The 70,652-nt window shown below is 52.8% G+C and overlaps 2 protein-coding genes across 3 annotated transcripts; one reads left to right on the top strand and one right to left on the bottom strand.

The window, feature by feature from the left end:
- Nucleotides 1-12,758: 12,758 nt before the first annotated feature.
- On the top strand, nucleotides 12,759-15,867 carry LOC144609274 (putative G-protein coupled receptor 148). The gene has a single exon (XM_078427703.1). It carries the CDS (start codon nucleotides 12,759-12,761, stop codon nucleotides 14,214-14,216), a length of 1,458 nt encoding a protein of 485 aa, XP_078283829.1. The 3' UTR covers nucleotides 14,217-15,867.
- A 6,235-nt stretch (nucleotides 15,868-22,102) lies between these two features.
- Nucleotides 22,103-64,046, bottom strand: acadvl (acyl-CoA dehydrogenase very long chain). Of its 2 annotated transcripts, XM_078428182.1 has the most exons (20): nucleotides 63,924-64,046; nucleotides 59,018-59,087; nucleotides 56,525-56,596; nucleotides 54,849-54,921; nucleotides 53,354-53,418; nucleotides 51,160-51,294; nucleotides 49,896-50,040; nucleotides 49,273-49,402; nucleotides 45,665-45,790; nucleotides 41,180-41,378; nucleotides 38,618-38,722; nucleotides 37,983-38,069; nucleotides 36,059-36,121; nucleotides 34,698-34,799; nucleotides 34,206-34,303; nucleotides 32,636-32,708; nucleotides 28,924-28,996; nucleotides 27,990-28,062; nucleotides 25,305-25,380; nucleotides 22,103-23,487 (listed from the first exon to the last, which is right to left on the bottom strand). In XM_078428182.1, exons 1-20 carry the CDS (start codon nucleotides 63,983-63,985, stop codon nucleotides 23,350-23,352), a joined length of 1,965 nt encoding a protein of 654 aa, XP_078284308.1. In that variant the 5' UTR covers nucleotides 63,986-64,046; the 3' UTR covers nucleotides 22,103-23,349. The 2 variants fall into 2 exon arrangements, with proteins under 2 accessions (XP_078284308.1, XP_078284309.1); XM_078428183.1 differs by lacking the exons at nucleotides 54,849-54,921; nucleotides 59,018-59,087; nucleotides 63,924-64,046 and having other exon boundaries at nucleotides 56,525-56,588.
- Between the last annotated feature and the right edge of the window lie 6,606 nt (nucleotides 64,047-70,652).

The raw sequence follows: 70,652 nt of genomic DNA, 5'->3' as shown, positions 1-70,652 counted from the left end.
GTCGCACTCTGAGAGGGGCAGTACTGGGTACTTCCCCCAGTGCCGCCCCACCCACAGTGCGGCACTCCCTCACTGCCCCCCCCCCCCCCACAGTGGGGCGCTCCCTCACTGCCCCCCACCCACAGTGGGGCGCTCCCTCACCGCCACCCCTCCCACAGTGCGGCCCTCCCTCACTCCCACCCCTCCCACAGTGCAGCGCTCCCTCACCCCTGCCCCCCACCCACAGTGCGGCCCTCCCTCACCCCTGCCCCCCCCCCACAGTGAGGTGCTCCCTCACCCCCCCCCCACAGTGCAGTGCTCCCTCACCCCCGCCCCTCCCACAGCACGGCGCTCCCTCATCCCCGCCCCTCCCACAGTGCAGCGCTCCCTCACTCCCACCCCCCCCCCCCACAGTGCGGCACTCCCTCACTGCCCCTCCCACAGTGCGGCCCTCCCTCACCCCCGCCCTATCCCACAGTGCGGCCCTCCCTCACCCCCACAGTGCAGTGCTCCCTCACCCCCACCCCCCCCCCCACAGTGTGGCCCTCCCTCACTCCTGCCCCCCACCCACAGTGGGGCGCTCCCTCACCCCCACCCCTCCCACAGTGAGGCACTCCCTCCCTCACCCCCACCCCTCCCACAGTGGGGCGCTCCCTCACCCCCACCCCCCCCCACAGCACAGTGCTCCCTCACCCCCGCCCCCCTCCCACAGTGCAGTGCTCCCTCACTCCCACCCCCCCACAGTGCGGCGCTCCCTCACTCCTGCCCCCCACCCACAGTGAGTCGCTCCCTCCCTCACCCCCACCCCTCCCACAGCGCGGCGCTCCCTCACTCCCTGCCCCCTCCCACAGTGCGGCGCTCCCTCACTCCTGCCCCCCACCCACAGTGCGGCGCTCCCTCACTCCCACCCCCCCCCCCCCACAGTGCGGCCCTCCCTCACCCCCCCCCCCCACAGTGCGGCCCTCCCTCACTCCCACCCCCCCCCCCACAGTGCGGCCCTCCCTCACCCCCACCCCTCCCACAGTGCGGCGCTCCCTCACTCCTGCCCCCCACCCACAGTGCGGCGCTCCCTCACTCCCACCCCTCCCACAGCACGGCGCTCCCTCACTCTCCCCCCCCCCCCCACAGTGCGGCCCTCCCTCACTCCCACCCCCCCCCCCACAGTGCGGCCCTCCCTCACCCCCACCCCTCCCACAGTGCGGCCCTCCCTCACTCCCACCCCCCCCCACAGTGCGGCCCTCCCTCACCCCCACCCCTCCCACAGTGCGGCACTCTCTCAGTGTGGTGGTGACTTTCACTGCCCTGAGTCTCTGCATTAACTGCTGACTGGCTCCACCAGTCAAACACAGGAAAGGGTTGTGTTTTCGTTTCACTGGAGGAAGTCTTACAAAAACCCCCCAAAATGTCCCGTAGTGCTGCCAAAGTCCCAGCAACCCTGTGGGAGGGGAGTTCCTGAGGCGATGGATGACTGCAGATATTGCAGCCTTCAATAGATCACTCGAAGGTGGAGTTTGTTTCATTCTCCCAGGATCTCATGTCCACCTTAGCCCCTCTCATGGTCCCTCTCCACCACCCTGACCTCCGCCCCACGACTTGTCGGCTGTTCGTTATTGTCACGTGTACCGAGGTACCGTGAAAACCTTTTGTTTTGCATGCTATCCAGTCAAACAAAGGACTATACAATCAAGCGGAGGTCGACACAAAAAGCTGGATTTAGATTTTTAGATTTAGAGATACAGCGCGGAAACAGGCCCTTCGACCCACCGGGTCCGCGCCGCCCAGCGATCCCCGCACACTAACACTATCCTACACACACTAGGGACAATTTTTACATTTACCCAGTCAATTAACCTACAAACCTGTACGTCTTTGGAGTGTGGGAGGAAATCGAAGATCTCGGAGAAAACCCACGCAGGTCACGGGGAGAACGTACAAACTCCGTACAGACGGCGCCCGTAGTCAGGATCGAACCTGAGTCTCCGGCGCTGCATTCGCTGTAAGGCAGCAACTCTACCGCTGCGCCACCGTGCCGCCCTGGAGTAACTCAGCAGGCAGCATCTCGGGGGAGAAGGAATGGGTGACGTTTCAAGTCGAGACTCTCCTTCAGACTAGTCAGGGGAAAGGGAAGTGAGAGATATAGACAGAGATGGTGCGAGATATAGAACAAATGAATGAAAGATAGGGACAAATGTAACGATGATAAAGGAAACTGGCCATTGTTAGCTGTTTGGTAGGTGAGAACGAGAACCTGGTGCGACGTGGGTGGGGGAAGGATGGAGGGAGAGGGAATGCAGGGGTTACTCAAAGTTAGAGAAATCAGCATCATACCACTGGGTTGTCAGCTGCCCGAGCGAAATATGGGATGCTGTTGCCCCCACAGACCCATTGTCTATATATTTCTCGTCACAGGTCCGTGGGTGCGGGGGGAGGAGAGGGGAAGTTTTGTTGCCTCCATCACAGTGAGGGGGTGTTGGAGTCACTGTGATGGATGTTTGTGTTGGGGTCGGGTGTCCTGTGTTCTTTTCTTTTTTGCTGTGTTTTGTATGACTGCTGAAATTTCGCTCGGTGTTGTGCCGAGTGACAATAAAGTGTTGTTATGTTATGTTATGTTATGTTACAGCCTTGTTGTACCTGACCCACGGTCACCATTGGAGTCATCATAGAATCATACAGCTTGAAAACATACCCTTCGGCCCAACTTGCCCACACTGACCAGCATGCCCCATCTACACTGGTCCCACCTGCCCACGTTTGGCTCATATTCTTCTAAACATATCCATGTACCTGTCTAAAAAAAAATCTTACACATTGCGATAGTCCCTGCCTCAACCACTTCCTCCAGCAGCTGGTTCCCTGCACCCACCACCCTTTGTGTAAATAAAGTTGCCCCTCAGTTTCCCCCTCCCCCACCCCTCACTGTAAACCTCTGTCCTCTGGTTCTCGACTTGTCACCAAGAAAGTTCTCATCCTCCAACAGTTAACGTGAAATTTCGAAAGCAGTTTCAATTTCATTTCTCGTCAAGTTAATATATTTCCACCCGCTCTTTACCAGTAAGTCCAGGCCTACCATGAATGTGTCAGTGTTAGTTAATTTTCAGACTGCTTGAAATTTTCCATTCCTCCTTTTTTTTATTCCCTCTTCGGCGAGTGATTTTCTGGATGATATATTGATGTTAATTTGATAATCTCCAAAGTTAGGTAACCTCTGACAATCCCTCCCCCGTCTCCCACCCTCTCCTCTTACCTTCCTTCCTCTGGCTTCACAATTCGCAACTCTTCAATCCAGACATTCTTGCCATAGAGGGAGTACAGAGAAGGTTCACCAGATTGATTCCTGGGATGGCAGGACTTTCATATGAAGAAAGACTGGATAGACTCGGCTTGTACTCGCTGGAGTTTGGAAGATTGAGGGGGGATCTTATAGAAACTTACAAAATTCTTAAGGGGTTGGACAGGCTAGATGCAGGAAGATTGTTCCTGATGTTGGGGAAGTCCAGAACAAGGGGTCACACAGTTTAAGGATAAGGGGGAAGTCTTTTAGGACCGAGATGAGAAAGTTTTTCTACACACAGAGAGTGGTGAATCTGTGGAATTCTCTGCCACAGAAGGTAGTTGAGGCCAGTTCATTGGCTATATTTAAGAGGGAGTTAGATGTGGCCCTAAAGGGATCAGGGGGTTTGGAGAGAAGGCAGGTACGGGATACTGAGTTGGATGATCAGCCATGATCATATTGAATGGCGGTGCGTACAGGCTCGAAGGGCCGAATGGCCTACTCCTGCACCTATTTTCTATGTTTCTATGTAATCCTGTCTCACAACTTCTGCTTTTATCTCTGGCCTTTGCTCCAAACATCTGCCCATCAACCCCCTCCCCCCCCTCACCTGTATCCACCTATTGTCTGCCGCGCTCTGTCCTGCATCTCTACAGTCAGTCTGAAGGAGAGTCCCAAGCTGACAGCTAGCACGCGACAAAAGCTTTCCACTGTACCTCAGTACACGTGACAATAAACTACGAAACAAAACCATACGGTAGATAAACTTTATTTATCCCAGGAGGGAAATTGATCTGCTAACAGTCACAAGACACAAGATTACATGAAGCATGCAATTAAAGTCACGAGTGGAAAGGTTTGTGGATGTGCAAAGATTTGGGGTGGGAGGAGGGGAGATTGTCTACCTCACGGCAGAAGGGGGAGGAGTACAAGTATAAACTCAAACTCAAAAAAACGTAAACCTATCCGTGTTCTCCACAGATGCTGCCTGACCCGCTGAGTTACTCCAGCACTCTGTGAAACGTCACCTATCCATGTTCTCCACAGATGCTGCCTGACCCGCTGAGTTACTCCAGCACTCTGTGAAACGTCACCTATCCGTGTTCTCCACAGATGCTGCCTGACCCGCTGAGTTACTCCAGCACTCTGTGAAACGTCACCTATCCATGTTCTCCACAGATGCTGCCTGAACCCCAGAGTTACTCCAGCACTGTGTTTCGCTCTAGTTCTGATACTACCCAGTTCTGTGAAGAGGTTGTGAGTTCTCTCCTTTCCATTACACCCAAACACAAGGCTTAGAGTTCCAGCACTTTGTGTTTATCTTTCGTATCAACCAGCATCTGCAGGTCACCTCTGTTGTATTAGGAACTAGGTCGGACTGTGGGCAGAGGGCAGAGGTAAATTGTGAGGTTATCCACTTTGGTGGTAAGAATAGGAAGGCAGATTATTATCTGAATGGTGTCAAGTTAGGAACAGGGGACGTACAACGAGATCTGGGTGTCCTAGTGCATCAGTCACTGAAAGGAAGCATGCAGGTACAGCAGGCAGTGAAGAAAGCCAATGGAATGTTGGCCTTCATAACAAGAGGAGTTGAGTATAGGAGCAAAGAGGTCCTTCTGCAGTTGTACCGGGCCCTGGTGAGACTGCACCTGGAGTACTGTGTGCAGTTTTGGTCTCCAAATTTGAGGAAGGATATTCTTGCTATTGAGGGCGTGCAGCGTAGGTTCACGTAGAACAGCATCCCTCTCCCCATCAGAACTGCCCCCTCCATCGACACCTTTAAGTCCAGGCTCAAAACCTATTTCTACTCCCTAGCGTTTGAGGCTCATTGAGGAGGCGCTGTGAACTGTTTGCGTGCTACTGTATGTTTCATTTTTTTCCTTAGTACCTAATCAGATGGACAGCACTTTGGTCAACGTGGGTTGTTTTTAAATGTGCTATACAAATAAAATTGACTTGACTTGACTTGACTTGACTAGGTTAATTCCCGGAATGGCGGGACTGTCGTATGTTGAAAGGCTGGAGCAATTAGGCTTGTATACACTGGAATTTAGAAGGATGAGAGGAGATCTTATTGAAACGTATAAGATTATTAAGGGGTTGGACACGTTAGAGGCAGGAAACATGTTCCCAATGTTGGGGCAGTCCAGAACAAGGGGCCACAGATTAAGAATAAGGGGTAGGCCATTTAGAACTGAGATGAGGGAAAACTTTTTCAGTCAGAGAGTTGTGAATCTGTGGAATTCTCTGCCTCAGAAGGCAGTGGAGGCCAATTCTCTGAATGCATTCAAGAGAGAGCTAGATAGAGCTCTTAAGGATAGCGGAGTCAGGGGGTATGGGGAGAAGGCAGGAACGGGGTACTGATTGAGAATGATCAGCCATGATCACATTGAATGACGGTGCTGGCTCGAAGGGCCGAATGGCCTCCTCCTGCATCTATTGTCTATTGTCTATAAATGAGAGATCCATTCTCGGTATGACTCTTATACCTATGGCCTTACTTGCAAAAGCACATGTCAAAATTCTGCTGGGAATGCAAGTTTCCATCAAAGCCTTGCTGATGCAATTAGAGTCATGGAGTGATACATGTCTCTATGCCTATACATGCCTCTGGCCCAACTTGCCCACACCGACCAAGCTGCCCCATCTACACTAATCCCACCTGCCGGCGTTTGGCCCATATCCCTCTAAACCTGTCCTATCCATGTACCTGTCTAAATGTTTCCTAAACGTTGTGATAGTCCAATGCCTCAACTAGTGTTGCACCCTCTGTTATCAACACATTGTGGACAGCTTTGTTGTAATCACGTGTAGTCTTCAGCTGACTGGGTAGCACGCATACCTTGATGTACACCGATTAGCCAAAACATTATGACCACTGACAGGTGAAGTGAATAACATTGGTTGTCTTTTTACAATGGCACCTGTCAAGGGGCGGGATATATTAGGCAGCAAGTGAACAATCAGTTCTTGAAGTTGACGTGTTGGATGCAGGAGAAATGGGCAGGAGTAAAGACCTGAGCAACTTTGACAAGGGCCAAATTGTTCTGGCCAGATGACTGGGTCAGAGCATCTCTGAAACGGCAAGGCTTGTGGGGTGCTCCCGGTCAGCAGTGGTGAGTACCGACCGACAGTGGTCCGAGGAGGGACAAACCACAAACCGGCGACAGGCAGGGTGTTGGGCGCCCAAGGCTCATCGATGCGCGAGGGCAACGAAGGCTATCCCGTCTGGTCCGAACCGACAGAAGGTCGACTGTGGCACAAGTCACAGAAAATGTTAATGGTGGTCACGGGAGGAATGTGTCACAATACACAGTGCATCGCACCCTGCTGCGTATGGGGCTGCACATGGAGGACCAACAGCATATTAGGCAGGTGGTCATAATGTTTTGGCTCATCAGGTCATAATGTTTTGCCTGATCTGTGTACATGACAGTAATAAACTAAAGTGAATGCCTCGAAGCTGGAGAAGTAGTCTCTCACTATCCAGCATTTATGGAGAGGATTGGACAGACGATGTGATGGGTCGGGACCCTTCTTCACACTCAGTGTTCTCCAAATTCCTCCACAGATGCTGCCTGACCTACTGAGGTCCCCCAGCACTTTGTTTTTTGCTCAAGATCCCAGCTTTGGCAGTCCATTGTGTGCCCTCTCACACAGTCATAGTCATAGTGTGGAAACAAGTCCTTCGGCCCAACTTGCCCAAACCGGCTAACATGTCCCAGCTACACTAGTCCCATCTGCCCGCGTTTGGTCCATATCCCTCCAAACCTTGTATACACTGGAATTTAGAAGGATGAGAGGGGGATCTTATTGAAACATATAAGATAATTAGGGGATTGGACACATTAGAGGCAGGAAACATGTTCCCAACGTTGGGGGAGTCCAGAACAAGGGGCCACAGTTTAAGAATAAGGGGTAGGCCATTTAGAACGGAGATGAGGAAGAACTTTTTCAGTCAGAGAGTGGTGAAGGTGTGGAATTCTCTGCCTCAGAAGGCAGTGGAGGCCAGTTCGTTGGATGCTTTCAAGAGAGAGCTGGATAGAGCTCTTAAGGATAGCGGAGTGAGGGGGTATGGGGAGAAGGCAGGAACGGGGTACTGATTGAGAGTGATCAGCCATGATCGCATTGAATGGCGGTGCTGGCTCGAAGGGCTGAATGGCCTACTCCTGCACCTATTGTCTATTGTCTATTGTCTTATAACCTGTCCTATCCATGTACTTGTCTAACTGTTTCTTAAATGTTGGGATAGTCCCAGCCTTGTGGCTAAAGGGATCAGGGGGTATGGAGAGAAGGCAGGTACGGGATACTGAGTTGGATGATCAGCCGCGATCATATTGAATGGCGGTGCTGGCTCGAAGGGCCGAATGGCCTACTCCTGCACCTATTTTCTATGTTTCTATATCCATGGACCTGTCTGTTTCTTACACGTTGGGATAGTCCCAGCCTCAACTACCTCCTCTGGCAGCTTGTTCCTTACACCCACCACCCTTTGTGTGAAAAAGGACAGGCCCACAAGGACTTTATTCCATTCACTGTGGCTGTCTCTCTCTCACACAAGCTGTGTTCTAGCTGAATTTGAGGTTTAATCAGTTGACAAAACAGAAATGCTTAGCAAAGGGAAACGTGACCTGCAATTATTTCATGAGGGGAAGTGGCTTTTGAATGGGGCGTGAGAAATGTTGAGTGTGAAGCTATTGAGGCTGACATTATGTGTGATTGGTGACCCCCCGTGACACTGCTCAGTGTGGTCTCCTGTTCCTTTCTCACCTTCCAAAACATACTCACCAACCCGTGATTCAGAACCATCGAGTTATACAGCGTGGAAACAGACACTTTGGTCCAACTTGCCCACACCGATAAAACATGTCCCATCTACACTAGTCCCACTAATTTCACCCACATCCCTCTAAACCAATTCTATCCATGTACCTGTCTAAATGTTTCTTAAACGTTGTGATACTACCTGCCTCAATGACCTCCTCTGGCATCTCATTCCACCCTCTGTGTGAAAAACTTTTTCAGTCAGAGAGTTGTGAATCTGTGGAATTCTCTGCCTCAGAGGGTAGTGGAGGCCAAGTCTCTGAATACATTCAAGAGAGAGCTAGATAGAGCTCTTAAGGATAGCGGAGTCAGGGGGTATGGGGAGAGGGCAGGAATGGGGCACTGATTGAGAATGATCAGCCATGATCACATTGAATGGTGGTGCTGGCTCGAAGGGCCGAATGGCCTCCTCCTGCACCTATTGTCTATTGTCCATTGTCTAAAATCTTACCCCTCATATTCCTATTAAATCTTTACCCCCTCACCTTGAACCTATGTCCTCTGGTCCTCGATTCCCCTACTCTGGGCAAGAGGCTCTGTGCATCTACCCAATCTGTTCCTCTCATGATTAGATACACCTCTATAAGATCACCCTTCTGCCACCAATCTGCCCTATGAAGCACCATCATGACTTGGAAAAGCTGTTTAGTTTAGTTTAGAGACACAGCGGGGAAACAGGCCCATCGGCTCACTGAGTCCGCGCCGATCAGCGATCACCCTGGACACTAGCTCCATCCTACCAGTGACAATTTACACTTACACCAAGCCAATTAACCTACAAACCTGCAAGTCTTTGGAGTGTGGGAGGAAACCGGAACACTGGAATTTAGAAGGATGAGAGGAGATCTTATCGAAACGTATAAGATTATTAAGGGGTTGGACACGTTAGAGGCAGGAAACATGTTCCCAATGTTGGGGGAGTCCAGAACCAGGGGCCACACACAGTTTAAGAATAAGGGGTAGGCCATTTAGAACGGAGATGAGGAAAAACTTTTTCAGTCTGAGAGTTGTGAATCTGTGGAATTCTCAGCCTCAGAAGGCAGTGGAGGCCAATTCTCTGGATGCTTTCAAGAGAGAGCTAGATAGAGCTCTTAAGGATAGCGGAGTCAGGGGGTACGGGGAGAAGGCAGGAATGGGGTACTGATTGAGAATGATCAGCCGTGATCACATTGAATGGCGGTGCTGGTTCGAAGGGCCGAATGGCCTCCTCCTGCACCTATTGTCTATTGTCACCCGGAGGAAACCCACGCGGGTCACGGGGAGAACGTGCAAACTCCGTACAGACAGCATCCGTGGTCAGGATGGAACCCGGGTCTCCGGCGCTGTGAGACAGCAGCTCTACCCGCTGCACCACCGTGCCATCCCTGCAGTTCCTTTTTTATTACACGAGGCTGTGGCTTTGAACAGGAACTTGGAATGAAAGTTAACATTGAAATGAAAGTCAAAGTGCAGAGGAACCCATATCCCAGTGATCTTGTAATGGAGACACAAGGAATTGTGCCTCATATCGTCGCCAGTGTCTGGGATTTATGAGGATGTTGCCAGGACTCGAGAATCTGAGCTATAGGGAGGAGTTCAGCAGGCTAGGACTTTATTCCTTGAAGCGCAGGAGGATAAGGGGGCGATCTTATTAGGGTTGCCAACTTCCTCACTCCCAAATACGGGACAAGGTGATGTCACCCTTTGTCCCTTATTTGGGAGTGAGGAAGTTGGCAACCCTACTAACACGGGACAAGGGACGAACTAATTTAGCCCAAAATACGGGATGTCCCGGCTAATAGGGGACAGTTGGCAACCCTAGATCTTATAGAGGTGTACAAAATCACGAGGGGAATGGATCGGGTAAATGAAGCGAGTCTTTTACCCAGAGTAGGGTAATCAAGAACTATATGTCTGTCATAGATTTAAGGTGAGAGGGGGAAAGATTTAATAAGAACCTGAGGGGCAACTTATTCACTCAGAGGGTGGAGGAGGAGGTAATTGAGGGTGGGGCTATCTCAACGTTTAAAAGACATTTGGACAGGTACAAGGATAGGAAAGGTTTAGTGGGAGGTCGACACAAGATGCTGGAGTAACTCAGCGGGACAGGCAGCATCTCTGGAGAGAAGGGAATGGGTGACGTTTCGGGTCGAGACCCTTGTTCAGACTGTCACCTATCCATGTTCTCCACAGATGCTGCCTGACCCGCTGAGTTACTCCAGCACTCTGTGAAACGTCACCTATCCATGTTCTCCACAGATGCTGCCTGACCCGCTGAGTTACTCCAGCACTCTGTGAAACGTCACCTATCCATGTTCTCCACAGATGCTGCCTGACCCGCTGAGTTACTCCAGCACTCTGTGAAACGTCACCTATCCATGTTCTCCACAGATGCTGCCTGACCCGCTGAGTTATTCCAGCACTTTGTGCTTTTTTCATTGTAAACCAGCATCTGCCGATCCGACGAAAGAATTAAGTGAGTTCTGGGTAGCAGAGAAGGTGGGCGAGGGGGGATTGGTTAAGGCAAGAGTGTTTACTTGACAAAAAAAAAGACACAAAGTGCTGGAGTAACTCTGCGGGTCAGGCAGCATCTCCAGAGAGAAGGATAAGAAAATAACTGCAGATGCTGGTACAAATCAAAGGTATTTATTCACAAAGTGCTGGCGTAACTCTGCAGGTCAGGCAGCATCTCGGGAGAGAAGGAATGGGTGACGTTTGGGGTCGAGACCCTTCTTCAGACTAACCAGCATCTGAATTTCCTTCCTACACAATAAGGCTTTAGTGGGATATGGGCCAATGTTGGGACTAGTGTTGACAGGGCATGTTGGTCGGTGTGGGCAAGTTGGGCCGAAGGGCCTGTTTCCACACTGATGGTGAGGATCGTATGAGGTAGTGTAAGAAAATAACTACAGTTGCTGGTACAAATCGAAGGTATTTATTCACAAAATGCTGGAGTAACTCAGCAGGTCAGGCAGCATCTCGGGAGAGAAGGAGGTAGAATCAGTCTGAAGAAGGGTCTCGACCCGAAACGTCACCCGTTCCTTCTCTCCTGAGATGCTGCCTGACCTGCTGAATTAGGAGTTAGGTGGCCGATTAGGAGAAGGGGAGATGCAACGAAACCTGGGTGTCGTGCTACACCAGTCATTGAAAGTAGGCATGCAGGTGCAGCAGGCAGTGAAGAAAGCGAATGGTATGTTGGCATTCATAGCGAGGGGATTTGAGTATAGGAGCAGGGAGGTTCTGCTGCAGTTGTACAGGGCATTGGTGAGACCACACCTGGAGTATTGCGTACAGTTTTGGTCTCCTAATCTGAGGAAAGACATTCTTGCCATAGAGGGAGTACAGAGAAGGTTCACCAGATTGATCCCTGGGATGGCAGGACTTTCATATGAAGAAAGACTGGATAGACTCGGCTTGTACTCGCTGGAATTTAGAAGACTGAGGGGGGATCTTGTAGAAACTTACAAAATTCTTAAGAGGTTGGAGAGGCTAGATGCAGGAAGATTGTTCCCGATGTTGGGGGAGTCCAGAACCAGGGGTCACACAGTTTAAGGATAAGGGGGAAGTCTTTTAGGACCGAGATGAGAAGACATTTCTTCACACAGAGAGTGGTGAATCTGTGGAATTCTCTGCCACAGAAGGTAGTTGAGGCCAGTTCATTGGCTATATTTAAGAGGGAGTTAGATGTGGCCCTTGTGGCTAAAGGGATCAGGGGGTATGGAGAGAAGGCAGGTACGGGATACTGAGTTGGATGATCAGCCATGATCATATTGAATGGCGGTGCGTACAGGCTCGAAGGGCCGAATGGCCTCCTCCTGCACCTATTTTCTATGTTTCTACGTTACTCTAGCATTTCGTGATGCCCTCGATGAGGATCATATGATGTGCGGTATCGCTCTGAAGAGGAAGTTTGGTCACGTTTCAAGCTGAGAGACAGTGCTGGGGCTTCAAACAGGAACTGGCGCTCAGAGCGATACCCTGCCGCTGTGTGTGGCTCACTGAGATCACCGTGGGCTTAGTTGTGTTCCTGACACCCCGGGGGGGGGGGGGGGGCAGAGAGCCAGGAGAGAGGGAGGGAGCGAAGGAGGTAGGGAGAGAGTGAAGGAGGGAGGGAGTGAGAGGGAGGGAGGGAGGGAGAGAGAGAGTCATCCAGAGACAGCGGGAGATGTGAGCGAGCGAGCGAGTGAGTGAGGAGTAGCAGCATTGGGCCGGCTGTCGGAAAAAAGGCTCCTCTCCCCCCCCCCCCCCCCCTTCTCTCCTCTCTCTCCCCATCCCCTCTCTCCCTCCTCTCCTCTCTCCTCTCCGTCTCCTCCTCCTCCTCCTCTCCCCTCTCCCCCTCCCCCCTCTCTCTCCCCTCCTCTCCCCCACTTCCCTCCCCCCTCCTCTCTCTCTCCCCACTTCTCTCCCTCCCCTCCCCTCTCCTCCCCTCCCCTCTCCTCTCCTCTCCTCCCCTCTCCTCTCCTCTCCTCTCCTCCCCTCTCCTCTCCTCTCCTCTCCCCCCTCTCCTCTCCTCCCCTCTCCTCCCCTCTCCTCTCCTCCCCTCTCCTCCCCTCCCCTCTCCTCTCCTCTCCCCCCTCTCCTCTCCTCCCCTCTCCTCTCCTCTCCTCTCCTCTCCTCTCCCTTTCTCCCCATCTCCTCTCCTCTCTCTCTCTTCCCCTCTTCCCTCTCTCCCCCTCTCCCCCTCTCTCCTCCCCTCTCCAGGGCCATGGACGCGTCTGCCAACTGCTCCGTGCCGGGCTGGGACGCCGGACAGCAGCTACTGACTGTCCGCCTCCTGTCCTCGTTGGCATCGTTCACTTTGCTGTTGTTTTTCAGCTGTGTGATCGGTGTGGCGGTGCTGTCGGCCGCCCGGCTCCGCTCCCAGACCCGCTTCGTGCTCCTCCTACAACTACACCTGTCGGCTCTGCTGTACTTCGGCCTGAGCTCCTGCTTCTACCTGGTGCAGGTGTCGGGCGCGGAGGTGCAGGGGGCCGGCTGCTTGGCCCTACTGCTGTCTCTGATGGTCAGTGGCTCCTGTATCCTGCTGACCCTGACCCTGATGGCCCTGGACCGCTACCTGGCCGTGTGCCACCCTCTCCGTTACAGCGCCCTGAGCGCCGCCCGCAGAGCCCGCTACCTCTGCCCCCTCCTGTGGCTCCTCTCCTCCATCCTCCCCTTGGTCCTGGTCACCCACCAGTCCCCCTCTACCCTCTCCTCCCCTCCCTGCTCCCTGCGGTCCGGCCACCAGCTCGGACAGACCTGCAAGTTCGCTCTGATCGGCGCCTGCACCTTGCTCATCCTCTTCAGTTACACGAAGATCTTCGCCCTGACCCGGCGCAGCAGGCGAGCCAGGAGCACCATCCTCATGCATGGAGCCCAGCTGGCGGTCTACATAGTGCCCGCATTCATCACCTTCCTCCTCCAGAGGCTGGCCCAGGCCCACCGCCTCCAGCACTGCACCAAAGCCCGCTTCGAAGCGGCCAACTACGCCTTCTTCAGCCTGGCCCAGTGCATCAGCCCGGTCATCTATGGCCTCCGCAAGGACGAGCTGCGGGACCTCTTGTCCCACACGTTCCCCTGTTACCCCCGCCACTACAAGCCGGCCCTTCGGTGGACGGTCCGCCGCCGTCTGCCCCAACCCACCCTCTCCCCGGCCAGAGAACTGCCCCTCCGGACCTTGCATCGTGGAGAGGGGGTGGACACAGAGACAGAGAGACCTTGCCTGTCCTCCTCGCCCCTCCAGATCTTGCAGTGTGGAGAGGGGGTGGACACAGAGAGACCTTGCCTGTCCTCCTCGCCCCTCCAAACCTTGCAGTGTGGAGAGGGGGTGGACACAGAGATAGAGAGACCTTGCCTGTCCTCCTCGCCCCTCCAGATCTTGCAGTGTGGAGAGGGGGTGGACACAGAGAAAGAGACAGAGATGACAGAGAGACCTTGCCTGTCCTCCTCGCCCCTCCAGACCTTGCATCGTGGAGAGGGGGTGGACACAGAGAGACCTTGCCTGTCCTCCTCGCCCCTCCAGATCTTGCAGTGTGGAGAGGGGGTGGACACAGAGATGATAGAGAGACCTTGCCTGTCCTCCTCGCCCCTCCAGACCTTGCAGTGTGGAGAGGGGGTGGACACAGAGAGAGACAGAGAGACCTCGGCGCCCAATGTGGGTCTTATCAACCTATCATCAGTCTGACCGACCAAGTGGTTGAGAAACAGCGAGGATGGATGGACGGAGAGAGAGAGAGAGAGAGAGAGAGAGAGAGAGAGAGAGAGAGAGAGAGAGAGAGAGAGAGAGAGAGAGAGAGAGAGAGAGAGAGAGAGAGAGAGAGAGAGAGAGAGAGAGAGAGAGAGAACGTGGGCCTTATCGTCAAGATTGGACTTGCCCTGCCAACGGGTTGACTGCCTTGGTCAAGAATGGATAGATGGAGAGGAAGAGGGAGAGAGAGAGACCTCGGTGTCCAACATGGGTCTTATCATCACCACTTGACTCTTGGTCGGCAGATGGCAAGGATGGATGGAGAGAGAACCTGGGGCCCCTTGTTGCCTTATCATCAATACTGGACCTTGCCCATCAAACTGGTTGGCTCAGGTTTGCTCAACAGACAGTGAGGATGGATGGAAAGAGAAAGCACCTAATGTGGGGCTGACCATCAACATTTGATCTGCCAATGGGATGACTTAATGTTGGTCGACAGACAGTGAAGATTCATGCATGGATGGATGGATGGAGATAGACCCCATCGCCTTGTCATCAACTCTGGACTTACAAACTGGTTGACTTGGTATTGGACGAGAGCATGGATGGAGATGGAGATGGAGAGAGACTCCAGTGCTGATCGTGGAGCTTATCATCAACATTGGACTTGCCCTGCCAACTGGTTGACTCAGTCTTGATCAACAGACATCAAGGATGGGCAGAGAGAGACCATCGTCTTATCATGGTCTTATCATCAACTGGTTGACTCAGTCTTGGTCGAGAGATGGCGAGGACGGAGAGAGGACAGGAACGGCACTCCAAATGCTGATTTGGACCAAAGTCTGAACAAGGGTCTCAGCCCGAAAGGTCGCCCATCCCTTTTTCTCCAGAGATGCTGCCTGACCCGCCGAGTTACTCCAGAACTTTGTGTCTATTTCCAAAATGGCTTTCTGTCCCCTGCCAAATGTGACCGTGGACTTTCAGGAGGTGGACCGTGTTTGAGTTTGGGTTTCTGCAAGAGGAGGACCGTGAGGGAGAAGAGTCAAGTCCACAGGGGCGTGGGAGAGATCTGTCACCATTGGGGGAGCCAGGCTATGGAGCCTCACCCCTACCCCTGCCCAACACAAATGGCAGAGACTCCTCCCCAAACATCACCTGTCCACATCTTCCACAGATGCTGCCTGACCTCGTGGAGTCTTCCTCCAGCACGTTGGTGTTTGCCCCCAACTCCACGCCCGCGTCGGCCACTGCAGAGAGTGGCGGTGGGCGAGCCCTCGATGCCAGGGGTTAGCCGTGCCGAGCGGCCAGCTGGGACTCAGGCCTTTGCAAGACCACCCAACGCTGCCTTGGGTACAGGCGACAAAATGACCACCCATCTCCAGACACGCAGGGATCTACACCTGGGTCAACAGCACAGCCACCGTGAAGGGCTGGGTGATGGGTGGCATCTACTACCTCCATTGGACTGAGTGCGGATCTTCTAAGATGGCAACCATGGACACGGTTTGCCACCTTGGTCTACAGACCACCAAGAGACTTTGCCGAACTGTAGCAACCACTAACTTATTGATGGGTGGATTTTGACTTTAAATTTCAGCTTTGCTCTTGCCAGCGAGAGGTTTTGTGGCGTTCCCACCAGTCTAATTAAAGTAGGTTTTTGTTTTGTAAACTGCTTTGTGGTGGATGTCTTGTGGAACATTGGGCTGATAGTTCTCAGGGGAGGCGTGGGACCGTGGGACTCTGGTTTGTACGTTCTGCCTCTTATATGTAAGGGTGTCGGAGGTTTCTGGGGGAAGGCAGGGGAATGGGGTTGAGAGGGGAAAGATTGATCGGACACGATCAAATGTAAAAACAAAGAACTGCTGTCGCTGCATGTAGTAAGGAAGTGCTTTGGTTGGTTTGCGGTGTGCTTATCTGACACAGCTCCTTATCTGTATGAAGGAACTGCAGATGCCGGTTTACACAGAAGATAGACACAGAATGCTGGAGTAACTCAGCAGTCCAGGCAACATCTCTGGAGAGACGTTTCAGGTCGAGACCCTTCTTCAGACTGAGAAGGGTCTCGAGCCGAAATGTCACCCATTCCTTCTCTCCAGAGATAGACAATAGGTGCAGGAGGAGGCCATTCAGCCCTTCGAGCCAGCACCGCCATTCAATGTGATCATGGCTGATCATTCTCAATCAGTACCCCGTTCCTGCCTTCTCCCCATACTCCCTGACTCCGCTATCCTTAAGGGCTCTATCCAGCTCTCTCTTGAATGCATTGAGAATTGGCCTCCACTGCCTTCTGAGGCAGAGAATTCCACAGATTCACAACTCTCTGACTGAAAAAGTTTTCCTCATCTCAGTTCTAAATGGCCGACCCCTTATTCTTAAACTGTGGCCCCTTGTTCTGGACTCCCCCAACATTGGGAACATGTTTCCTGCCTCTAACGTGTCCAACCCCTTAATAATCTTATACGTTTCGTTAAGATCTCCTCTCATCCTTCTAAATTCCAGTGTATACAAGTCTAGTCGCTCCAGTCTTTCAACATATGACAGTCCCGCCATTCCGGGAATTAACCTAGTAAACCTACGCTGCACGCCCTCAATAGCAAGAATATCCTTCCTCAAGTTTGGAGACCAAAACTGCACACAGTACTCCAGGTGCGGTCTCACTAGGGCCCTGTACAACTGCAGAAGGACCTCTTTGCTCCTATACGCAACTCCTCTTGTTATGAAGGCCAACATTCCATTGGCTTTCTTCACTGCCTGCTGTACCTGCATGCTTCCTTTCAGTGACTGATGCACTAGGACACCCAGATCTCGTTGTACGTCCCCTGTTCCTAACTTTCTCGTTGAACGTCCCCTGTTCCTAAGATGCAGCCTGAATGACTTCAGCATTCTGTGTCTTCTTCTGAACTGCAGATGCTGGTTGATCCACAAAAGGGCACAAAGTGCTGGAGTAACTCAGCACTGTGGGCTGACCTAGTTACTCCAGCAGTTTGTGTCAATGTGGAAACAGGCCATTTGGCCCAACTTGCCCATGCTGGCCAACATGCCCCATCTACATGAGTCCCACCTGCCTGTGTTTGGCCCATATCCCTCTAAACCTGTCCTATCCATGTACCTGTCCAAATGTTTCTTAAACTTTATTAGTACCAGCCTCAACCACCTCTTCTGGCAACTCGTTCCAGACACCCACCACCCTTTGTGCAAAAAAGGTCGCCCCTCAGGTTCCCATTAAATCTTTCTCCCCCATGTTTCTAGCCATAATCGAATGGCGTAGCAATGATGGGCCGAATGGCCGAATTTTTGCTCCTGTGTCTTCGGGCAGCTTACAACCCAGTGGTATGAATATTTTCGATAACTTTAAGTAACTCTTGCATCCTCTCTCTCCCTCCCTCCTCCACCCCAGTCGTTGTACTAGTTTCACTGTCATCCTGTTGAGTTTTACTGTAGGTATAACTCGTTATCACCTACCTCACAGCCAACAATGGACCGTTGTGGGCTCCACCTTTCCTTGATCATCATTGCTTTTTGCAAATCTTTCATTCATTTGTTCCATGTATGTTCTCTGCCTCTCGCTTCCCTCTCCCCTCTGACTCTCAGTCTGAAGAAGGATCTCGACCTGAAAGGATCGATCACTAATTGAATTAAACTCTCAGTCTGAAGGGTCTCGCCCCGAAACGTCGCCCATTCCTTCTATCCAGAGATGCTGCCTGACCCGCTGAGTTACTCCAGCTTTCCAGCTTTTTGTGTCCATCTTCGGTTACCCATTCCTTCTGTCCAGAGATGCTGCCTGACCCACGGAGTCACTCCAGCTTTTTTGTGTCTTTCTTATGGTAAAAACTGGCTGTAATGTAAAGGGTGGTGGGTATACTAGGGGGTGTGCCATGATTAAATGTTGGGGATAAAGGATTGAATATCTGGTCACAGAGTCAGGGGGAGAGAGAGAGAGAGAGAGAGATGGTGGAGTTCAGGGAGAGACACAAAAAGCTGGAGTAACTCAGCGGGACAGACAGCATCTCTGGAGAGAAGGTTTGGATGACATTTCAGGTCGAGACCCTTCTTCAGACTGAGAGTCAGGGGAAAAGGGTAACGAGAGATATAGACGGGGATGTAGAGAGATATAGAACAAATGCATGAAAAATATGCAAATAATACCGATGATAAAAGAGACAGGCCATCCATTGTTAGCTGTTTTAACTCAGCAGGACAGGCAGCATCTCTGGAGAGAAGGGATGGGTGATGTTTCGGGTCGAGACCCTCCATCAGACCTTCTTATCGACCTGAAACGTCACCCATTCCTTCTCTCCAGAGATGCTGCCTCTCCCGCTGAGATAAAACAGCTTTTTGTGACACGTGTAGGAAAGAACTGCAGATGCTGGTTTAAATCGAAGGTGGACGCAAATTGCTGGAGTAACTCAGCGGGACAGGCAGCATCTGTGGAGAGAAGGGATGCATCCCCACGGATGCTGCCGGTCCCACCGCGTCAATCCAGCAATTAGTGTCTATCTTCAGTTTGAACCAGCATCTGCAGTTCCTTCCTACCCACTGTTAGCGAGGTGAAAACGAGTTAGGCACAATGAGACTCAACAAGACGACTTGGAAGCTGGTAACGACTTGGGTGGGGGAGGGATGGAGAGAGAGGGTTACTTGAAGTTAGAGAAATCAGTCGTGATACCGCTGGACTGTCAGCTGCCCAAGGAAATAGGAGGTGCTGTTGGCAATGGGAGGGGAGTTAAAGTGTTGGCAGGGCTTGGGCAGGCTAAGCTGGGGTGATGGGAATGATCATCAAGTGATTATTAAATTCTTTAAACAATGCCCGAGCAGTCTAGTGGAGGCGGAAAGAATGTGTGCTTTCAAATCCTAAAACCTCATATTCCCCCGACCAGCTCTGCCTTGCCAGTGGTTTGTGGTGCTGTGTGCGTTGTTCTTGGCTTAGGTTCCATGTTATTGTTGATTTTAAACTTTCTCCTTCGCTGTCTTCCCATCAAATCTCTCCCCCTCTCCCCCCCACACTTCCTCGCCGGTCCACATCGAGAGTGCCGCACTGTGGGAGGGGCAGTACTTCACTCTGAAGAAGGGTCTCGACATCCCTGGGATGCAGGGACTGTCACACGAGGAAAGATTGGAAAGACTGGGCTTGTATTCACTGGAGTTTAGAAGGACGAGAGGGGATCTTATAGAGACATGTAAAATTATAAAAAGGACTGGACAAGCCAGATGCAGGAAAAATGTTCCCAGTGTTGGGGGGAGTCCAGAACCAAAGGGGTCATATACAGTCTAAGAATAAAGGGGAGGCCATTTTAAACTGAGGCGAGAAGAAACTTTTTCACCCAGAGAGTTGTGAAATTGTGGAATTCACTGCCAGAGGGCAGTGGAGGCCAATTCACTGGATTAATTTAAAAGAGAGTTAGACAGAGCTCTCGGGGCTGGTGGAATCAAGGGGAGAAGGTAGGCACGGGTTACTGATTGTGGATGATCAGCCAAGATCACATTGAATGGCGGTGCTGGCCAAATAGCCTCCTCCTGCACCTATTTTCTATGTTTCGATCACCCAGTCCTTCTCTCCAGAGATGCTGCCTGTCCCGCTGAGTTACTCCAGCATTTTGTGTCTATCTTCGGTTTAAACCAGCATCTGCGATTACTTGCCATACACAGGGTGGTTGTTTTTCCGAGCTCCCCAGGGATGGGGAATGTTCCCTTGGTTAGTGGTGATCTGGCAGGCCATAATCAGCTTCTATTTCTGTGCTGTGGTGGGGAGGGAACAGTGCGCTGGCTTCAGGCCACTCTCTCTCTCTCTCTCTCTCTCTGTGTCCCCAGGCACTGTGCATTGCAGAGACTGCCTGTGGGAAGATGCTTCACTAGGAGGCATGGTTTAGATTTAGATTTTAGATTTAGAGATACAGCGCGGAAACAGGCCCTTCGGCCCACCGAGTCCGCGCCGCCCAGCGATCCCCGCACATTAACACTATCCTACACACACTAGGGACAATTTTTACATTTGCCCTCCGAGAGGCAGGGTTTAGTCCAACCAGACTCAACAGCCCACCCTGTTAAAGGTCAATGAAATCCCATGTCAGAATCTCTGGAAATGTTTAAAAGATTTGAAAAGTAGTTATTTTCTACTAAGAATCCGGTTTCTATTCTTAGTAATGAGGAAGTGGAGCATTAAACCCGAGGGATACTTTGGGAGAGAACAGCTTCCAGTGTTCTGCAATCCCCCGTCCCCAACTGATATTCCTCCAGATTACCATTGTGGGGGTGGGTTGCAGATGTGTGTGTGGGTGCAGGGGCCGGAGGGGAGGGGGTTACAGAGACAGGGAGCATTGGAGCAGGAGGGGGTTACCGAGACGGGGAGAGGGGGTGTGTGGGAGGGGAGGGGGGTTACAGAGATGGGGAGAGGGGTGTAGAGGCTGGAGTTACAGAGATGGGGAGAGGGGGATTAGGGGCCAGAGGGAGGGGGGAGATACAGACAGAGAGGGGTGCAGCAATTACAGAGTTGGGGAGATGGCCCTGGCAGTGCGGTGCCCTTGGCAGTTTGGCCGTCTCTGACTCTGGGGTATTTTGGCGCAGAAGGGGAAATGTGAAACTTCTCACTTCCTGGAAGCTGCTGAACAGAGATGTCTGGTGTGAAATTTCACACCCTACCCTCCCCCCGACTCTGTCTGCCTGTTAGAAACATAGAAAATAGGTGCAGGAGTGGGCCATTCGGCCCTTCGAGCCTGTACGCACCGCCATTCAATATGATCATGGCTGATCATCCAACTCAGTATCCCGTACCTGCCTTCTCTCCATACCCCCTGATCCCTTTAGCCACAAGGGCCACATCTAACTCCCTCTTAAATATAGCCAATGAACTGGCCTCAACTACCTTCTGTGGCAGAGAATTCCACAGACTCACCACTCTCTATGTGAAGAAATGTTTTCTCATCTCGGTCCTAAAAGACTTCCCCCTTATCCTTAAACTGTGACCCCTTGTTCTGGACTTCCCCAACATCGGGAACAATCTTCCCGCATCTAACCTCTCCAACCCCTTAAGAATTTTATGTTTCTATAAGATCCCCCCTCAGTCTTCTAAATTCCAGCGAGTACAAGCCGAGTCTATCCAGTCTTTCTTCATATGAAAGTCCTGCCATCCCAGGGATCAATCTGGTGAACCTTCTCTGTACTCCCTCTAAGGCTAGAATGTCTTTCCTCAGATTAGGAGACCAAAGCTGTAGAAAATACTCCAGGTGTGGTCTCACCAAGGCCCTGTATAACTACAACTGTTCCCTCTCTCCGGAGATGCTGCCTGTTACGGGCCGAGTATAACCCCCTCCCCTCCCTATAACCCCCTCCCCTCCCCATAACCCACTCCCCTCCCTATACCCCTCTCTCCGTCACTATAACCCCCTCCCCTCCCTATATCCCCCCTCCCCTCCCTATACCCCACTCCCCGTCTCTGTGACTCCCCCCACTCCGGCCCCAACACCCTCCCCGTCTCTGTTATCCCCTCCCCTCCCTATACCCCACTCCCCGTCTCTGTTACCCCCTCCCCTCCCTATATCCCCCTCCCCTCCCTATATCCCCCTCCCCTCCCTATACCCCACTCCCCGTCTCTGTGACTCCCCCCACTCCGGCCCCAACACCCTCCCCGTCTCTATAACCCCCTCCAGCCTGTACAGGTCTCCCCACCTCTGTGACCCTCCCATTCCGGCCCCTACAACCCTCTGAATTCTGCTCCTATGTCAATGGTTGAACGTGGACTGTTTCCTTCTCCACCGAGGCTGCTCTCTCGTCCTGCTGGCTCTGTTGTATTTTGTGTTAGTTGAGGTTTCTAACCCACACGAGTTCTTTATTTTAAAGCTATGTGACTGTGGATTTGGAATAAGACTCGGGTGGGCACGTTTTGGAAGGAAGAGATTTTATTTTCGCCTTGATCTTCTGTATAAAACAGTTGTAAGGGTTGAGAACATTATTTAAGGCAAGGGGGGCCAGCACGTCCCACCTGCCCCTCCAGGGTGGTTCTGCAGTGCTGCCAGGTGAGCCCGCCTCAGCTCACCTGTTGTGCTCACCTGGCCAGGTACCTCCAGACCTGGCTCCCACTCATCCCCGCTCTTGCTCGAGAGCCGGCGACAACAACAGCGCAGCGCAGGAGACCTCTCGGCCCACGGTCCCTGTGCAAGCCCCCCAACCTCGGCCAGCTTCCAGAGGCTCAGGTGAGAGCGCGGAGGAGGGAGAGTTGGTCGTTCTGGGGCAGAGGGGATGGGGACACGCACTGAGGGACAGGGACCGCAGAACCGAGTACAGGTGCTCCGCGACTTACGATGCTTCGATGTTGCGATGGCACAAACGGCAGCGGCCCGTGGCGAGTCGCCGCTCGCTTCCAGCCGCGCGATCACGTGTACTCAATGCATTTTCGTCGCGGGATATTTTTGGTTTTACAATGGGTTTGTCGGAAGGTAACCCCATCGCAGGTTGAGCAGCACCTGTACTGCCCCCCAGTGGGCTGGAGGTCAGGACAGGGACCGCCCATCACACCCGGAGTACAGCGCTGGGGGGAATCGAGACATTTAAGCCAATGACCGAGGAACGGTGGGCAAAGACATTCCGGGGGGGGGGGGGGGTCAGACACAGAGTGAAGCCCCCCTCCGCACCGTCCCATCACACACTACCAGGGGAAGTGTGCGGGGAAAGAAAACTGCAGATGCTGGTTAAAATCGAAGGAAGACACACAATGCCGGAGTAACCCCGCGGGTCGGGCAGCATCTCGGGAGAGAAGGAATGGGTGGCGTTTCGGGTCAAGACCCTTCTTCGGGACTGAGAGATGAGTTGGCTCCGATGACTCCTTCAGGGTCTCGACCGGAAACGTCACCCATTCCTTCTCCCCCGAGATGCTGCCTGACCCGCTGAGTTACTCCAGGGGAAGTGTTGCTCAGACTTGTACTGGCGTTACAGGACGACAGGAACATTCCCACAACCCCTGGACACCGCGCAGACCGGACAAGTGCGTGAAAACATGATTCAAACAGGTTAAGGCCAATTAAGCCGTGGCAAGGGTCCGAGTTTGCGATCAGGCCCCGGTGCCCACTGCGAGGGCTGTCTCCATGATTGTCCCCCGCTGAAGCCAGCCGGAGTGGGCACGTTGGGGTTGGGGGGGGTCTCAGAAGCCCAGGGGGTGCGGTGTGACCGTGCCACCGTTACCCACCACTGCCGCGGAGATGGCCCGCATGTTCCTGAACACCTGTTCGGCCGAGCTGGAGCTGAGGGCGGTCAGGTTGTTTGCGATCCGAGCCGAGGCCTGGGGCAGACGGGGGGGGGGGGGGGGGGGGGGAAGAAGAGGCCGTTACCCATCGATGCCCAAATACCAGCGGCCAACACTACATCCCCCCCCCCTCCCCCCCCCCCCCCCCCCCCACCCTCTACCCATCCACATCCGAATCCCAGCGGCCAACACTACTCCTCTAATCCCCTCCCCTCCCCCCAACCCTCTACCCATCCACACTCTAATACCAGCGGCCAACACTACACCTCTCTCCCACCCCCTCCCCACTCCTACCCCCTCCCACCATCAATGTTGAAATCCCAGCCCCCCTCACGCCCACCCACCCTCTACTCATCCACACTGGAATCCCAGCTCCCAACACCCCATCTCTAACCCCCCCCAACCCTCTACCCATCCACACTCAACACCCCATCTCTCCCCCCCCCCCCCCCCAACCCTCTACCCATCCACACTCAACACCCCATCTCTCTCCCCCCAACCCTCCACCCATCGACGCTGGAATCCCAGCCGCCCTCCCTCCCCGCTCTACCACCCATCCCTTCCACCCATCGATGCTCAAGATGCCTGGTCCCAACCCTCCCCTCTCCCCCCCCACCCCACCTCTACCCATTGATGCTGGAACTCCAGCCCCCTCTCCTATCCCCCCCCCCACCCACCCACTGACACACAGATATCAGCTCCCAACTCCCTACCCCCCTCCCCCTCTATCCATCAACACTGGAAACCCAGCCCCCCCTCTCCCACCCCTTCCTCTCACCCCCCAAACCTCTCACGCCCCCCCTGACACACGATTACCAGCTCCCCACCTCTCTCTAACCCCCTCCCTCCCTCCATCGATGTACAATACCATCTCCCAACCCCCTCTCTATCCTACTTCCGCCCCATACCCCAAACTGATCATAGAATAGAATCCGTGGTACTCCAACCCCAACTCTAAACACGGGCATGTTGGAAATACTCAGGTCAGGCAACATCTGTACCACAGGAGTGGCTCGGGAGATGCAGAGGTGGTGGAGAGGGTGAAGAAATCTCAAGGGAAAACATGAGGGGCAAGAGGGAACAGTGAGGTGGCACAGTAGTAGAGCTGCTGCCTCGCACGCCAGGGACCCGGGTTTGATCCGGACTATGGGTGCTGTCTGTACAAGGTTTGCCCGTTCTCCCCGAGGCCGCGTGGGTTTTCTCCGGTAGCTCCGGTTTCCTCCCACACTCCACAGTCGTGCAGGTTTGTCGGCCATTTGGCTTCAGTGAAAGTTGTAAACTGTCCCTAGCGTGTAGGATAGCGCTGCTGTACGGGGTGATCGCTGATCGTCGCGGACTCGGTGGGACGAAGGGCCAGTTTCCATGCTGTATCTCCGAAGTCTGAGATCAAGTTTAGTTTAGCGATACAGGGTTTGACAGCACTGGGCCTGTACTCGCTGGAATTCAGAAGGTTGAGGAGGGACCTCATTGAAACTTATAGAACGATGAAAGACATAGAGTGGGTGTGGAGAGGATGTTTCCACTGGTGGGAGAGTCTAGGACCACAGGGCACAGCCTCAGAATTAAAGGGCGCTCTTTTAGGAAGGAGATGAGGAGGAACTTCTTTAGTCAGAGGGTGGTGAATCTGTGGAACTCATTGCCACAGAGGTAGGTGGAAGCCGTCAGTAGATATTTTTAAGGCAGAGATAGATATGTTCTTGATTAGAACGGGTGTCGGGGGTTATGGGGAGAAGGCAGGAGAATGTGGTTAGGAGGGAGAGATAGATCAGCCATGATTGAATGGGAGAGTAGACTCGATGGGCCGAATGGCCTAATTCTGCCCCTCTAACCCGTGAGCTTGTGAAGGATCTCACCTCGATGCACCAGGTGTCACACAGCAGCTTCTCGTGCTGGGCTGTGCCCTGCGCCTGGCTCAGTGACCGTGATGCCCTGTGGGGGAAGAGGACAGCCCATCAAACCAGACCCACACTCCCGCACACACACGATTCAGGCAGGGCCGGGACACGAGGCCACTCGGCCCATCACACCCACCCTGCCCCGCACTCAGCTCACAGCGTGGAGACAGGCCGCACGGCCCAACCTGCCCACACTGTCCCACATGCACACGTCCCACCAGCCTGCGTTTGGCCCATATCCCCCAAAACTGTCCCCCCCTCCCTCCCCCCATTCACTCCCTCCCTACCCTCCCTCATTCCCCACGCCTCCATTAGTGCGGGCATCAGGGGTTAAGGCAGTTCATAAGCTCATAAGTGATAGGAGCAGAAATATAGACCATTCGGCCCATCTAGTCTATTCTGCCATTCAATCGTGGCTGATCTATCTCTCCTAGCCCCATTCTCCTGCCTTCTCCCCATAACACCGGTACTAATCTATCTCGGCATTACAAATATCCGTTGACTTGGGCCTCCACAGCCGTCTATGGCAAAGAACCCCACAGATTCACCACTCAGAAGGACGGGGTCGAGAGGGAAAGAAAGATCAGCCATGATTGAATGGCGGTGTGGGCCGAATGGCCTCATTCTGCTCCTATAACTTATAAACCTGCCCTGTAAACGCCGAGGGAACGGCCCCAGTTCTCCCCCTCACCTCCCAACGGCAAGAACAATACTGCAGCACGTTGGCGCAGCGGTAGAGTTGCTGCCTTGCAGCGCCGGAGACCCGGGTTCCATCCTGACTACGGGTGCCGTCTGTACGGAGTTTGCACGTTCTCCCCGTGACCTGCGTGGGTTTTCTCCGAGATCTCCGGTTTCCTCCCACACTCCAAAGACGTGCAGGTTTGCAGGTTAATTGTCCCCTAGTGCGTGTAGGATAGTGTTAGTGTGCGGGGATCGCTGGTCGGCGTGGACCCGGTGGGCTGAAGGGCCTGTTTCCGCGCTGTATCTCTAAACTAAACTTTGCCCGTGGGAAGGCCTAACTAGTTCAGAACCACCACCCCCCCCCACCCCCTCAAAAAAAGCACAAATACCATTATGGAAACAATAAGTCAAGAAAATGGTTTCAAAACCGCTGAGTGGGTCAGTGAAACAAATGTGAACTGCAGGCTTCAATGCGAAAGCTTCCGCTCAGCAAACTGCACGCCACAGTGTGACGTGGTGCGGAGTGGGATGGAGAGGCAAAGGCAGCAGCACTGAGGGAGGGGGAGGTTAGTGGGAAGGACAAGAGGAGGAAGTTGTGTCCGTATCAGTGCGGCGAGATCTCACTGCCCAACACTGGGCTGGGACAGACAGGGGATGGCGTGTGCGTTTCATTAACATTAGCTTAGAGATACAGCGTGGAAACAGGCCACCGGGTCAGCACCAACCCCTTACACTAACACTATCCTGCACACAGTAGGGACAATTTACCACTCACCAAAGCCAATTCACCTACAAACCCGCACGGCTTTGGAACGCGGGAGGAAACCGGAGCACCTGGAGAAAACCCACGCAGGTCACGGGGAGAACGTACAAGCTCCGTACAGGGAGCACCCGTAGTCAGGATCGAACCTGGGTCTCCCACAGTGGGGCACTCCCTCCCCCACCCCCGCCCCTCCCACAGTGGGGCGCTCCCTCACCCCCCCCCTACAGTGTGGCGCTCCCTCACCCCCGCCCCTCCCACAGTGGGGCGCTCCCTCCCTCACCCCCGCCCCCCCACAGTGGGGCGCTCCCTCACCCCCCCCCACAGTGGGGCGCTCCCTCACCCCCCCCCCACAGTGTGGGGCTCCCCCACCCCCGCTCCTCCCACAGTGCGGTGCTCCCTCCCTCACCCCCGCCCCTCCCACAGTGCGGCACTCCCTCCCTCACCCTCACCCCTCCCACAGTGCGGCACTCCCTCCCTCACCCTCACCCCTCCCACAGTGCGGCACTCCCTCCCTCACCCCCGCCCCTCCCACAGTGCGGCACTCCCTCCCTCCCTCACCCCCGCCCCTCCCACAGTGGGGCACTCCCTCACCCCCCCTCCCACAGTGTGGCGCTCCCTCACCCCCGCCCCTCCCACAGTGCGGCGCTCCCTCCCTCACCCTCACCCCTCCCACAGTGCGGCACTCCCTCCCTCACCCTCACCCCTCCCACAGTGCGGCACTCCCTCCCTCACCCCCGCCCCTCCCACAGTGCGGCACTCCCTCCCTCCCTCACCCCCGCCACTCCCACAGTGGGGCACTCCCTCACCCCCCTCCCACAGTGTGGCGCTCCCTCACCCCCGCCCCTCCCACAGTGGGGCGCTCGCTCCCTCCCCCACCCCAGCCCCTCCCACAGTAGGGCGCTCCCTCCCCCACCCCTGCCCCTCCCACAGTGTGGTGCTCCCTCCCCCACCCCCGCCCCTCCCAAAGCGCGGCGCTCCCTCACCCTCACCCCTCCCACAGTGCGGCGCTCCCTCCCTCACCCCCGCCCCTCCCACAGTGCGGCGCTCCCTCCCTCACCCCCGCCCCTCCCACAGTAGGGCGCTCCCTCCCTCACCCTCATCCCTCCCACAGTGTGGCACTCCCTCCCCCACTCCCGCCCCTCCCACATCGCGGCGCTCCCTCCCTCACCCCCGCCCCTCCCACAGTGCTGCACGCTTACCTCGACAATACAACGATCATGGCGTACAGGTCGATGGCGCTGTCTGCCACCCTCTTCAGCAAGAACTGCTCATCTGCAAGAACAGGAGAGGGTTAGGGAAGTAGGATAGACTCAAAAAGCTGGAGTAACTCAGCGGGTCAGGCAGCATCCGTGGAGAACATGGATAGGTGATGTTTTACAGTCTTGGAGTAACTCAGCGGGTCAGGCAGCATCTGTGGAGAAAAGGAATAGGCGACGTTTCGGGTCGAGTCAGGGGAAAGAGAAATGAGAGATAGAGATGATGTGGAGAGATATAGAACAAATGGAAAATATGCAAAAAAGTAACAATGATAAATGAAACAGGCCGTTCTTAGCTGTGGGTTAAGTGAGAACAAGCACAGACAATGAGACTCAACAACATGACTTTGAAGTTGGTTTGACTTGGATGGGGGAGGGATGGAGAGAAATTACTTGAGGTTAGAGAAATACTGTTGGGCTGTAAGCTGCCTAAGCAAAATATGAGGTGCTGTTCCTCCAAGTTGCGTTTGGCCTCACTCTGACAATGGAGGAGGCCCAGGACAGAAAGGTCAGTGTGGGAGTGGGAATTAAAGTGTTTGGCAACCGGGAGATCAGGTAGGTCCAGGCGGACTGAGCGGAGGTGTTCAGCGAAAGGATCGCCCAGTCTACGTTTGGTCTTGCCGATGTGTAAGAGTCCACACCTTGAACAACGGATACAGTAGATGAGGTTGGAGGAGGTGCAAGTGAACCTCTGCCTAATCTGAAAGGCCTGTCGGGGTCCCTAGACAGGTCGAAGGTGGAGGTTCATGGACAGGTGTGGGATGGAACTGCAGATGCTGGTTTAAACTGAAGATAGACACAAAGTGCTGGAGTAACTCAGGCGGCATCTCCAGAGAGAAGGAACGGGACAGGTGTTGCATCTCAACAATCCGCTCACCTATAATCTTCTTCCCATACTTCAACAGCAAATCTTCTGTGCAGCCACCAAACCTCTCGATCGCTCCCACCGTCTGAGAAAGACAACACATTGCTCGCGTCACTCCACACCAAGAACATTCCAGAATGTCCACCTGGAGCCACAGCTGCACAGCAGCACGGGAACAGGCCCTTCGGCCCACCTTGTCCATGCCGACCAAATTGGCATGCTGGGCGAGCCCCACTTGCCCAACTCAGGAAGAGTTTCTTCCCCTCCGTTATCAGGCTTCTGACGGTCCTTCCACAAGTCCCAGGAGAAGCATTAGGCCATTCGGCCCGTCAAGTCTACTCCACCAATCAGTCATGGCTGATCCATCTTCCCCTCTCAATCCCATTCTCCTGCCTTCTCCCCATAACCTTTGACTAATCAAGAATCCGTCAATCTCCGCTTTACATATACCCATTGTCTTGGCCTCCACAGCCGTCTGTGGCATAAGCTAGGGACTGTCCGATCCACCTCTCCACCATTGTGGACAACACACAGCACCCTCAACACAGAACACAGACCCTTCCCCACACACACAGCACCCTCAACACAGAACACAAGCGGAGGCACAGTGGCGCATCGCTAGGGTTGCCAACTGTAAGGGACACGTCACCGCCCCACGCCACCTCACCCAGCCAGCGGCCACGTGCTCCCGCTCCACCAATGGCGGACGCCATTGGTGGAGCGGGAGCACGTGGCCGCTGGCTGGGTGAGGTCATGTGGAGCGCGGGGTGGTGACGTCACCTTGCCCCGTATTTGGGGGTGAGGAAGTTGGCAAACCCACACAGCGGGTACCCATGACAGCTGGGGCACTGGTCTAATTCACCCCTACCTCGTTTGTAGACATTGGTCTTTTGTCGACGGAACCGATGGACTACAAAGCTGAGAACTACACACTGCACTGTTTAGTTTCGAGATGCAGAGTGGAAACAGATTCTTCGGCCCACCGTGTCCGGGCCAAACAGCGATCCCTGTACACAAACACTATTCCACACACACGGGGGACAATTTTACAATCTACAGGAGCCAAATAAACCTACAAAGCTGCACGTCTTTAGAGTGTGGGAGGAAATTGGAGCACTCCCTCCCGGGGGAAACCCACGCGGTCACAGGGAAAACGTCCAAACTCTATACAGGCAGCACCCGTAGTCAGGATCAAACCCGGGTCTCTAAACCATTTGTGGGCTCCAACTTTCCTTGATTCTCGTTGCTTTCAGCATATCTTTCATTCCTTAGTACTGTCTATATCTCTCGTTCCCTTCTCCCCCCGGACTCTCAGTATGAAGAAGGCTCTCGACATGAAACGTCAGCTATTCCTCTTCTCCAGACGTGCTGCCTGACCTATCATATCATATCATATCATATATATACAGCCGGAAACAGGCCTTTTCGGCCCACCAAGTCCGTGCCGCCCAGCAATCCCCGTACACTAACACTATCCTACACCCACTAGGGACAATTTTTACATTTACCCAGCCAATTAACCTACATACCTGTACGTCTTTGGAGTGTGGGAGGAAACCGAAGATCTCGGAGAAAACCCACGCAGGTCACGGGGAGAACGTACAAACTCCTTACAGTGCAGCACCCATAGTCAGGATCGAACCTGAGTCTCCGGCGCAGCATTCGCTGTAAAGCAGCAACTCTACCGCTGCGCGACCTGCTGAGTTACTCCAGTTTGTGTGGCTGTCCTTTGCTTCAGACTGTGTGTGGCTGCCCCTCTCTTGGCCCGCACCACAGTCCCACCAGCGTTTCAGCCCCTGCTTATCGAGTCTCCATCTGCCTCCCGCAGTCACCACACTTCACCACATCCTTCACCGGTGTGATTTGTTCTGGACACCCAGCGGTGAAGGGCAATGGTGAAACACTTTTTTAATGACGCACTCTCTCAGCTCTGAACTTTTACAAGTTATAGGAGTACAATTATGCCATTCAGCCCATCGAGACTACTCCGCCATTCTCTGCCTCCAAATCCTTTTTCTTGCCTTCTCTCCATAACCCTTGACACCCGTTCTAATCAAGACTTTGTCTATCTTTGCCTTAAAAATATCCACTGTCGGTCTCCACAACCCTCTGAGGCAATGAGTTCCACAGATTCACCACCCTCTGACCAAAGAAGTTCCTCCTCACCTCCTTTCTAAAAGAGCGTCCTTTAATTCTGAGGCTGTGTCCTCTGGTCCTAGACTCTCCCACCAGTGGAAACATCCTCTCCACATCCACTCTATCCAGGCCGCTCACTATTCTGCAAGTTTCAATGAGGTCCCCCTTCATCCTTCTAAACTCCAACGAGTACAGGCCCAGTGCTGTCAAACACTCATCCTGTGTTAACCCATTCATTGCTGGAATCATTGTTGTAAACCTCCTCTGGACACTCTCCAGAGCCAGCACATCCTTCCTCAGATATAGGGGCCCAGATTTGCTCACCATACTCCAACTGCAGCCTGACCAGCACCTTATAGAGCCTTAGCATTACATCTCTGTTTTTTTATTCCAGTCCTCTTGATATACACTGATCAGCCAAAACATTGTGACCGCTGACAAAGTGATTATCTTGTTACAATGGCACCTGTCAAGGGGTGGGACATATTAGGCAGCAAGTGAACAGTCAGTTCTTGAAGTTGACGTGTTGCATGCAGGAGAAATGGGCAGGAAGGAGTAAAGACCTGAGCGACTTTGACAAGGGCCAAACTGTTATGGCCAGACGACTGGGTCAGAGCATCTCTGAAACGGCAAGGCTTGTAGGGTGCTCCCGGTCAGCAGTGGTGAGTACCGACCGACAGTGGTCCGAGGAGGGACAAACCACAAACCGGCGACAGACAGGGTGTTGGGCGCCCAAGGCTCATCGATGCGCGAGGGCAACGAAGGCTATCCCGTCTGGTCCGAACTGACAGAAGGTCAACTGTGGCACAAGTCACGGGAAATGTTCATGGTGGTCACGGGAGGAATGTGTCACAATACACAGTGCATCGCACCCTGCTGCGTATGGGGCTGCACACGGAGGACTAACAGCATATTAGGCAGGTGGGCATAATGTTTTGGCTCATCGGGTCATAATGTTTTGGCTGATCGGTGTAAATGCTGGCACTGAATTTGCCTTTCTTACTATCGATTCGACTTGCAAATTAACTTTTTGGGAGTCCTGCATCAGCAGTCCCAAGTCCCTTTGCACCTTTGATTTCTGGATTCTCTCTCCATTGAGAAACTCTTTGGCGGATGTTTGACTGGCGAGCGGGTGTGAGGGGTCAGACAGTGCGTGGCCGAGCCACTGGTGATAGTCGCACAGTCGTGTAAGAAAATAACTGCAGATGCTGGTACAAATCAAAGGTATTTATTCACAAAATGCTGGAGTAACTCAGCAGGTCAGGCAGCATCTCTGGAGAGAAGGGATGGGTGACGTTTCGGGTCGAGACCCTTCTTCAGACTGATGTCAGGGGGGGGCGGGACAAAGGAAGGATATAGATGGAGACAGGAAGATAGAGGGAGAACTGGGAAGGGGAGGGAAAGAGAGGAACTATCTAAAGTTGGAGAAGTCGACGTTCATACCACTGGGCTGCAAGCTGCCCAGGCGAAATATGAGGTGCTGTTCCTCCAATTTGCGGTGGGCCTCACTATGGCACTGGAGGAGGCCCATGACAGAAAGGTCAGACTGGGAGTGGGAGGGGGAGTTGAAGTGCTCAGTGGTACTCACCAGCTCACTGCTCTCCCTCAGCTCTGGGTGCACAACGTTGTCCAGTGTCACGCCCGTGCTCAGTCCAACCTTCCTGCAACCACAAGAGAGACAGAGGGGTAGACACAAAATGCCGGAGTAACTCAGCGGGTCGGGCAGCATCTCTGGAGAGGAGGAATGGGTGACGTTTCGGGTCGAGACCCTTCTTTTTCCCGGTCTGAAGAAGGGTCTCGACCCGAAACGTCACCCATTCCTCCTCTCCAGAGATGCTGCCTGTCCTGCTGAGTTAATGCAGCATTTTGTGTCTTATCTTCAGTGCAAATCAGCATCTGCAGTTCCTTCGTACACAAGAGACAGAAGGAGACTGGTTAGTAGGGTTGCCAACTGTCCCGTATTAGCCGGGACATCCTGTAGTTTGGGCTGAATTAGTTTGTCCCGTACGGGACCGCCCTTGTCCCGTATTAGTAGGGTTGCCAACTTCCTCACTCCCAAATGAGGGACAAAGGGTGACGTCACCGCCCCGCACCCCACGTGACCTCACCCAGCCAGCCACCACATGCTCCCGCTCCACCAATGGCCGCTTCCCAGCCCAGGTGGCCGCCATTGGTGGAGCGGGAGCACGTGGCGGCTGGCTGGGTGAGGTCACGTGGGGCGCGGGGCGGTGATGTCACCTTGTCCTGTATTTTGGAGGGAGGAAGTTGGCAACCCTACTGGTTAGGCAGGCAGAGTGAGGAGAGTGGCAGCAACTTACAGGTTCGTGTCACTGTACACACCAGGCCACTGATCCACACAAGCACCAGGCTCTGGCTCACTGATCACAGGAATGAGTAGGTTAACCTATGATGAGCGTTTGTCGGCACTGGGCCTGTACTCGCTGAAGTTTAGAAGGATAAGGGGGGGACCTCATTGAAACGTACCGAATAGTGAAAGGCTTGGATAGAGTGGATGTGGAGAGGATGTTTCCACTAGTGGGAGAGTCTAGGACCAGAGGGCACAGCCTCAGAATTAAGGAAACGTTCTTTTAGGACAGAGATGTGGAGAAATTTATTTAGTCAGAGGGCGGTGAATCTGAAGAATTCTTTGCTGCCGAAGGTTGTGGAGGCCATCAGTGAATAATTTTAAGGCAAAGATAGATAGATTCTTGCTTAGTACATATGTCAGGGGTTATGGGGAGAAGGCAAGAGAGTGGGGTTGGGAGGGAGAGATAAATCAGCCACGATTGAATGGCGGAGTAGACTCGATGGGCTGAATGGCCTAATTCTACTCCTATCACTTATGACTTCAGCACAGGAAGGCACAGCTGGTAGGGCCACAGCCTCACAGCATCAGAGACTGGGGTTCGATCCTGACTAAGGGTGAATTGTCCCTTGTGTGTGTAGGCCGGTGTTAGTGTGCGGGGATCGCTGGTTGGCGAGGACGTGGTGGGCTGATGGGCCTGTTTCCGCGCTGTATCTCTAAACTAAATTAATCTAAACACCCAGCAGGGTGCGTTGATCAAAGCAGAAAATGCTGGAGGAAACTGTGGCCCAGTGGAAGGTGAAACAGTTAACGTGTCGTGCGGGACGGCGCGGTGCTGTGCGCACTCACTCACCGTCTCGCCCGCCTGCTGACCTCGCTCATCAGTAGCGTGGCGTTGCCCACCGGGTTCTTCAGGGCTCTCTGCAGACCCTTCAAGTGGTTCCCTGCGATCTGCGTGCGAAACAGGGGGCAGTGTCAGCCCACAGCAAGAGTCCGCGAGGCACGAGTGTCCCGCCCCTTCCCCTGACATCAGTCTGAAGAAGGGTCTCGACCTGAAACGCCACCCATCCCTTCCCTCCCAAGATGCTGCCTGAGCCGCTGAGTGTGAAGAAGGGTCTCGACTCGAAACGCCACCCATCCCTTCCCTCCCAAGATGCTGCCTGAGCCGCTGAGTGTGAAGAAGGGTCTCGACTCGAACCATCACCCATTCCTTCTCTCCCAGCACTTTGTTATGGGGCTGAGTTTCTGGGCCTCCTGCGGTCAAACATGGGCAGCCCGAGGAAGCAGGGGCGGACAGACACCTGTTGTGTAGGTTACCCAGTACCCACCAGAGGTAAACACGTACCTGGATACCGTTCAACGCAACAAAAAGGCGGAGAATGTCATTCGTTCCCTCAAAGATGCGGAAGATTCGAAGATCCCTCATCACCCGCTCGACTCCAGCATCCTTAGGCAAGAAACATAGAAAATAGGTGCAGGAGTAGGTCATTCGGCCCTTCGAGCCAGCATTGCCATTCAATATGATCATGGCTGATCATCCAAAGTCACGTTCCTGCTTTTCCCCCCATATCCCTTGATTCTGTTAGCCCCAAGAGTTAAATCTAACTCTCTCATAAAAACATTCAGTGAATTGGCCTCCACTGCCTTTCCACAGAAGGTAGAATAGATTTCTAAATCACTGTATCACACAATCAGAACATTTGCACTCTTGTCTTCAACACGCCCCCTCCCCCTCCCCAAGTGGTCTCCCTGTAAAGCTTTACCAGACCAACACCCGCAGATGTGTGAGCTCCTCCATCACTGGCCTCTGGCACATCTGCAAATGCAACGTGAAGAGCCCTCGGGCTATTAATGAGACACAGCACGGAAACAGGCCCTTCGGCCCACTGAGTCCATGCTGCCCATTGATCACCCGTTCACACTAGTTCTACGTTAACCCACTTTCTCATCCACTCCCTACACACTAGTTCGATAGTGTAATAAATGGTTTTACAGAGGCCAATTACGCTATAAATCTTCTTTGAGTCAGAGTCATATAGCGCAGAAAGAGGCCCTTCAGCCAAACTGGTCCATGTCGACCAAAATGGTCCATCTACACTAGTCCCACCTGCCCGCATTTGGCCCTCATCCCTCCAAACCTGACCCATCCATGCACACCTCCAACTGTCTCTTAAATGTTGTTATGGTCCCTGCCTCAACTACCTCGTCTGACAGCTCGTTCCACACACCCATCACCCTCTGAATGATAAGTTGCCCCCTCATAGAAACATAGAAAATAGGTGCAGGAGGAGGCTATTTGGCCCTTCGAGCCATTCACTGTGATCATGGCTGATCATCCACAATCAGTAACCCGTGCCTGCCTTCTCCCCACATCCCTTGATTCCGCTAACCCCTAGAGCTCTATCCAACTCACTTTTAAATTCATCCAGTGAATCGGCCTCCACTGCCCTCTGTGGCAGAGAATTCCACAAATTCACAACTCTCTGGGTGAAAAAGTTTTTTCTCACCTCAGTTTTAAATGGCCTCCCCTTTACTCTTAGACTGTGTGTGTGTGTGTGTGTGTGTGTGTGTGTGTGTGTGTGTGTGTGTGTGTGTGTGTGTGTGTGGCCCCTGGTTCTGGACTCGCCCAACATTGGGGACATTTTTCCTGCATCTAGCGTGTCCAGTCATGGTAAGTTCATGCAGCCAGACCCCGGTCACACTGACCTTCATGAAGCCCATGCCGCCCATCAGCTGGATGCACTCGTCGGTCACGGTCCAGGCAGCCTCCTGTGGAGAGAAAGGGCGGTCGAGGTCACCGTCGCTGCCAGCGTACAGTCTCCCCGCTCCCAGACCCAACGTCCGATTCAACAGCCACTCTGCTCACTCGCACTCCCTCTCCACGTCAGACATGCAAGTGCGGCATGGCGGCACAGGGGGTAGAGTTGCCGCCTCCCAGAGCCAGAGACCCGGGTGCGATTCTGACTGCGGGTACCGCCGGTACGTAGTTTGTACGTTCTCCACGTGGGTTTTCTCAAGGAGCTCCGGTTTCCTTCAACACTCCAGAGACGTAGGTTAATTGACTTTGGTAAAAATTGTAAATTGTCCCTAGTGTGTGCAGGAGAATGTTAGTGTGGTCGCTGGTCGGTGCAGACACATCCCATGGGATTGGACAGGCGAGATGCAGGAAAAATGTTCCCCATGTTGGGGGGAAGTCCAGAACCAGGGGTCACACACAGTTTAAGAATAAGGGGTAGTGTAAGAAAATAACTGCAGATGCTGGAATTTAGAAGATTGAGGGGGGATCTTATAGAAACGTACAAAATTCTTAAGGGGTTGGACAGGCTAGATGCAGAAAGAATGTTCCCGATGTTGGGGAAGTCCAGAACAAGGGGTCACAGTTTAAGGATAAGGGGGAAGTCTTTTAGGACCGAGATGAGAAAGTTTTTTTTCACACAGAGGGTGGTGAATCTGTGGAATTCACTGCCACAGAAGGTAGTTGAGGCCAGTTCATTGGCTATATTTAAGAGGGAGTTAGATGTGGCCCTTGTGGCTAAAGGGATCAGGGGGTATGGAGAGAAGGCAGGTACTGAGTTGGATTATCAGCCATGATCATATAACAGTATAACAGTATAACAGAGCTTTATTTGTCATTCGGTACCAAGGTACCGAACGAAACTACATAGCAGTCATACAAAAAAGAACACAAAACACATAACCCCAACACAAATGTCCATCACAGTGACTCCAAACACCCCCTCACTGTGATGGAGGCAACAAAACTTCCACTCTCTTCCCCACACCCACGGACAGACAGCTCGTCCCCGACCGACCCGCACAGTCCCCGCGGCCGAGTCGCACCGGGCGCTGAAACGTCTCGCGGCCGAGCCGGGCGATGGAAGGCCCCGTGACCGAGCCTTGCGCAGCTAAGTCCCGTGGCCGAGCCGCACCAGGCGATGTTAAGTCCCGAATGGCGGTGCATGCTCGAAGGGCCGAATGGCCTACTCCTGCACCTATTTTCTATGTTTCTATGCTGGTACAAATCAAAGGTATTTATTCACAAAATGCTGGAGTAACTCAGCAGGTCAGGCAGCATCTCAGGAGAGAAGGAATGGGTGACGTTTTGGGTCGAGACCCTTCTTCCGACTGATAAGAGGTCGGCCATTTAGGACTGAGATGAGGGAAATCTTTTTTACCCAGAGAGTTGTGAATCTGTGGAATTCTCTGCCACAGAAGGCAGTGGAGGCCAATTCACTGGGTGTTTTCAAGAGAGATTTAGATTTAGTTCTTAGGGCTAATGGAATCAAGGGGTATGGGGAGAAAGCAGGAACGGGGTACTGATTGTGGATGATCAGCCATGATCATATTGAATGGCGGTGCTGGCTCAAAGGGCCGAATGGCCTCCTCCTGCACCTATTTTCTATGTTGCTGTGTATCCTACCATTCCTGAACTCTGCTCCTCTCTCCACACGTGCTGCCCGACCTGCTGAGTACATGTAGCAATCTGCATTAGATTCCGCGCCACAACTGCACAGCGGATTTGAGGGGTGATACTCAAGCCAAGGCAAGGTGCCTTTCCCCTCGCAGCGATTTGCCGTTTAAAACCACGGCAGAGCAATAGGTAATACGCAGAGGCGGAAAGACAACTCACGGAGGCAAAGATCTTGCTGATCGCTGCTTCTATCTGGAAGTCTGTAGCTCCGGAATCCATGTTTGCACTGATCATGTAGGCCATAGACTGTGGGGACGGAATCAGATATTAGCGCTCATCGACCCAACCATCACCTCACCGCATTTCCCCCCTGACCTTAAACCGATGTACGGGTGTCGGGGATTATGGGGAGAATAGGGTTAGGAGGGGGAGATAGATCGGCCATGACTGAATGGCAGAGTAGATGATGGGCCCAATGGCCTTATTCTGCTCCTATCACTAATGATCTTTCTGCCCTGGGGAGGAAAACCTGAGCCGCTGGGAAGGGCTGGCCCGGCCATGGCTGCCCTCTCACCCAGCCCGACACGGTGGCGCAGCAGGTAGAGCTACTGCCTTACAGCGCCAGAGACCCGGGTTGGATCCCAGCTAATTGTGCTTGTCTGTACGGAGTTTGTACGTTCTCCACGTGCTGGGGTTTTCACCGAGATCTTCGGTTTCCTCCCACACTCCAAAGACGTGCTGTGTGTGCGTGCGTGTGGTAGCGTTAGTGTGTGGGGGTCGCTGGTCGGCGAGGACTCGGTGGGCCGAAGGTGCCTGTCTCCGCACTGCGCATCTCTAAACTAAACTGCACTCACCTCTGTCACGTAGTGCAGCATGGCCATGTGGGCAACCTTCTCCTGAATGGCGCCAAAGTTGTAGATCTTGTTCCCAAACTGGGTGCGGTTTGCAGCGTGGTCGACCTGAGGGAGGAATGATCCGGGTTAAACATAGAAAATAGGTGCAGGAGTAGGCCATTCGGCCCTTCGAGCCTGCACCGCCATTCAATATGATCATGGCTGATCATCCAACTCAGTATCCCGTACCTGCCTTCTCTCCATACCCCCTGATCCCTTTAGCCACAAGGGCCACATCTAACTCCCTCTTAAATATAGCCAATGAACTGGCCTCAACTACTTTCTGTGGCAGAGAATTCCACAGATTCACCACACTCTGTGTGAAGAAATGTTTTCTCATCTCGGTCCTAAAAGCCTTCCCCCTTATCCTTAAGCTGTGACCCCTGGTTCTGGACTTCCCCAACATCGGGAACAATCTTCCCGCATCTAGCCTCTCCAACCCTTTAAGAATTTTATATGTTTCTATAAGATCCCCCCTCAGTCTTCTTCGAGTACAAGCCGAGTTCCTTAACACAGAGTTCGAATTCCAGCGAGTACAAGCCGAGTCTATCCAGTCTTTCTTCATATGAAAGTCCTGCCATCCCAGGGATCAATCTGGTGAACCTTCTCTGTACTCCCTCTATGGCAAGAATGTCTTTCCTCAGATTAGGAGACCAAGACTGTACACAATTGTACACTGTAAAGCGTGCTTCCACAGCTCAGACTCACACTTATCCACATCCCACCTGAAGAAGGGTCTCCAATGATGAAGATGCGAGGCCGGAGTGCCTGTGGTTGGTGAGAGGGCGGTTCAGTTGCCTAGAGAACAGCCGAGCAGAAACTGTCCCTGAAACTGGAGGCGTGCCTTGCACTGGACGTTATGCCCTTATCATTTATCTGCACATTGTAAATGGCTTGATCGTAATCGTGTGTTGTCTTTCCGCTAACTGGATAGCACGCAACAAAAGCCTTACACTGTACCTCGGTAGACATGACAATAAATTGGTTTGTTTGTCTGGTTAATACATAAAATCTGTAGTGGGGGTGGGGGCACAGTCACTGGGGGGGGGGTAGACACAGAGTGGCAGCTTCCAAAAATAACCACAGCCCGCCTCATGTGCTGAGCTCAGCAGCTTTAGCAGAAAGGTAAACCAAGAGCCGACAGAAAAGGCACCCGTGGCTGGGAAGCCCCTCCCTGCTGACGGGCCTCGAGAGACCATCACGGTAGCACAGCGGTAGAGTTGCTGCCTTACAGCGAATGCAGCGCCGGAGACTCAGGTTCGATCCTGACTGCGGGCGCCGTCTGTGCGGAGTTTGTACGTTCTCCCCGTGGGTTTTCTCCGAGATCTTCGGTTTCCTCCCACACTCCAAAGACGTGCAGGTATGTAGGTTAATTGGCTGGGCAAATGTAAAAATTGTCCCTAGTGTGCGGATAGTGTTAGTGTGCGGGGATCGCTGGGCGGCACGGCCTCGGTGGGCCGAAGGGCCTGTTTCCGCGCTGTATCTCTAAATCTAAAAAAAAAAACCCAGAGCTCTCTCAGGGAGATAACATCTCCCGCTGTGCCCTGCAGAGCGCTTCCTTCCTTCCTTCCAAAGCTGGGGCGTGGCGGGGGTGGGGGGTGGCAGCTTGCCAGATAAAGACAGCCACCCTCAACACTAGCTCCCTTCACCACCACGAGCAGCGGCTGTCCCGGTGCCACCCACTAAATACGCTGCAGCTACTCAACGAAACAACTCCCAGTCACAAAGTCCTTGGACTCTACAGAGTTGGAAACAGGCCCTTTGACCCACTGAGTCGGAGCCGACCAGCGATCACCCCTTACACTAGCACGGTCCCACACACACCAGGGATAGTTTACAATTTATAGAAGTCAATTAAACTACAAACCCCGTGTGGTCATTGGAGTGTGGGAGGAAACCGAAGATGCTCGGAGACAACCCACGGGGAGAAGGTACAAACTCCGTACAGACGGCGCCCGTAGTCGGGGTGGAACGCGGGTCTCCGGCGCTGTGAAGCAGCAGCTCTACCCGCTGCGCAGCCCTGCCGCCCTGTTGGCCGTGTTAGAAACATAGAAAATAGGTGCAGGAGTAGGCCATTCGGCCCTTCGAGCCTGCACCGCCATTCAATATGATCATGGCTGATCATCCAACTCAGTATCCCGTACCTGCCTTCTCTCCATACCCCCTGATTCCTTTAGCCACAAGGGCCACATCTAACTCCCTCTTAAATATAGCCAATGAACTGCCCTCAACTACCTTCTGTGGCAGAGAATTCCACAGATTCACCACTCTCTGTGTGAAGAAATGTTTTCTCATCTCGGTCCTAAAAGACTTCCCCCTTATCCTTAAGCTGTGACCCCTGGTTCTGGACTTCCCCAACATTGGGAACAATCTTCCTGCATCCAGCCTGTCCAACCCCTTAAGAATTTCGTAAGTTTCTATAAGATCCCCCCTCAGTCTTCTGAATTGCAGCGAGTACAACCCGAGTCTTGTTGTTATCGCTGGGTCAGCGCTGGGCGGGGGACCGGGGTGGGGAACACTCACAGCGCGGCTGATGACTCCCCTCATGGTCCCCGCCAGGGCGGCCGCCATGCCGAAGCGGCCGTTGTTCAGGATGTTCATGGCCACCTTGAAGCCGCCGCCGACCTCGCCCACCACGTTCTCCACCGGCACCTTCACGTTGTCAAAGTGCACCTCCGCCGTGTTGGACGCCTTGATGCCCATCTTCTTCTCTGGCGGCCCGCTGCAAAAGCAGGCACAAGGTTCAGCTTCATTCCCACCTCACATCCCCGCACCTCACGCTGCCTCGGCAAGGCCAGCAGCACAGCCGAGGACCACTCGCACCCCGGCCACGCCCTCTTCTCATAAGGGATAGGAACAGAATTAGGCCATTCGGCCCATCAAGTTCACTCCGCCATTCAATCGTGGCTGATCTATCTCTCCCTCCTAACCCCATTCTCCTGCCTTCTCCCCATAACCCCTGACACCCGTACTAATCAAGAATCTATCTATCTCTGCCATAGAAATATCCACTGACTTGGCCTCCACAGCCTTTTGTGGCAAAGAATTCCACAGATTCACCACCCTCTGACTAAACAAATTTCTCCTCATCTCCTTCCTAAAAGAATGTCCTTTAATTCTGAGGCTGTGCCCTCTGGTCCTAGACTCTCCCACTGGTGGAAACATCCTCTCCACATTCACTCTATCCAAGCCTTTCACTATTCTCCCCTCTCCCGTCGGGCAAGAGGTACAGAAGTGTGAAAACGCACACCTCCAGATTCAGGGAGAGTTTCTTCGAGCAGTTATCAGGCAACTGAACCGTCCTATCACCAACTAGAGAGCGGCCCTGAACTCCCATCTACCTCGTTTGAGATCTTTGATTGGATTTTACTGGACTTGCACTAAACGTTATTCCCTTTATCATGTATCTGTACACTGTGGACGGCTCGATTGTAATCATGTATTGTCCAACAACAGGGGAGGGGGGATGTGGGGAGAGAGCAGGGGAGGGAACTGGTTGGAGAGCTCACACAGAGCCAACACAGGCTCGATGGGCCAAATGGCCACTAATACCACAAGTGGCTGAGCACTTCAACTCCCCCTCCCACTCCCAGTCTGAACTTTCTGTCATGGGCCTCCTCCAGTGCCATAGTGAGGCCCACCGGAAATTGGAGGAACAGCACCTCATATTTCGCCTGGGCAGCTTACAGCCCAGTGGTATGAACATCGACTTCTCCAACTTTAGATAGTTCCTCTGTCCCTCTCTTCCCCTCCCCCTTCCCACATCTCCCTCTATCTTCCTGTCTCCACCTATATCCTCCCTTTGTCCCGCCCCCCTGACATCAGTCTGAAGAAGGGTCTCGACCCGAAACGTCGCCCATTCCTTCTCTCCTGAGATGCTGCCTGACCTGCTGAGTTACTCCAGCATTTTGTGAATTAATACCATCGATTTGTACCAGCATCTGCAGTTATTTTCTTATTCTATTACTACATACATCTTCAGACTTTACACTTTAGAGATCCAGTGTGGAAATAGGCCCTTCGGTCCTCCGGGTCTGTGCCAACTAGTGATTACCCATACACTCGTTCTAACTTACACATTAGGGGACAATTTTACCGAAGCCAATTAACCTACAAACCTGTACGTCTTTGGAGCGTGGGAGGAAACTGGAGCACCCGGGGAAATCCCATGTGGTCACGGGGAGAACGTACAAACTCCGTACAGACAGCGCCCGTAGTGAGGATTGAACTCGGGTCTCTGGTGCTGTAAGGCAGCAACTCTACTTGTGCTGCACTGTGCAACCCATATCTACATTCACAAGTGGCTGACTCCTCTGAACTGGCAAGACAGTCAGATCAGTAATAAACGTCAGCCTGGCCGGTGAAGGCAGAGCCATGGTAGAGTCAGGCAGGAACAGCTTCTCGAGACAAGACCCACAGAGTGCTGGAGTAACTCAGCAGGTCAGACAGCATCTCAGGAGAAAAGGAATAGGTGGCGCCTCGGGTCGAGACCCTTCTTCAGACTGAGAGTCAGGGGAAAGGGAAACAAGAGACATAGACAGTGATGCAGAGAGATTTAGAAGAAATGAATAAAATATATACAAAAAAGCAACAACGATAAAGGAAACAGGCCATTGGTAGCTGTGGCCTTGGTGAAAACGAGCTACAGACAACGAGACTCAACAAGACGACTTTGACGCTAGTACGATTTGGGCGGGGGGGCGCTGGGATGGAGAGAGGGAGGAGGCAAGGGTTACTTGAAGTTAGGGAAATCAATATTCATACTGTTTAGTTTAGAGATACAGCATTGAAACAGGCCCTTCGGCCCACCGGGTCCGCACCGACCAGCAATCCCCGCATATTAACACAATCCTACACACACAAGGGACAATTTTTACATTTACCAAGCCAATTAACCTACAAACCTGCATGGCTTTGGAGTGTGGGAGGAAACCGAAGGTCCCGGAGAAAACCCACGCAGGTCACGGGGGGGAAAGGTACAAACTCTGTACAGACAGCACCCGTAGTCAGGATCAAACTTGGGTCTCCAGCATTGCATTCGCTGTAAGGCGGCAACTCTACCGCTGCGCCACCGTGCCGCCCAAGCGAAATACGAGGTGCTGTTGCCCAACTTCAAGTAATGCTTGCATTCCCTCTCGCTCCACCCCTCCCACACCCAAATCATACCAGCTACAAAGTCGTCTCGTTGGGTCTATATCACTATGTCTCTCGTTTGAAGAAGGGTCTGGATCCGAAACGTCACGCATTCCTTCTCTCCACAGATGGGGACAGCTTCTGTCCCAGCCTCTGTTAGCAGCGCGGCAGAAGGGAAGGGAGAGAAAACTCCTGTGGGGAACTGGTTTTCCATATTTTGGAGGAAGTGCGAACAACGTGACAAGTTTTCAGACCGTTAATAATAGACACAAAGTGCTGGAGTAACTCAGCGGGTCAGGCATGGATAGGTGACGTTCTCCAGAGCAGCTGCCTGACCTACTGAGTTGCTCCAGCACTTTGTGTCCTTTTGTGTATTAACCAGCACCTGCAATTCTTTGTTTCCAACAGAATACAAGGTAAATGTGAATAAATCTATAATCTATAAAACTAAATCACTGAATTTATTTGGCATTTATTTGTCATATTAAAAAAACACGATAACAGGCATAATTTCCTCATGTATTTTACTGCACTCTCAGGAGCTGTGATAATTGATTTCTTAATGATTTCTATCTCAGTCTCTGAACCAACATCGCCATCTGCTGGCACTTAAAGATAAAAATCATCCTCAATTTAATACAGAATATGCAAAAATACAAGAAAATAATTGCAGATGCTGGTACAAATCGAAGGTATTTATTCACAAAATGCTGGAGTAACTCAGCAGGTCAGGCAGCATCTCAGGAGAGAAGGAATGGGTGACATTTCGGGTCGAGACTTCAGTCTGAAAAAGGGTCTCGACCCGAAACGTCACCCATGCCTTCTCTCCCGAGATGCTGCCTGACCTGCTGAGTTACTCCAGCATTTTGTGAATAAATGCAACAAAAAAAAAGATAGGAACAAGCCCTCCGGCTAGGAGTGCCAACTATCTCACCCCCAAACACGGGACAAGGTGACGTCACCGCCCCGCGCAACCTCACCCAGCAAGCAGCCACGTGCTCCCGCTCCAGCAATGGCAGCTGCCCGGGCTGGGAGGCGGGTTGCTATGCCAACCTCCGTTAGGTGAACACACTCCGTTAGCCTACACAGACCCAGCCGACAGCGGCCCGCGGGCCTAATACGGGACAAGGGCGGTCCCGTATGGGACAAACTAATTTAGCCCAAAATACAGGATGTCCCGGCTAATACGGGACAGTTGGCAACCCAACCTCCGGGCCACAATGCCAAGTTAAACTAGTGTCCTCTGCCTGCACGCAGTCCATAACCATCCATTTCCTGCATACCCGTGTGCCTGTCTAAAAGCCTCTTCAATGCCACTATTGTATCGACCTCCACCACCACCCCTGGCAGCGCGTGCCATCCACCCAACACCTTCTGTGTAAAAAAACTTGCCCTGTACGTCTCTTTTAATCTTTGCCCCTCTGGACCTGAAGCTGTAGCCTCTAGTCTTTGATATTTCCACGCTGGGGAAAAAGGTTGTGACTGTCTACCCTATCTATGCCTGTCATAATTTTAGGGATACAGCGCGGAAACAGGCACTTCGGCCCACCGGATCCGCTCCGACCAGCGATCCTCTGCACATTAACGCTATCCTACACACACTAGGGGCAATTTGCACACACACCAAACCAATTAACCTACAAACCTGCACATGTTTGGAGTGTGGGAGGAAACCGAAGATCTCGGAGAAAACCCACGCAGGTCACGGGGAGAACGTGCAAACTCCGTACAGACAGCACATCCTTCTAAACTCCATCGAGCACAGGCCCAGAGCTGTAAGACATTGTGACTTGCGGCTCAGAGGGGAAATCCTTGATCAGAAAAATGTGCGGCCCCAGGACCTTCTTTTATCAACGCGAATTGAACACGACCTACCTGGTCACCCCGCCAAAACCTCTCTCCACAATGAACGTGGTGATCTTGTCCTTCATTTCACCGCTCTGTTCATCTTTCACCGGCACCTTGGCAAAGACGGTGAAGATATCCGCCAGCCCACCGTTGCTGCAAAGATACAAGAACGTGGTTACAGAATCCTGCTCATTGTCATACAAACGGGGGCTACTCTAATCGACAGACAATGGCGCAGGGACAGCGTCTTAGAACATAGAACAGTACAGCACAGGAACAGGCCCACAATAGACAATACACAACAGGTGCAGGCATCGGCCATTCGGCCCTTTGATCCAGCACCGCCATTCACTTTGATCATGGCTGATCACCCACAATCAGTACCCCGTTCCTGCCTTCTCCCCATATCCCTTGACTCCACTATCTTTAAGAGTTCTAACTCTCTTTAGATTTTTTAAAAGATTTTTTTAGATTTAGAGATACAGCGCAGAAACAGGCCCTTCGGCCCACCGGGTCCGTGCTGCCCAGCGATCCCCGCACATTAACATTAACCTACACCCACTAGGGACAATTTTTACATTTGCCCAGCCAATTAACCTACAAACCTGTACGTCTTTGGAGTGTGGGAGGAAACCGAAGATCTCGGAGAAAACCCACGCAGGTCACGGGGAGAACGTACAAACTCCGTACAGACGCCGCCCGTAGTCAGGATCGATCCGGAGTCTCCGGCGCTGCATTCGCGGTAAGGCAGCAACTCTACCCCTGCGCCACCGTGCCGCCACTTGAAAGCATTCTCATCCTCTCTCTTGAAAGCATTCAGAGAATTGGCCTCCACTGCCTTCTGCCGAACATGATGTCAAGACAAACTCTTATCTGTCTGCACATGAACCACATTCCTGAATATCAAGAGATAGTTAGATTCAGCTCTTAGGGCTAAAGGAATCAAGGGAAATGGGGGAAAAAGCAGGAACAGGGTACTCACTTTAGATGATCAGCACCATGGCGGTGCTGGCTCGAAGGGCCGAATGGCCTACTCCTGCACCTATTTTTCTGTTTCTATCCAATGTACCATTCCAAAAGCCTCTCAAATACCACTATTGTATCTTCACCAACACCCTACCAGTGGTGCAGCGGTAGAATTGCTGCCTTACAGCGCCAGAGACCCAGGTTCAATCCTGACTATGGGCGCTGCATGTGCGGAGTTTGTACGTTCTCCCTCTGACCGCGTGGGTTTTCCCCGGATGCACCGGTTTCCTCCCACACTCCAAAGACGTACAGGTTTGTGGGTTAATTGGCTTCGGTAAAAATAGTAAATTGTCCCCCTTGTGGAGGATAGTACGAGTGCTCAGGTATTGCTGGTCGGCACGGACTCGGTGGGCCAAAGGGCCTGTTTCCGTGCTGTATCTTTTAACTGAACTAATCAAAGCACCCCTGGCAGCTCATTCCAGGCACCCGCCACCCTCTGTGTAAAATAAACTAGCCCCGCAAATCTCCTTTAAACTTTCCCCCTCTCAGCTTAAAGATATTCCCTCTCATTTTTAATGTTTCCATAGGGGAAACAATTCAGGTCTGTGCAAACTCTCATTGTGGCTCATACCCTCAAATCCATGCGTTTGGACCAAAGCCCACAGTGCTGGTGATGGGTGGAGTTGGGAGAGATTTAAAGGCCCAGTTCCGCTTGCTAACACTCTGCAAGAGTTCTCCAGAGGCATGCATGCAATCTAGAAACATAGAAAATATGTACAGGAGGAGACCATTTGGCCCTTCGAGCCAGCACCGCCATTCATTGTGATCATGGCTGATCATCCACAATCAGTAACCCGTGCCTGCCTTCTCCCCATATCCCTCGATTCCGCTAGCCCCTAGTGCTCTATCTAACTCTCTTTTAAACTCATCCCGTGAATTGGCCTCCACTGCCTTCTGTGGCAGAGAATTCCACAAATTCACTACTCTCTGGCTGAAAAGGTTTCTTCCCGCCGTAGTTTTAAAAGGCCTCCCCTTTATTCTTAGATTGAGGCCCCTGGTTCCGCACTCTCCCAACATTGGGAAGATAATTGGACACGTAAATCTCCAGTCAGGAGGAGATGGGCAGTGGATCGCACAATGCCAGAAGCGGCAAGCCAGTCTACAGAACACACCCCACACCCGTCCCTGTTAGTTCTGTGCACTGCGCTCGAAGTGCGCGCTGACCGCCAAGTAAACTTGCCCCAAGAAAGCTGCAGCCTGCTAAGGTTGGCCAACTGACAGCACGGTAATTGTTAATTTAATGGCAGTCAGGCTGCGACAGGAATAATGTCACCTGCACTATCACACTCCTGCCTGCTGCTAACTGGCAGGAGACCGCTTAACAAAGTTAAAATAGAAATACCCTGATCTTTTTTCCACCAACTTTTGGTCTCTTTTACTCTTCCTATTTCTTCTTTTCCACCACTGGACAAATCCACCCCATCCCTCCCCATCAATGGGTAGGGAACAAAAACTGCAGATGCTGGTTAAAATCGAAGGTAGACGCACAATGCTGGAGTAACTCAGAGGGTCTGGCAGCATCTCGGGAGAGAAGGAATGGGTAACGTTTCGGGTCGAGACCCTTCTTCAGACTGATGTCAGGGGAGGGGGTGGGACATTTGTCCCCTGACATCAGTCTGAAGAAGGGTCTCGGCCCAAAATGTCACCCATTCCATTCCTTCTCTCCCGAGATGCTGTCTGTCACGCTGAGTTACTCCAGCATTGTGAGTCTATCTCCCCATCGATCCTCTGCTTGTATCTCAGTGCCCCTGGGCAAACTGGGTGGGATCCAGGCAGGACACAGGGGAGGGAGGGGATAGGATAGTCAGTCAAAATCTTTTGCTCGCAATTGGGGTATTTAAAACAAGAGGGCATCGATTTAAGGTGAGAGGAAGGAGTTTTAATGGGTATCTGAGGGGTAGTTTTTCCACTATACCTTGTGACACGTGACAATAATCTGAACTAAACGCCATCCCTCCCACCCTGGGGGTGACCCACCCCACCTCACTCTACCCCACTCCCCCCCGGCCCAACCCAATCCCGCCCCAACCCCCACACCCCACTCCCCCTCTATATCCCAGCCCGCCCCACCTCACCCTACCCCACTCCCCCCGGCCCAAACCAATCCCGCCCCAACCCCCCTCTATATCCCAGCCGGCCCCACCTCACCCTACCCCACTCCCTCCCGGCCCAACCCAATCCCGCCCCAACCCCCACACCCCCTCTATATCCCAGCCCACCCCACCTCACCCTACCCCACTCCCCCCCGGCCCAAACCAATCCCGCCCCACCCCCCCTCTATATTCCAGCCCGCCCCACCTCACCCCCCCTCCCCACCCCATGCTCGCCACACCCCAGCCGACCCCACCCCGCCACCTCCCTGCCCCACCCCATCCCCCCACCCCACAACCTACTCTGCCAAGCACCACCCACCTCCATATCCCAGCACGCCCAACCTCCCCCCCCCTCCCCACACCATCCCACCCCCCTTCCCCACCACGCCCCACCCCCTCCATATCCCACCTCACCCCAACCCACCGCGCTCAACCCCCCCCACCCAAGCTCCACCCCCACCCAAGCTCCACCCCCCCCCCCACCCACGCTCCACCCTACCCCGTCCCAGCGGGTACCTGATCCAGATCTTGCCCCCGTTCAGGATGTAGTGCTTTCCACAGTCACTCCTGATGGCGGTAGTTTTGATGGAGGCTGCGTCAGACCCGCTGGCGGACTCCGTCAGGCAGAAGGCAGCGATGGTTTCACCTGCACAAAAAGGCGCCTGCATTTAGCTTGCACCCTGCGTCGCTATGAGCAAACCTGGGCCCCGTTTGTGAGGAAGGATGTGCTGGCTCTGGAGAGGGTCCAGAGGAGGTTTACAAGAATGATCCCAGGAATGAGTGGGTTAACATAACTGGAGTTAGAAGGATGAGGGGGGAACCTCATTGAAACTTACAGAACAATGAAAGGCCCGGATAGAGTGGATGTGGAGAGGATGTTTCCACTAGTGGGAGAGTCTAGGACCAGAGGTCACAGACTCAGAATTAAAGGGCGCTCTTTTAGAGAGGAGGTGAGGAGGAACTTCTTTAGTAATCTCGACCTGACTCGGTATTGTCATGATCATTGTCGTCGGGTAAAAGAACATTTCAGCGACCTGCTACGACTTTGACAGTCGCAGGCAGTCGCCTAAAATATTGCCTAAGTGGGACAGGCCCTTAAATGTACACCACCCTACCCTCCACTGCTCCGTGTTACACACCTGCAGCCAGCTTTGGAAGGTACTTCTTCTTCTGCGCGTCGTTCCCAAACAAGAGGATTCCCTTGAAGCCGATGGACTGGTGAGCACCCAGAGTGATTCCCACGCTCAGGTCATGCATGCCGACGATCTCAACCAGCCGAGCGTACTGCGGAGCAAAGGCACGACTGCTGAGGTGCGGGAAACCCCCTGACCCCGAGAGCGTTTGACAATAGACAACAGGTGCAGGAGGAGGCCATTCGGCCCTTCGAGCCAGCACCGCCATTCTATGTGATCATGGCTGATCATTCTCAATCAGTACCCCGTTCCTGCCTTCTCCCCATACCCCCTGACTCCGCTATCCTTAAGAGCTCTACCTAGCTCTCTCTTGAATGCATTCAGAGAATTGGCCTCCACTGCCTTCTGAGGCAGAGAATTCCACAGATTTACAACTCTCTGACTGAAAAAGTTTCTCCTCATCTCAGTTCTAAATGGCATACCCCTTATTCTTAAACTGTGGCCCCTTGTTCTGGACTCCCCCAACATTGGGAACATGTTTCCTGCCTCTAACGTGTCCAACCCCTTAATAATCTTATAAGTTTCGATAAGATCTCCTCTCATCCTTCTAAATTCCAGTGTATACAAGACGGCACTGAGCCTGCACTCCCTGGAGTTTGGAAGGATGAGGTTGGGGGTGGGGGGGGAACCTCATTGAAACTTCCCCAATAGTGAAAGGCCTGGACAGAGTGGATGTGGAGATGAGGTTTCCACTAGCGGGAGAGTCTAGGACCAGAGAACATAGCCTCACAATTAAAGGACTTTCCTTTAGGAAGGAAATGAGGAGGAATTTCTTTCTAGAGAGGGCGGTGAATCTGTGGGATTCTTTGTCACAGAAGGCTGTGGAGGCTGTCAATGGATATTTTTTAAGGCAGAAATAGATAGAATCTTGTGTAGGAAAGAACTACAAATGCTGGTTTAAATCGAAGATAGACACAAAATTCTTGAGTAACTCAGCGGGACAGGTAGCATCTCTGGAGGGAAGGAATGGGTGACGTTTCAGGTCGAGACCCTTCTTCAGATAGATTCTTGATTAGTACAGGTGTCAGGGATTATGGGGAGAAGGCAGGAGAATGGGGTCTGGAGGGAAAGATAGATCAGCCATGATTTAATGGCTAAATAGACTTGATGGGCTGAATGGCCTAATTCTGCTATCACATGACCTTATGACCCAAGCCTTCCCGCCCAGCTGCAGGGGCTGAGCATGCCGCCAGTCCTTGCCCTGGCTTACCTGCGTGTTGGTGAGACCCAGTCCCCCGAGCTCAGCGGGCACCTGCAGACCAAACGCCCCCATCTCCTTCAACCCTTGCATCGTCCCATCCTCCACCATCTCCAGGGAGTCATTGGCCACCGGATCGTTGACCTCCTGCGGAGGGAAGGGGTCGAGAGCTATTTCAGAACACTCACACCAATCATCCTCTGGCCTGCGAAGATTATCCTGCATCAGTACGTGGCAGGTGATAGATATGGAGGGAGGGAGGGGGAAGGTACGTCAGGGCCGGAGGAGGAGTTTCGTTTATTGTCACATGCACCAAGGTACAGTGAAAAGCTTGGTTGTGTGCTAACCGGTCAGCGGAAAGACAATACATGATTACAATCGAGCCATCCACCGTGTATTACAGGCATAGTAAGGTGTGTAGGTCAAAAGAAGGTTACAGAGACAGGGAGAGGTGTAGAGGCCAGAGGGGGTTACAGAGACGGGGAGGGGTGGAGGGGCCAGAGGGAAGTATAGAGACGGGGAGGGGTGGAGGGGTCAGAGGGGGTTACAGAGACGGGGAGGGTGTAGGGGCCAGAGGGGAGTATAGAGACGGGGAGGGGTGGAGGGGTCAGAGGATGTTTCAGACTTTCTCTGGATGTTTTCAAGAGAGAGTTAGATTTAGCTCTTAGAGCTAAAGGAATCAAGGGATATGGGGAGAAAGCACGAACGGGGTACTGATTTTAGATGATCAGCCATGATCATATTGAATGGCTCGAAGGGCTGAATGGCCTACTCCTGCATCTATTTATCTATGTTTCAGAGGTGTAGTGCTGGAAAAGGTTACAGAGATAGGGATGAACCGATCAAAACACACATTGCTGGAGTAACTCAGCAGGACAGGCAGCATCTCTGGAGAGAAGGAATGGGTGACGTTTCAAGTCGAGACCCTTGAAGGACCTTTGATGGAGGAAAACTCATTGATTTGAACTTGATTGGGATCATGGCCAATTAGGAAGTGAACAGAATACTGGTAACTTTAAATCTAAGTTAAGAAGTCTCCCATAATTTGCAAAATGTTTTAAAATGTGTTTTTTTTAGTGTCGATGCTCCACAACAGGCAAAAATATCGTTTTTTGTGAGAGAGAAATCTTGTTTGGCCAGTTTCAGATTTCTGGAAGGCATTCAATAAATTTTGCATCGAAGTTACTCAGGAAAACAAAGCTCACGGTGTAGGAGGTAACACGCTGGCACAGAAAGGAGATGGCTGGCTGAGAGGAAACCCGGAGGCGTAAATGGATGATCTCTTGGTGGGGCTCAACTTTAAAGAGATGGACGCAGGGAAGGAAAGGTGTCGTTAAATCTGCTGACGACAGAAAAGTAGGCGGGGAACAAGCCGCGGAAAGGACTGAAGGAGATCGCAAGAGAGCTCGCTTAAGTGAACGGGAATAGATGTGGCAAATGGAAAATGGAGAAAACATGCAGCGCTTTGAAAAGAGGCACGCATGTCTCCCAGTTCAATCACGGAGCCCTGGCCCCAGTCACTGAGCAGGAGCATCAGCAGAGGGGCAGATTTATGGTACCACCAATATCTCAGGGAGTAGTTAAAAAAAAAAGGTTTAGTTTAGAGATACAGAGCGGAAACAGGCCCTTTGGCCCACTGAGTCCACGACGACCAGCGATCCTCGCACACTAGGGAAAGGGATAAGACATGGGTCACCCATCGTACCCTGACCGGTGTTCCCCCAGTGAGTGCTCCCCCCTCTCCTCTCCGACTGCTTTGTCAGGTTCCACAGGTGCAAGGACAATTAGGAGGGGGGGATGCGATTGATGGGATTGTACTGCTGTAGATCTACGTACTGCATAGAGTCAATAAACCAAGTGGGCCCCATCAGCTTCATAAAGGCAAGTAAGATGTAGGAAGGAAATGCAGAAGTTGGTTTAAACCGAAGATTGGTAGGCTAATAGGCCACTGCAGAATACTCCTGTGCACAGGGGAATGGTAGAATCTGTGGATGGGAGGTGGGTTAGACTTTAGACATACAGCATGGAAACAGGCCCTTCGGCCCACCGAGTCCACGCCGACCAGCGATCCCCACACACACTAACACTGTCCGATACACACTAGGGACGATTAACAATTATACTCAGCCAATTAACCTACAAACCTGTACATCTTAGGTGCGGGGAGAAAATTCAGAGGGAGAGGAGACAAGGTTAAATAACATACCTCAAAAAACCTGCTGACGGGGCCCGTCAGTTCTCGGAGAAACTGAGCTTGTTCACTGGTGAGAACTAGACAAACACACATTGAAGGAGAGGTGTTAGTTCACTTTTGGAAGGAAGAAAACTCTTTGCTTTGAACTTGACCGTTTAGTCTAATCTTTCTGTCCCCATTAGGTGCCCACGGCAGTTAACATTGTGACCTGCCAACGTTTACATTTGCAGCAGGACCCGAGCCCTTCCAAGAGCTATGTACTGTCTTGGTCATGAAGGTGCGTCGTAGTATGTATTTTATCGGAAGGCATCACAGCATGGTTTGGGAACAGTTCCACCCAAGACCGCAAGAAATTGCAGAGTGTTGTGGATGCAGTCCAGGCCATTATGCAAAGCAACCTCCGTTCCATTGAGTTCATCTGCACTTCACGCTGCATCGGCAAGGCCACCGGCATTATCAAGGCCCTCAAGTTTCCACTAAATCTTTCCCATCACATCTTAAACCTATTCCCTCTGGTTCTTGATTCCCCTACACTGGGTAAATAATGTGCATTTACTCTATCTGTTCCCCTCGCAATTTTATACAACTTCAAGATCACATCTTAGTCTCCTGCATTCCAAGGAATAAAGTCCTCATCTGCCCAATCTCTCTCGCCCTGTAGCTCAGGCATTTAAGTCATGGCAATATTCTTGTAAATCCTCTCGGCACTCTATCCGACTTAATGACACCCTTCCTACAGCAGGGTGACCGATACTGAACACGATACTCTGAATGTGGCCTCACCAACGTCTTGAACAACTGTGATCTAACGTCCCAACCCCTATACTCAGCCACCTGAATGATGAAGACCAATGTATCAAAAGCCTTCTTTGCCACCCTACTTGTGTCCAAGACAGATTATACACAGCCTAATTAAAACCCTGTAATTCCTGACACTTGTACTCAATGCCCCGAACAATGAAGGCAAGCACACTATGGACATTTACCACTGAGTTTGAGTTCAGTTTATTGTCACATGCACCGAGGCATAGTGAAAAGCTTTTGCGAATGGGGCCAGGAGGGAAAGATTGACCAGCCATGATTGAATGGAGTAGACTTGATGGGCCGAAAAGCCCAATTCTGCTAAAGCTTTTGTCGTGTGCTAACCAGTCAGCAGAAAGACAATACATGATTACAATTGAGCCGTCCGCAGTGTACAAATGCAGGATTAGGGAATAGTGTTTTCGTGCAAGATAAAGTCCAGTAAAGTCCAAAGATAGTCCAAGGGTCTACAATGAGGTAGAGAGCAGCTCAGGACTGCTCTCTAGTTGTTGATAGGATGGTTCAGTTGCCTGATAACAGCTGGGAAGAAACTGTTCTTGAATCTGAACTCTGTCTACTTGTGTTGCTACTTTCAGGGAGCTGTGGGGTTGATCTCTCTGTACATCAATGCTGTTAAGTACTGTGATTGGAGACAGGTCCCGGGGCACAAACAACGCTGCTTAATCTGAGAAAACCCGACCCATACCGGAGGGGAAGGGGAAAACTTGCTCGGTTACGATCAGACCGCGGAACATGTTCACAGCGAACGACTTGGATTCCTGTAAAGGAAATGGATAAGAAGTTGTCACCCATCGTACCCTGGTCCTGACCAGTGTTCCCCCCGTCAGTGCTCCCCCCTCCTCCTCTCCGACTGCTTTGTCAGGCTCCATAGGTGCAAGGGCAATTAGGAGGAGGGATGCGATTGATGGGATTGTACTGCTGCAGATCTACGTACTGCATAGATTCAATAAGCCAAGTGGCCCCATCAGCTTCATAAGGGTAAGTTAAGGGGTGGTAGGTTAATAGGGCACTGCACTTTACTCCTGTGCATAGGGGAATGGTAGAATCTGTGGATGGGAGGTGGTTTAGACTTTAGAGGTACAGCGTGGAAACAGGCCCTTCGGCCCATCGAGTCAGTACCCCGTACCCCGTCATCGATCACCCCGTACGCTAGCACAACACACTATGGACAATTTTTAATTTACCGAAGGCAATAAAGCTGCAAACCCGCACGTGTTTGGATCGTGGGAGGAAAGCAGAGGCGCCCGGAGAAAACCCAGGCGGTCGCAGGGAGAACATGCAAACAGCAGTAACTCTACCGCTTCGCCACCGTGGTAATTTGGGAAAGTGCGGGGAATAAAATGTGATCAGTGCAGCACGAGTGTAAATGTTCACAAAATGCTGGAGTAACTCAGCAGGGCAGGCAGCATCTCAGGAGAGAAGGAATGGGTGACGTTTCGGGTCGAGACCCTTCTTCAGACTGATGTCAGGGGGGCAGGACAAAGGAAGGATATAGGTGGAGACAGGAAGATAGAGGGAGATCTGGGAAGGGGGAGGGGAGGGACAGAGGAACTATCTAAAGTTGGAGAAGTCGATGTTCATACCACTGGGCTGCAAGCTGCCCAGCCGAAATATGAGGTGCTGTTCCTCCAATTTCCGGTGGGCCTCACTATGGCACTGGAGGAGGCCCATGACAGAAAGGTCAGACTGGGAATGGGAGGGGGAGTTGAAGTGCTCGGCCACCGGGAGACCAGTTTGGCCAACGAGGACCGAGCGCAGGTGTTGAGCGAAGGAATCGCCGAGCCTGCGTTTGGTTTCGCCGATATAAATAAGTTGACATCTGGAGCAGCGGATGCCATAGATGAGGTTGGAGGAGGTGCAGGTGAACCTCTGTCTCACCTGGAAAGACAGTTTGGGTCCTTGGATGGAGTTGAGGGGGGAGGTAAAGGGACAGGTGTTGCATCTCGTGCGGTTGCAGGAAAAAGTGCCCGGGGATGGGGTGGTTTGGGTGGGAAGGGACGAGTGGACCAGGGAGTTACGGAGGGAACGGTCTCTGCGGAACGCAGAAAGGGGAGGGGAGGGGAAGATATGGCCAGTGTAAATGAGTCGTTGTGAAGTGGGCGGGCCGAAGGGCCTGTTCTGCTGCTCTCTCTCTCACACTCTCTGTGCCACGATCGTGCTGCGGCTGTGTAAGGCAACACTGGACGGGTAACCCCAATGCCTGTCAGCTCGACGACGTGCAGAGAGGATCGGTCACCAGCACCAGGACACCAGGAGCAGCATCCCCTGTCTACCCTCTCACAGCCTGCCTGCACCGTGGAGATACCGTGCTGGATCCCACGACTACTCCGGCGGCCCACGGGGAACGGCGCGACGACGTACCATGGGAACGGTCTTCTTCTCCTTCGTGGCTCTTGCTGCTGCGGATTCTGCGGCTGATCTCTCCAGGACAGCCTGAAGTAAAAAGCAGAAACACAATAGCTGATGAGCTGAACCGCCTCGAAGCGGGGTCAGAGGTAGAAGCATAGAAAATAGGTGCAGGAATAGGCCATTCGGCCCTTCGAGCCAGCACCGCCATTCAATATGATCATGGCTGATCATCCACAATCAGTACCCCCGTTCCCGCTTTTTCCCTCCATATCCCTTGATTCCGTTAGCCCTAAGAGCGAAATCTAACTCTCTCTAGAAAACATCCAGTGAATTGGCCTCCGCTGCCTTCCGTGGCAGAGAATTCCACAGATTCACAACTCTCTGGGTGAAAAAGTTTTTTCCTCATCTCAGTCCTAAATGACTAAAGGCGGAGGGTTTAAGGGCTTGGGAAACATGGAACAGTACGTCACAGGAACAGCCCTGTAATGTCTGTAGACTGATACAATATGGAAACAGGCCCTTCGGCCCAACTTGCCAACACCGGAGAACATGTCCCATCTACACTAGTCCCACCTGCCTGCGCTTGGTCCATATCCCTCCGCTATTGGTGGAATGGGAGCACGTGGCTGCTGACTGGGCGAGGTTACTTGGGGCGTGGGGCGGTGACGTCACACTTTGTCCCTTATTTGGGAGTGAGGAAGTTGGCAACACTAAGCTCAGCAGTCAGCGACCTCTCACCTAGAAACTTGCACAGTCATCGACTGGAACAAGGCAGAGGCACGGGTACAAGCTGACCCATTAACCCCACCACAACCCACACCCTGAGCAACACAAACACTGGCTTTTATTGCGTTGTTGTGTTCCTGAGCCTGTAAAGCTGCTGCAAGTAAGAAGTTCCCAGTGTGTGCGACAATCAAAGCTTCTCGACTCTTGTCACAGAGCAACTGAGCATGAAGCTAATTTTAAGAAGCAGTACCATTCCTTTGTCCACAAGCAGCTGCTAAAATGCCTTGTGCAGGAAGGAACTGCAGAGGCTGGTTTAAACCGTAGACACAAAATGCAGGAGTAGCTCAGCGGGACAGGCAGCATCTCTGGAGAGAAGGAATGGGTGACATTTCGTGTCGAGACTCGAAACGTCACCCATTCATTCTCTCCAGGGCTGCTACCTGTCCCGCCGAGCTACTCCAGCATTTTGTGCCTAAAATACCTTGCATTTAATAAATAATCCACAAAGGAAAATCATTGCAGAACCTTGGACCCCAGAGGTCATTACCCACACGTCATCTTACCCCCCCACCCCTCCGTATTCGCTTCCAACTGTTCTTTCCTCCCTAACCTGCTCCAGACTTCCCTCTCTCTGCACTCTCCCTCCAGCCCCTCATCTTCCCTATCATTGCCAGCACACACTGACCTTTAATACATTCTATTGCTTTAACACTTCCTGCCTCCCTATCTATGTAACCCCCTCCGCATCTCTCTCGCGCGTGCAGCTTTAGACTTTAGACTAGACTGTAGACATACAGCGTGGAAACAGGCCCTTTGGCCTGCCGAGTCCACGCCGACAAGTGATCAGCCCGTACACTAGCACTTTCCTGCACACAGTTAGATAGAGTTCTAGGGGCTAGTGGAATCAAGGGATATGGGGAGAAGGCAGGCACAGGGTATTGATTGGGGACGATCAGCCATGATCACAATGAATGGCGGTGCTGGCTCGAAGGGCCGAATGGCCTCCTCCTGCACCTATTTTCTATGTTTCTAAGGATCATTTACAATTTACAGAAGCTAATTAATCTGGACTCAGGATCCCCTCCCTAAACCTCTCCTAATCCTTTAAAATGCCCATCGACTAAATCATTGATCACCTCCCCTAATAATATGTCTCAGTGTCAACTGTCCTACGATAACACTGTCACTGTGTGAAGGGTGTTATATAAATGGAAGACATTGATCAATGGGTGGGCTTGATCCCATTCCACTTCCATGACATGGACCATAGGACCTAGGAGCGGGATTAGGCCAGTCGGCCATTCGACTCTCAGAGGGTTGCGGGTCTTTGGAACTCTCTTCCTCAAAGCATTGTAAAAGCAGAGGTACGTCTATTTTTAAAGGAGAGTAGGATAGATTGTTGACAAGTGGGAGGGTGAAAGTTCTCAGGGGCAAGAAGGCAAAGTTGAGACGAGTTCATAAGTTCTTGGAGCAGAGTTAGGCCATTCGGCCCATCAAGTCTACGCAATGATTCAATCATGGCTGATCTGTCTCTCCCTCTCAACACCATCCTCCTGCCTTCTCCCCATAACCCCTGACACCCGTCCTTATCAAGATTCCATCTACCTCTGCCTTAAAAATATGCATTGACATGACCTCCACAGCCTTCTGTGGCAATGAATTCCACATGAGATCACAACTTTTTTTTATTCCTGTACAATATCAGTGATTTTGTTTACGCCCACAGTCTGGGACATAAAGGAGAGGGTCTCCCCACAATGCCGACAGCGATTCAATTACCTGGGTGGCCTGAGAGGAATAGAGACGTCCATCATCAACCACGAGGCAGCTGGCTGGAGAGCACCAGGATCTGAAAGGGATAGTTTAGTTTAGAGATACAGTGCGGAAACAGACCCTTCGGCCCACCGAGTCTGTGCTGACCAGCGATCACCCGTACCCTAATTCTATCCTACACACTGAAGGACAATTTACAAAAGGCAATTAAATAACCTACAAACCTGCACGTCTTTGGGACTTGGGAGGAAACTGGAGCACCCGGAGAAAACCCACACGGTCACAGGGAGAACGTACAAACTCCGTACAGACAGCACCTGTGGTCAAGATGAAACCTGGGTCCCTGATGCCGTAAGGCAGCATCTCTGCCGCTGCATCACTATCCCACCAGAGAAACTCGTTGCACCTGTAACCTCCGTGTCGACTTATCTCGTATTCCTTGTGCCGTGTCAGAGCAAGACAATAATCATATCATATCATATATATACAGCCGGAAACAGGCCTTTTCGGCCCTCCAAGTCCGTGCCGCCCAATAATCGCACTCACTTATTTCTCTGACACCTACCCTCTCATACATGCCTCTTACCCATTTCCCTCTTCACTGGATTTCTTGCCACCCACCCACCGTGCAACCTTAGATACAGGGTGAATGTTTAAAATGCACACAATCTGGAGATCCAGGGGTCACCCATGCTTCCAAGCCATCTAAGCAACACATTTAGAAACTAAGAGGTGTAATTACATAGTCTATCTTCCTCTCTCCTGTTTTAGCATAAGGCTGTTATCGTGCTTCACTGAGAAAAAAAACAACAGCAGAGCACGAACAAACTTCCCACACAGCCCACAAATAACTAATTGGTGATATTACCATCTGAGTGATTGCACCATAAGTGTGATATCCCAGTGTTCTGTACTCACGGAAGCCTTAACCAGAACGGAGGGAGGAGGGGGGAAACCGGACACGTGGAGAGACAACGGAATAGTAGGGGCAGAGAGAAAAAATGGGGCAGGAGGGGCAACCTGGGGCAGCAGGGGCAACCTGGGGCAGCAGGGTCAACCTAGGGCAGCAGGGTCAACCTGGGGCAGGAGGGGCAGCAGGGGCAACCTGGGGCAGCGGGGGCAACCTGGGGCAGCGGGGGCAACCTGGGGCAGCAGGGGGGACTCTTTTTCAGACCCGAGTCAGATGCTGCCTGACCCACTGAGTTACTCCAGCACTTTGTGTCCATCTTTCGTATAAACCAGCATCTGCAGTTCCTTTCCACGTAACCCACAAACCCGTACGTCTTCGGAGTGTGGGAGTGTCATTGAGGTGCAGCAAAATCCATTTTGTATACAGTTCAGCACAAGTATCACTACATACAAAAATGAAAATTTCACTGTACCTCGCTCGGTACATGTGACAATAAATTAGAATTTGTTCAAATTCAAATTCAATAAAGTACCATTGAACCAATTCATTTCTGGGCTAATCATTCATTGCATTATTTGCAAGACTTCAGGCAGGATTGAACTTCTACCCATTTGAATGAACTGATTATTGATTACAAGGACCAAGGTCACACAGTCACACCCAAGGGATGATGACTCAAGACAAATGGGGCTACTCTGCCCATCGACCTGTTGACAGCTCTTTGAAACAGCTGTCCAGTTAATCTTGCGCATATACCCCTGGCCTGGCCAAATATTTTCCAATTTAATTTTTTTTAAATTTAATCAATTATTAAAAATAATATTTACAGTACAATATAAAAACAAAACCCACTACCACAATACATGTCAAACAAATATATTAAATAAACTCTTACACAACTACATTACAATCACCATCAAGCATGACTTCCACCCCACGTGGCGCCCAACGGTCCCGGAAATCCCCCAGGGTGCCCGTGGACAGCGCGTAGTCCCTCTCGAGTACCACCCGGGCACGGACATAACCCCGGTAAAGGGGCAGGCAGCCGGCTCAGGCAGAGCCCTCTTCCGCCTGGCGCCTTGACTCGTGGATGGCCAGCTTGGCCAGGCCTAGGAACAACCCAACCAGGACCTGGAGTACTGTGTGCAGTTTTGGTCTCCAAATTTGAGGAAGGATATTGAGGGCGTGCAGCGTAGGTTTACTAGGATAATTCCCGGAATGGCGGGACTATCATATGTTGAAAGACTGGAGCGACTAGGCTTGTATACACTGGAATTTAGAAGGATGAGAGGAGATCTTATCGAAAGGTATAAGATTATTAAGGGGTTGGACTCGTTAGAGGCAGGAAACATGTTCCCAATGTTGGGGGAGTCCAGAACAAGGGGCCACAGTTTAAGAATAAGGGGTAGGCCATTTAGAACTGAGATGAGGAAAACTTTTCAGTCAGAGAGTTGTGAATCTGTGGAATTCTCTACCTCAGAAGGCAGTGGAGGCCAATTCTCTGAATGCATTCAAGAGAGCTAGATAGAGCTCTTAAGGATAGCAGAGTCAGGGGGTATGGGGAGAAGGCAGGAACGGGGTACTGATTGAGAATGATCAGCCATGATCACATTGAATGGCGGTGCTGGCTCGAAGGACCGAATGGCCTCCTCCTGCACCTATTGTCTATTGACATCTTCGGCCCTACCCTCTTCCCTACGCACAGGGTGTCCAAAGACCAGGATGATGGGTGAGAGGTTCAGCCAGAAGGCAAGGAGCAGCCCCTTTAGATATAGCCAAATCTGCTCCTGGAATGGGAAATCTTCAAAGACGAGAGTGGTACTCACAATCCACCACCTGTATTTGTTCCCAATCATAGAGTTACTGTCAGCAGTCACTGGGACCGTGGCTACTTTTAACGCCTACTCACACAGATCAGCAAGCACACAAGAAACGGCTAATATCTATATACTAAAACTCTCATTTGTTTGTTTGTTTGTTCCTAAACTACAGCCAAAATAGTGCATGAAAGCATGACAATTTTAGGCCCACCTTACTCACCGTCGTCCCTTCGGTGCTAATGGAAGAAGTTTTATTGAAATCGGTGTTATATTTTTAAAGTTATTCACATTTTAAAGTTTAAATCTATCTCCTAGGGAGGGAGGATAAGGGGGGGTTGAGGGGGAGGGAGTGGGGAGGGGAAAGGAAAAGGGGGGTTGAGGGGGATGGAGTGTGGGGAGGGGAAGGGGGGTGGAGTGGGGGTGAGGGAAAAGAGGTGAGGGAAAGGGGGGTGAGGGAAGGGGGGTGAGGGGAGGGGGGTAGGAAAAGGGGGGTTGAGGGGGATGGAGTGGAGGGGGATGGAGTGGAGGGGGGAGGGAGAGAGGGGGGGAGGGAGAGAGGGAGTGAGTTGGGGGATGAGGGCAAGAGGGGAGACAGATAGGGGGTGAGGCGGGGGAGGGAGAGGGGGGAAGGGGGGGAGGGAGAGGGGGGGAGGGAGAGGGGGGGAGGGAGAGGGGGGGAGGGAGAGGGGGGGAGGGAGAAGGGGGGGGGAGGGAGAAGGGGGGGGAGGGAGAAGGGGGGGGGAGGGAGAAGGGGGGGGGAGGGAGAAGGGGGGGGGAGGGAGAAGGGGGGGGGAGGGAGAAGGGGGGGAGGGAGAAGGGGGGGAGGGAGAAGGGGGGGGAGGGAGAAGGGGGGGGGAGGGAGAAGGGGGGGGGAGGGAGAAGGGGGGGGAGGGAGAAGGGGGGGGAGGGAGAAGGGGGGGAGGGAGAAGGGGGGGAGGGAGAAGGGGGGAGGGAGAAGGGGGGAGGGAGAAGGGGGGGAGGGAGAAGGGGGGGGGAGGGAGAAGGGGGGGGAGGGAGAAGGGGGGGGAGGGAGAAGGGGGGGAGAGGAGGGAGAGGAGGGAGAGGGGGGGAGGGAGAGGGGGGGAGGGAGAGGGGGGGGGGGAGGGAGAGGGGGGGGTGAGGGAGAGAGGGGGTGAGGGAGAGAGAGGGGGGGAGGGAGAGAGGGGGGGAGGGAGAGAGGATAAGGGGGGTTGAGGGGAGGGAGTGGGGAAGGGAGAGGAAACGGGGGGTTGAGGGGATGGAGTGTGGGGAGGGGAGGTGGAAAGGGGGATGGAGTGGGGGTGAGGGGTAAGGGGGAGTGAGGGGTAAGGGGGAGTGAGGGGTAAGGGGGAGTGGGGAGTGAGGGGTAAGGGGGAGGGAGGGGTAAGGGGGAGTGAGGGGTGAGGGGGAGTGGGGGGTGAGGGGGAGTGAGGGGTAAGGGGGAGTGAGGGGTAAGGGGGAGTGGGGAGTGAGGGGTAAGGGGGAGTGAGGGGTAAGGGGGAGGGAGGGGTAAGGGGGTAAGGGGGAGGGAGGGGTAAGGGGGGGGAGGGGGGTAAGGGGGGAGGGAGGGGTAAGGGGGAGGGAGGGGTAAGGGGGAGGGAGGGGTAAGGGGGGAGGGAGGGGTAAGGGGGAGTGGAGGGGTAAGGGGGAGGGGAGGGGTAAGGGGGAGGGGTAAGGGGTAAGGGGGAGGGGTAAGGGGGAGGGGAAGGGGGTGAGAGGGAGTGTGAGGGGGAAGGAGTGAAGGGGTAAGAGGGTGAAGGGGTAAGAGGGTGAAGGGGGGAGGAGGAAGGGGTAAAGGGTGAGGGGGTAAGGGGTAAAGGGTGAGGGGTAAAGGTGAGGTGGGGTGGGGAGAGAGGGGGTAAGGGGGAGGGTGAGAGGGGGGAGAGGGGGAGTGAGGGGAGAGGGAGGGAAGGCAGAGGAATAGTGGGGTTGAGGGGGACGGAGTGGGGATGAGGGGAGGGTGCTACACCAATGCAGATGAGGTTTGGGCCCTGCGGGTCCACTTGGTCTGTGGTATTCTGTGCGGAAACACGGTGATCAGACAGTGGGAGGAGGTGAGGGAATGAGGTGATCAGACAGCTCGGGCCGAGGACGGTCACTCGCCGGTCAACGGCCACTGATTTAAACGCCCGCCCCTCCCCCCTCTGGTTGACAGCCCATCCCCCCCCCCCCTCGTGGGTGGCGGGGCAGCCCGTTACCTTACCGTGGCCGCAGGGCCCAGGCCGCGCTCCGGCCGCTCCGCACCGCCGCCCTCACGCTCCGCATCGTCCGTTCCTTCCACCGACCAGCCGGTTACCCCCTCGCCGCAGCCCCGCCGACGTCACCGCGTCTTGACGTAACCACGCCCCCCCCCCCCGGGGCTGCGCGAGATGTGTACACTGCGTGTGCGCGCTGCTGGGGGCTGCTGGGAGATGTAGTTCCAAAAGGGCGGGAAAAGGCGGGAAAGGCACGAGGCGGAGAGGGCGGCCGTTGGCGGGGGAGGGGGGTTTATTGGGGAGGGGGGTTAATTGGGGAGGGGGTTTATTGGGGAGGGGGGTTAATTGGGGAGGGGGGTTAATTGGGGAGGGGGGTTATTGGGGGGGTAGTGGGGGGGGGTAGTGGGGGGGGGTAGTGGGGAGGGGGGTTATGGGGGGGGTTATTGGGGAGGGGGGTTATTGGGGGGGGTAGTGGGGGGGGGTAGTGGGGAGGGGGGTTATTGGGGAGGGGGGTTATTGACAGGGAGGGGTGGGAAAGGGTATTTGGGTGCAAGAGGGAGGGTGTGAGGGTGAGAGATAACCACTTATGAGGTGTTTGCCAGAGGGGGGAGGGGAGAGGGAGAGAGAGGGGGGAGGGGAGAGAGAGGGGGGAGGGGAGAGGGAGAGAGAGAGGGGGAGGGGGGGTGGGGGGGGAGAGAAGGGGGGGTGGGAGAGAAGGGGGGGTGGGGGGGGAGAGAAGGGGGGGTGGGGGGGAGAGAAGGGGGGGTGGGGGGGGAGAGAAGGGGGGGTGGGGGGGGAGAGAAGGGGGGGTGGGGGGGAGAGAAGGGGGGGTGGGGGGGGAGAGAAGGGGGGGTGGGGGGGGAGAGAAGGGGGGGTGGGGGGGAGAGAAGGAGGGGTGGGGGGGGGAGAGAAGGGGGGGTGGGGGGGGAGAGAAGGGGGGGTGGGGGGGGAGAGAAGGGGGGGTGGGGGGGAGAGAGAGGGGGGGAGAGAGGGGGGGGAGAGAGGGGGGGGAGAGAGAGGGGGGGAGAGAGGGGGGGGAGAGAGGGGGGGGGGAGAGGGGGGGAGTCTGCTCCATATGTTTGAGCGTTGAGGGAGGGAGGGTGCAAATTACAGATGTGAGGGATGGAGAGGGGTCTGAGGGTGATTGATGATATGAGGGGGAGGGTGGAGTTTGGGGGTGAGAGAAGGAGGGGTCAGAGGGAGGGAGGAGGATGTGAGCTGATTGAATGTAGATGCAGATGGTGGTGAAGCTGTGCGGAGAGGGAGAGCTGACGTGTGAGGAGGGAGAGTGAGCTTGACAAGGAGTGGAGGGAGGGATGGTGGTATTTGAAAGTGTGAGTGGGGTATGAGGGTGTAAAGGGGTTTCAAGGTGGGAGTGAGAAGGTTGGATGTAAGGACAGATGGTAGGGTAGGAATGAGAGACACAAGGGGAGGCAAGTTAATTGACTGCTGTACAATGTTCCCAGCGTACAAAATGAAACAGGAACACAGATGCAGGAGTAGGCCATTCGGTCCTTCGAGTCGGCACCACCATTCAATATGATCATGGCTGATCATCTAAAATCAGTACCCCATTCCTGCTTTTTCCCCAAATCCCTTGATTCCTTTAGCCCAAAGAACCACACCTAACTCCCTCTTGAAAACATCCAGTAAATCGGCCTCCACTGCCTTCTGTGGCAGAGAGTTCCACAGATTCACAACTCTGTGGATGAAGAAATATTTTCTCATCTCAGTCCTAAATGGCCTACCCCTTATTCTTAAACTGTGACCCCTGGTTCTGGACTCCCCCCAACATCGGGAACATTAGTGGGATGGATCTGGGGGGGGGAATTGATAGGAATGAGTGGAGGATGTGTGTTGGGTCAGTACCTGGGTGCGGGATGGTCAGCATAGACGCTGTGAGACGTTTGGACAGGTAGTGTGACTGCCAGGATGGAATACACATCAGGTACAGGACTGACAGCAGGCTGTTCAACCTCAGGCGCCTGCAAGCTGTTACAAAGGTGAAGGAGACCATCATCAGAGATTTCTTGTTTGCTGATGACTGTGCCCTCAACGCCAGCACAGAGCAGAAGATGCAGCATGAAATGGACTGCTTCTCACAGGCCTGTGACAACTTTGGTCTCTCCATTAGCACCAAAAAGACTGAAGTTATGTACCAGCCAGCTCCTGGAAAGCCCTACCAGGAACCACACATCACGGTGAAGGGGCAGAATCTACAGGCAGTCGACAGCTTTACCTATCTGGGTAGTACACTCTCGCGAGTGGTGAACATTGACGCTGAGGTCAACAACAGGATTGCCAAGGCCAGCGCTGCCTTTGGGCGACTCCGTGAGAATGTTTGGGAGCGGAGAGGACTCAGCCTTACCACCAAGCTGAAGGTCTACCGTGCAGTGGTACTCACCACTCTTCTCTATGCCAGTGAGACCTGGACTGTCTACAGCAGACATGCCAAACAGCTCAACCACTTTCACTTGAGCTGCCTACGCAGACTCCTTCACATCAGGTGGCAGGACAAAATTCCCGACACAGAGGTCTTGGAACGGGCCGGAATCCCCAGCGTCCACACCCTCCTACGGAAAGCCCAAGCCCAGATGGGCAGGCCATGTCGTCAGAATGCCCGAGAGTCGACTGCCAAAACAGCTTCTGTATGGAGAACTGTGTCAGAGCAAGCGCTCAGTAGGAGGACAGAAGAAACGGTTTAAGGACTGCCTCAAAGTGTCTCTCAAAGACTTGGACATCAACCTCAGCACTTGGGAGTCTCTTGCTCTGGACCGTCCAACCTGGTGTAGCAAGCTCACACAGGAGCCCGTGCAGCAGAGAACAGACGCACTGCAGAGGCCCAGAGGAAACGCACCGCGCGCAAGGCCCGGGCTACCTCCACTTCCACCAGCACCCATCCACTTGTGTCCTACGTGTGGGCGTGCCTTCTGGGCCCGGATTGGCCTCACCAGTCACTTCCGGACCCACAGTCACCAATCCTCCAACTGAAAGTGAAGTCATGGTCATCTTCGAAACCGAAGGACGAACAACAACAGTGTGTAGGAAGGAACTGCAGATGCTGATGTAAACTGTAGACACAAAAAGCTGGAGTAACTCAGCGGGACAGGCAGCATCTCTGGAGAGAAGGAACGGGTGCGTTTTGGGTCGAGACCCTTCTTTACAAGGTCCTATCATGGTCAGGTACATGGATAGGAAAGGTTTAAAGGGTTATGGGCCAAGTGCAGGCAGGTAGGACTAGTGTAGATGGGGCATGTATGTCAGCGTGGGCAAGTTGGGCAGATGCTGCCTGACCCGCTGAGTTACTCCAGCATTGTGTGTCTACCTTCGATTTTAACCAGCATCTGCAGTTTTTTTCCTATGACTGTTGCAGTCAGATCACTATCTGATGTTATGTGATGTGACTCGTATACACTGGCTTGTATACACTGGAATTTAGAAGGATGAGAGGAGATCTTATCGAAACGTATAAGATTATTAAGGGGTTGGATACGTTAGAGGCAGGAAACATGTTCCCAATGTTGGGGGAGTCCAGAACCAGGGGCCACAGTTTAAGAATAAGGGGTAGGCCATTTAGAACAGAGATGAGGAAAAACATTTTCAGTCAGAGAGTTGTGAATCTGTGGAATTCTCTGCCTCAGAAGGCAATGGAGGCCAATTCTCTGAATGCATTCAAGAGAGAGCTAGATAGAGCTCTTAAGGATAGCGGAGTCAGGGGGTATGGGGAGAAGGCAGGAACGGGGTACTGATTGAGAATGATCAGCCATGATCACATTGAATGGCGGTGCTGGCTCGAAGGGCCGAATGGCCTCCTCCTGCACCTATTGTCTATTGTCTATTGACTCAATAGAAAAATACTACAGAGAAAAGTACTATTGACCCCCTGATCAGCACTGCATAGTTTTCAACTACCACCGATTGCTTGATTCTTTGCTCTTTTTACCCCTCATTGACCTGAGAGTGATGCAGTATCTGCTCATTGAAATGAAACAGTGGTGTTCATGCAAAACACTGCCATTTGCTGCTCGTTTATTGCACTTGCATTCTGGGAGCTGTAGTCCACGATAACACTAATCAACACAAACATTTCAAATATTTATTTTAAGGAAAGCTTAAAAGCTTAAATTCGTTTGCACAGATCGGCGGATTGCACTGAAAATCTGCAGACTGGCCCAGCAGACCCATATAAAAGACGCGGTTAAAATAAATTCTGTGCGTTTGTATAATCGGTACAACCTACAGGTTCCAGCGGGCAGCTCGGTTAGTCGCACGAGCATTGAGCTGTGGCTAATGACAACTAATTCTAATCTCAGGTTGTTAATGGGATGAGTGTGGAGCAGAGAAAGCATTCTGAAACATGGCAGTTTCCAAACAAGGTAAGAGGACCTGCAAAATAGTACGTGCAAACCTTTGAACAAACTTGTATTTATTTTAGTTAGTGTGTTTTCTCACTTCTTATGGTTTATCAATTTAACCAATGCAAATTGGAGGAACAGCATCTCATATTTCGCTTGGGCAGCTTACAGCCCAGTGGTGTGAATATTGGTTTCTCTCACTTCAGGTAGCCCTGGCATTCCCTCTCTCTCTATCCCTCCCCCACCCAAGTTGCACCAGCTTCTCATTTTCACCCTACAAACAGTTAACAAAGACCTGTTTCCTTTGTCATTGTTACTTTTTTTGCATATCTTTCATTCATTGTTCTTTATCTCTCCATATCATCGTCTATATCTCTCGTTTCCCTTATCCCTAACCAGTCTAAAGAAGGGACTCGACCCGAAACGTCACCCATTCCTTCTATCCAGAGATGCTGCCTGTCCTGCTGTGTTACTCCAGCTTTTGTACCTATTTTTCTCTTTAAATCTTCCGACAGTATCTATGCTTGGGATATCTTGGTTGCTTGATGATTTGTGATAATGGAATCGTTGGGTGCTTGTCATGCCAAGCTCACGACATTGTTTGTGCTCTCTAGATGCCCATAGAGCCTTATGGCAGACGCAGGGACACCAACCAAAGATGGATGTAGCCCAGGACGATCGCTTCAAGGCAAGATCAGCGACGCTCCTCTCCATCTTTCACAGTGACCTCTTCCAAGCTCTGCTGGGTATGGAACTCTACCGGGTAACCTAGTGTTTGATAGAACTGTGTGGAGAAGGGGTGCCAACTTTCTCACTCCCAAATAAGGGACAAGGTGACGTCACCGCCCCTCGCCTCACGTGACCTCACCCAGCCAGCAGCCATCTGCTTCTGCTCCACCAATGGCGGCTGCCCGGGCCAGGAGACGGGTTGCTACGCAACCTCCATCAGATGGCACCCGGGCCACCGGGCCTACACTGTCTGGACCTACAACGGCCCCATGGCCTACAGTGTCCGGACCTACAGTGTCCGCTTACAGCGTCGCCCGGGCCTAATACGGGACAAGGGTGTACGGCACGTACAGGACAAACCATTTTAGCCCAAAATACGGGATGTCCTGGCTAATACGGGACAGTTGGCAACCCTAGTGTGGAGGGACATTAACTGCGTGACTACATTGTCTCATCAAACATTCCTAGGGTAGGAACTGCGCAGTGGCTCAGCTGGTAGAGCTGCTGCCTCGCAGCGTCAGAGACCCAGGTTCGATTCCAACTTCGGATGCTGTCAATGTGGAGCTTGCATATTCTTCCTGTGACCACCTGGGTTTCCTCCAGGTGCTTCGGTTTCCTCCCACATCCAAAGGCAAGTGGCTTTGTTGGTTAATTGGCCTCTGTAACTTGCCCCTAGTGTCTAGGGAATGGATGCGAACATGGGGTAACATGGAACGAGTGTGAACAGGTGATTGATGGTTGACGTGGATTCGCTGGGTTGAAAGGCCTGTTTCCATGCAGAATCTCAAAACTAAACTAAAGAGATAGACACAAAATGCTGGAGTAACTCAGTGGGACAGGCAGCATTTCTGGATAGAAGGAATGGGTAATGTTTCGGGTCGAGACCCTTCTTCAGACTGAACTGAAAATGTTACCCATTCCTTCTATCCAAAGATACTGTCTGTCCCGCTGAGTTACTCCAGCATTTTGTGTCTATATTTGGTGTAAACCAGCATCTGTAGTTCCTTCCTAAACTAAAGAGACAGCGCAGGTTACATAATGGAATCTGGTGAACCTAATTTTGTGTTGATATCTCAAGACAAATATACCCCTGTCTGAAAAATGAAACAAAAATGTAAATGCTAGAAATGTGAAACAAAAACAGAAAATGCTGTAAAAGCTCCGCAGATCAGGCAGCATCTGTGGGGGGAAAAAGTTCCACCTCATAGGCCCATAAATACGTAAAATCCTAAGGGACAACGATAAAGCAGATGGCACAAGAGTCTTTTCCCGAGTTTAGGGGAGTCCAAAACTAGGAGGCATATGTTTAAGGTGAGAGTTAGAGGGGGTCTGCAAAGCAAGTTTTTCCACACAAAGGATAATGGATAAATGGAATGAGCTGCCAGAGGAAGTGGTAGAGGCAGATACTTGACCATTCAGTGAGCAGTTTATAACAGGGTGTCCATGGGATGAGGTATTGGGGATTGGCACCACTCTTGTGTCCACCCTTCCCCTACACCTCTTATTTCCCTTTCCCCTGACCAGTCTGAAGAAGGGTCTCGACCCGAAACGTCACCCATTCCTTCTCTCCAGAGATGCTGCCTGTCCCGCTGAGTTACTCCAGCATTTTGTGTCTATCTTTGGTTCAAACCAGCATCTGCAGTTCCTTCTTAT

The sequence above is a fragment of the Rhinoraja longicauda genome, chromosome 34 (genome assembly GCF_053455715.1).
Source record: "Rhinoraja longicauda isolate Sanriku21f chromosome 34, sRhiLon1.1, whole genome shotgun sequence".
Classification (NCBI taxonomy): domain Eukaryota; kingdom Metazoa; phylum Chordata; class Chondrichthyes; order Rajiformes; family Arhynchobatidae; genus Rhinoraja; species Rhinoraja longicauda.
The sequence above is the reverse complement of the archived record's forward strand: the minus strand, read 5'-3'. Positions and strand labels throughout refer to the sequence as shown.

Excerpts from the sequence above, each read along its gene's own strand:
- LOC144609274 (XM_078427703.1), top strand. The coding sequence starts at position 12,759 with ATGGACGCGTCTGCCAACTGCTCCGTGCCGGGCTGGGACGCCGGACAG.
- acadvl (XM_078428182.1), bottom strand. The coding sequence starts at position 63,985 with ATGCGGAGCGTGAGGGCGGCGGTGCGGAGCGGCCGGAGCGCGGCCTGG. Across the intron at positions 51,295-53,353 it reads CCGTCAGCAGGTTTTTTGAG|GAGGTCAACGATCCGGTGGC; the intron begins GTATGTTATTTA and ends TTCCCTCCGCAG. Across the intron at positions 28,063-28,923 it reads GTATGGGAAGAAGATTATAG|ATGAGCAGTTCTTGCTGAAG; the intron begins GTGAGCGGATTG and ends CTGTTCTTGCAG.